Here is a 72,089-nt window from a genome sequence, read left to right as displayed (position 1 = left end):
TCCACCAGGAGGCCTGGTCACAGACCGGGCCGCGGGGGCGTTGACCCCCGGAACTCGCTCCAGGTAAACTCCAGTATTAAATTATTGTAAACAAATCTAAAATATATTTAGTTGGGTTAGGCTAAAATAAATTGTTCTTGTTATAATAAGGTTAGGTAAGTTTTCTAAGATTCTTTTGGAGCAAAATTATAAATTTTGACATTAACAATAATGAAAAAAATATATCTTTAAACGTATAAGAGAAAATTTCAGAAAGGACTTAATTTTAAATGAGTTCTTGCAAATTGACCAGTTTTACATATTCTGCACGACATATATATATATATATATATATATATATATATATATATATATATATATATATATATATATATATATATATATATATATATATATATATATATATACATGTCGTGCCGAATATGTAAATCTGGACAATTAGCAAGAACTCATTTAAAATTAAGTCCTTTCTAAAATTTTCTCTTATACGTTTAAAGATATATTTTTTTCATTAACGTTAATATAAAAATTTATAATTTTTCACTAAAAGAATTTTAGAAAACTTACCTAACCTTATTATAACAAGAACAATTTATTTTAGTCTAACCCAGCTACATATATTTTAGATTTGTTTACAATAATTTAATGCTAAACAAACACAGTGAAATATATTTTTTCGTTAGGTTCACAATGATTTTGGCGAAATTATTGCATACACAAATTTTCGCTTGTCCTATATGGCAAGATGAGTGTTGCTATTTAAGCCAAGATCGCAAGTTCTGCCTATTCGGCACGACATATATATATATATATATATATATATATATATATATATATATATATGTATATGTATATATATATATATATATATATATATATATATATATATATATATATATATATATATATATATATATATATATATATATACATATATATATATATATATATATATATATGTACATGTATATATATATATATATATATATATATATATATATATATATATATATATATATATATATATATATATATATATATATATATATATATATATATATAAAATGTCGTGCCGAATAAGTAAAACTGGTCAATTAGCAAGAACTCATTTAAAATTAAGTCCTTTCTGAAATTTTCTCTTATACGTTTAAAGATATGTTTTTTTCATTAATGTTAATGTAAAAAATTTTAATTTTGCACCAAAAGAATCTTAGAAAACTTACCTAACCTTATTTTAACAAGAACAATTTATTTTAGCCTAACCCATCTAAATATATTTTAAATACGTTTACAATAATTTAGTACTAAGCAAACACAATCAAAAGTATTTTTTTCGTTAGATTCAGAATGATTTTGGCGATATTATTGCATATACCAATTTTCACTTGTCCTATATGGCAATATGAGCGTTGCTATTTAGGCCAAGATCGCAAATTCTGCCTATTCGGCACAACATATATATATACATATATATATATATATATATATATATATATATATATATATATATATATATATATATATATATATATATTTTTTTTTATTATTATCACACCGGCCGATTCCCACCAAGGCAGGGTGGCCCGAAAAAGAAAAACTTTCACCATCATTCACTCCATCACTGTCTTGCCAGAAGGGTGCTTTACACTACAGTTTTTAAACTGCAACATTAACACCCCTCCTTCAGAGTGCAGGCACTGTACTTCCCATCTCCAGGACTCAAGTCCGGCCTGCCGGTTTCCCTGAATCCCTTCATAAATGTTACTTTGCTCACACTCCAACAGCACGTCAAGTATTAAAAACCATTTGTCTCCATTCACTCCTATCAAACACGCTCACGCATGCCTGCTGGAAGTCCAAGCCCCTCGCACACAAAACCTCCTTTACCCCCTCCCTCCAACCCTTCCTAGGCCGACCCCTACCCCGCCTTCCTTCCACTACAGACTGATACACTCTTGAAGTCATTCTGTTTCGCTCCATTCTCTCTACATGTCCGAACCACCTCAACAACCCTTCCTCAGCCCTCTGGACAACAGTTTTGGTAATCCCGCACCTCCTCCTAACTTCCAAACTACGAATTCTCTGCATTATATTCACACCACACATTGCCCTCAGACATGACATCTCCACTGCCTCCAGCCTTCTCCTCGCTGCAACATTCATCACCCACGCTTCACACCCATATAAGAGCGTTGGTAAAACTATACTCTCATACATTCCCCTCTTTGCCTCCAAGGACAAAGTTCTTTGTTTCCACAGACTCCTAAGTGCACCACTCACTCTTTTTCCCTCATCAATTCTATGATTCACCTCATCTTTCATAGACCCATCCGCTGACACGTCCACTCCCAAATATCTGAATACGTTCACCTCCTCCATACTCTCTCCCTCCAATCTGATATTCAATCTTTCATCACCTAATCTTTTTGTTATCCTCATAACCTTACTCTTTCCTGTATTCACCTTTAATTTTCTTCTTTTGCACACCCTACCAAATTCATCCACCAATCTCTGCATATATATATATATATATATATATATATATATATATATATATATATATATATATATATATATATATATATATATATATATATATATATACGTATATATATATGTATATACATTTATATATATATACATGTATATATATATATATATATATATACATATATATATATATGTATATAAATATATATATATATATATATATATATATATATATATATATATATATATATATATATATATATATATATATATATATATATATGTCGTGCCGAATATGTAAAACTGGTCAATTAGCAAGAACTCATTTAAAATTAAGTCCTTTCTGAAATTTTCTCTTATACGTTTAAAGATATATTTTTTTCATTAATGTTAGTGTAAAAATTTTTAATTTTGCACCAAAAGAATCTTAGAAAACTTACCTAACCTTATTATAACAAGAACAATTTATTTTAGCCTAACCCAACAAAATATGTTTTAAAAACGTTTACAATAATTTAGTACTAAACAAACACAATCAAATATATTTTTTTCGTTAGGTTCAGAATGATTTTGGCGAAATTATTGCATACACAAATTTTCACTTGTCCTATATGGCAAGATGAGCGTTGCTATTTAAGCCAAGATCGCAAGTTCTGCCTATTCGGCACGACATATATATATATATATATATATATATATATATATATATATATATATATATATATATATATATATATATATATATATATATATATATATATATATATATATATATATATATATATATATATATATATATATATATATATATATATATATATATATATATATATATATATATATATATATGTATATATATATATATATATATATATATATATATATATATATATATATATATATATATATATATATGTGTGTGTGTGTGTGTGATTGTGTGTGTGTGTGTGTGTGTGTGTGTGTGTGTGTGTGTGTGTGTGTGTAAAATATTGGGAGGTACCACCTAGAACTGTTCTAGGGACCCTCATCCTCAGAGAAAAGAATAAACTTGCTTCAGGGAAAACTCAAGGTTCTTCCTGAAGCTGTTTGAGAATTTTCTCCTACCACCCCCTATATTTAATATATATTTTATTTAAAGACAAAATACATGTACATGTTATGAAGGTATTTTTAAAAATTTTATTCTTTAATTTGACTATCACTCTCTGATATTCAATTTTTACGTTAAACTTTTGTACTGTTACATTTCTCGCTGACCAGAGCTCGAAAATACTCAACAACGTTCGTGTTTAATCGCTTACAGTGTTTTATGGAGCTTTCTGTAACCCTAAATGTGTTTATCAAACTACAACAAAATTATTCTTTCGATTTTCCAAATAAAAACAAATGTATTACTCTCAATAAATTTTGATATATTTTCTACCCTTATTGCGTTGACTGCTAGCTTCTGTACACTGTTCGTAGCTTTGTTCACTGCTGATAGCTTTAGTGCACTTCTCATAACTTTTGTATACTGCTCATAGCTTTTGTATACTCTAATAGCTTCTGATCACTGCTCATAGCTTTTGTAGACTGCCCAATGCTTTTGAGCACTTCACATAGCTTTGCACACTGCTCATAGCTTTTGTACACTGCTGATAGCTTTTGTACACTTCACATAGCTTCGCACACTGCTCATAGCTTTTGTACACTGCTTTATTGAGAGTCAATGGTTCACGTATAAGAAAATGTTTATTTAGCATTTACATCGGTAATGAGTTTATTATGTTGATATGTCGCCTGATACAACTATGATCTCCTACGACACTTCCTCCCAACGTTGTTTCTTGAGTATTATATACAGCATATTCTCTGCATCTTGTACCATGGGTCATTATGTTATTCTTAATTGTTAAAAATGTTATTTAATATAATGATTATCATCATAATAACTTTGTCATCATAATACTTTTAATAATAATTTCTTTTAACTGTAATTTTTGTTTTAATCCTAAAGTTTAACGTTAATTTTCGAATTTTATTTTGGTTTCTCAATATATGAACAACGAAAATCTTTGTGTTTTTCTTAATTAAACTATAATTCAGCTGCTTTAATTTCATTTAAAGCATTGTAGAGTATTGATACGATGTTAATTAGAAACAGAATCAGTTCCTCTTCTAGTTATTCGTGTTTTCAAAGAACTTCTAGCAGGTATACGGGACAAAATATCAGAGGAACAAAACATTTGTCCAAGTCAAACTAGGTCTAGACAGCTTTCCAGTATGGAAGAAAATGAAGTGTTCTAACTGTAGGAGCTATTCTCTCTCTTGGTCGTCACACATAACTCACATGTTATCCAAGTTGAAAGTTATTACATAGCCCGAATTAAATAAACAAAATATTAGTCAATCTTGAATAGAATACGGCATATGAGCGGAGAAGCAGCTTATAAACCGTTTGGCAGTCAGTCAACAAGTGATAAATGCAGTGAAATCAAAACTACCAGGAGCATCAGTCATTGCCCCCACAAATAGTGTCTTGTTAGGAGCACCTCTGGGAAGCAATGCCATTGACACAATTCTCTGGAAGAAATTGGAAGAGTTAAGGAGAATGGAACAACGAATAGGCAATCTGGACACCCACGATGCCTTGTACCTTCTCACAAAGTGCTTGAGTCTGCCCAGGTTGACATATTTCCTAAGATGTGCACCTTCATATGATAACCCTATACTGCACGAATATGACAGTATCCTGAGGCAGATTTTTACGAAAGTACTTAACCTTACTCTAGAAGACAGGCAGTGGAACCAAGCTACAATTCCAGTCAGAATAGGAGGCATTGGTGTCCGCAAGTCATCACATGGGGGGAAATCCGAATGGGGGCATGTCACAGGCGGTGTTCCACAGGGGTCAGTGTTGGGCCCCTTGTTCATAATCTACATTAACGACATAGATGAGGGAATAAATAGCGACATAAGCAAATTTGCTGATGATACAAAAATAGGCCGTCCAATTCATTCTGAAGAGGACATTAGGGCACTCCAGGATGATTTGAATAAACTCATGCAGTGGTCGGAGAAGTGGCAGATGCAGTTTAATATAGACACTTGCAAAGTTCTAAATGTTGGACAGGAAAATAACCATGCCAAATATATACTAAAAAATGTAGATCTTAATATTACGGATTGCAAAAAGGATTTAGGAGTTCTGGTTAGCAGTAATCTAAAACCAAGACAACAGTGCATAAGTGTTTGCAATAAAGTGAACAGAATCCTTGTCTTCATGTCAAGAAGCATAAATAATAGGAGTCCTCAGGTTGCTCTTCAACTTTATGTAGCCTTGGTTAAGCCTCATTTAGATTATGATGCACAGTTTTGGTGCATCAGGGGTTTAATATGTTGCGTGAGACGAGGTAGGAATAGATCTGTCTATGAATTAATTTTGCAAAGATTTTAGAGAGCAGAGGTAGGTTAGATATTGGTCTATGGTTATTCTAGTTGGTTTGATCACCTCCTTTGTGGATCGGGGTGACCCTCGCTATTTTGAGAATTGCTGGGAAGATGGAGGATTCGATGGATTTTGTTAAAGAATGTTGCAATAATTGGTGACAGTAATTGTGATGCCTTTTTATACATGAAAGGTGGTAAGTTATTTATGTCTCCTGCCTTGTTTTTAAGGGTGTTGATGATGAGCGAGACTTCTGTTGGGTTGGTAGGGGCTAGGAATAGTGTATTCGGGTAGGTGCCCGTGAGGTAGTCTGATGGACGAGTGTTTGAGCTTGGGATTTTGCTCGCTAGGTTCTTTCCTATGGTGGAGAAGAAAACATTGAGTCTGTTTGTTGTTTCAGTTGGTGGGAGTTGGGGTTCGTCGGATTTTGTTAATTTGATCATTTTATTTTTAACTGTCTTTTTTTGTTCCTAGAATTTTGGATGAAGTTTTCCAGGTCGTTTTCATATCACCTTTTATGTTAAGTAATCTGTTTTCATAATACAATTTTTTTGACCTTCTTATCAGGCTGGCAAGGATTGACGAGTAACGTTTAGACTGGCCTCTAGTTATCTGACACATTCTCTACTATTTTTTCATAAAGGTGCTTTGTGTTAATGGATTTGAGGATGCTGGGTGTTAGCCAGGGACTGTTCAGTCTCTTAGCTGTGATCTGTTTAGTTTTTAGGGCAATGCTTGTTATAGAGGTTTTTTTTTTTTTTAAGAAAATTATTAATACATTTATTCGTATCTGTATATGTTTCAAGCTCATTATGCCAGTCAACGTTATGCATAGCTGTTATAAAGTTTTTAATAGGAGTCTCGTTATGTAGTCTAAAGGTAACTTTAGTAGTGTCTTGGGACAATTTACCTAGGATGGTTATGAGAAAGGTAGGGTAGTGATCTGTGGTGTTGTCTGTGATTATACCTGATTATAAAGGGTATATGGTGTTAGTCCATATGTGGTTTAATAAGGAGATACTAGTCTCGGAGATTCTTGTAGGTTTGGTTATTGTTGGTAGCAACAAGGAATTAATCATATTGTTTGTGAGTTTGGTTACTTGTGGGTCCTGGTCATGTAGCAGAATTATGTTGAAATCTCTTGAGTGCAGCAGGTGGTCTTTGTTCATATGTGCATCAGTTATCATGTGTGTGATGAATGGTTTGAAAAACCGACAAGTTGAAGATTAAGACACTTATGCAGCATATGGGAATCTTTATTCAGGAAACGTCTACGGCCCTATGCTGTACATTCTACAAGATTGATGGACTGAACACATCGACTCCAGGCTGAGGGACTGATTACCTCACATTCCTCCTCTCCTTACGCCTTCCTCTTTGTATTGGACTGATGAAGCCACTGTGTGGCGAAACGTTTCCTGAATAAAGATTCCCATATGCTGCATAAGTGTCTTAATCTTCATCAGTTATCATGTTTCCTAACTTTTCATTAAAATGGTAAATGTTCGACTGTGGTGATCTGTAGATGTTTATCACTGAGTGGTTTTTGCAGGACTTTTGATTTAAATTTAGCTATAATATATCCTTCATATTCATCCCTTGTGCAAGAATTATTGATGCATTCAAGTTGATCTGAGTAGTATATAGCTGTGCCACCCCCTTGCTGTTCTGGCCTACAGTTGTGCATGGCTGTGTAGCCAGGAATGGCATAGGCATCTGTAGTACCAGGCTTTTGCCAGGTTTCTATTAAACTTAATAATTATGATACTAAACTAATTTATCTTACTAGCTAATGGATTGTTACAAGTAGTGTTTAAAAATACAGAGATACAGTTTACTCTTAATATGGTACAGATTTGACGATTTAATATTGAATTGAACGGTTACAATTTTAGAGTTTGACAAAAGTTGTAGATTTAGGATAGAAGTTTCCTGAACACACTAAAATTGCTTACTACTGGAAGTGATAATTAAATTAAAAGTCTGCAGGTAATAGCAGTTATAAAGAAATAGGAGAAAACAAAAATAATAGTTTATAATAGTTTATGCTAACTGTTATTATGGCACAAGATTGACAATATAATATTGCACTGGTTATCAGTTCCATAATAAAAGTTTACAATAGTAAGCAAGTAATGGTAAACTAAAAATTGAACTAAATAAAATAGACTGATAGTAAATATGGTGGTGAACAAAATTTAAGTAAGTAATGTTAATTAAAAAATATAAAAAAAAACTTCTGTTACAAGTATTATATTTTTATTAACAACTATTAGGACTCAGTATTGCACTGGTAGCAATATTAGAGCTTATAAAGGCAATACAAAGTATTTAAAGGTAAAGAACTACACTTAGAGAATAAAATGATTAATTGTCTGAAAGTTATTTTCGTGTCCGTGTTGTCAGCTCGCTTACCTCACACTTTGTTCAGACTGAGGAAGTCCCACAAGGTTGTGTCTTTGTACTACCTCTTTCCTCTTGTCTATAAATGACCTACCTTCCGTTCTTCCATCTCATATTTCGTCGTCACTTTATGTGGATGACCACGCTATAGCTTATTGTAACCACGAATGAGTGGCATTGATAAATATAACACTGTGACTAGCCAAGGACTCGAAGCCATGATGTATTGGCCTGCCTCATGGTGGGGTGAAACCCATGACGCCTTAATCCACTGGACCATACAATCCAGTTGGGTTCAGTGGATTAAGGTGTCATGGGTTTTCGCCCGCCATGAGGCAGGCCAAAGAAATATGGGTTCGAGTCCCTGGCTAGTCGCAGTGTTGTTACTGATCAGTACCATTGATCAATGGGGGCACGTCACAAGCGGTGTTCCGCAGGGGTCAGTGTTAGGTCCGTTGTTGTTCACAATTTACATAAACGACATAGATGAGGGAATAAATAGCGACATAAGCAAATTTGCTGATGACACCAAAATAGGCCGTCCAATTCATTCTAATGAGGACACTAGAGCACTCCAGGATGATTTGAATAGACTGACGCAATGGTCGGAGAAGTGGCAGATGCAGTTTAATATTGAATAATGCAAAGTTCTAAATGTTGGACAGTTAAATAACCATGCCACATATAAACTAAATAATGTAGATCTTAATACTACTGATTGCAAAAAAGGATTTAGGAGTTCTGGTTAGCAGTAACCTAAAACCAAGACAACAGTGCATTAGTGTTCGCAATAAAGCTATCAGAATTCTTGTGGTATGAGCTGGACCTGACTAACTTGTGCTACTAGGTCTGATGCCGTGCTCCTTCCTTAAGTGGAAGTGACCTGACTATGTGAGTCATTGGGCTAATTCAGGGGGGACATGGACCTGCTTCGCATGGGTCAGTAGGCCTGCTGCAGTGTTCCTTGTTTCTTATGTTCTTATATACATACATATATATATATATATATATATATATATATATATATATATATATATATATATATATATATATATATATATATATATATATATATATATATATATATATATATATATATATAGGACTGAGGACCTGATCAGCAGGTATAGGTCAGCAATAGAGATAATTAGGAGGAAGGGTGGGAAACCTCTCAAATGTGGGGATTTTGCCAAGGAGAGGAAATGGAAATGAATGGTTGTCCAGGGCAATTGGTGTCAATTGTTGGCTGGACAAATACTGTACGGTAACATTCATTGACAACTGGGACCTCTTCTATGGCAGAAATAACATGTATGCCAGGGATGGGGTTCGCTTATCTAGGTTTGGGGTGGGAGCACTGGCCAACGCAGTTGAGAAAGCAGTTAGGTCTTTAAACTAGAAATAGATAGTGGTATGGGTTTTCGTGGAAAATCAATGAATTCTGTAGCGATAGTGTGAGTTTTAAGGAAACCAGTTATAGGCAGAATGAGGAACAGTTATTGATGAACATATGAAAGCATTAGGTGATAAGGAGAGTAACAGGCATAGTGGAGGAACAGAAATCAGCAGGAAGAAAAAAGAGAAGGGAGGGTCCTTAAATATATATTACACAAATAGTCGTACTGCTAGGAATACGATGGATGAGTTCAGACTAGTTGCTAGTGCAGGTAACATTGATGTATTTGCCTTAACTGAGACGTGGTTCAATACGAAAAATCGGGATATGCCTGCTGAATGCCACATACAGGGATTTAAATTGTTCCAAGTAAACAGAAGTATCGGGAAGGGGAGTGGGGTGGAACTTATGTCCGAGATCGCTTGAACTGTTGCATAAAAACAGGTATAAAGTCTGAAACCCATACTGAGTCTGTTTGGATAGAATTCTCAGAGGGACATGAAAATTTGATTTTAGGTGTAATATACCGTCCCCCAAACTTAGATAGGGACCAAGGGAGACTACTATGGAAGGAAATTGTTAAGCCCACAAGGCACGATAATGTACTAATTCTAGGAGACTTTAACTTCAGTCATATTGATTGGAAGTTCTTGACTGGGAATTTAGGATCAAACGACTTCTTAGAAGTAGTTCAGGATTGTTTTTTGAAGCAGTTTGTGACAGAGCCTACAAGGGAAAATAACCTGCTTGACTTAGTTCTGGCAAACAATGAATCCCTTGTTATTAATTTAGAAATTTCAGACGAACTTGGTGCTAGCGACCACAAATCAATTACATTTAGCATTGAATGGAAGTATGATAGTAGGGATAACTCAGTAACAGTTCCAGATTTTCGCTTAGCAGATTACGATGGGCTTAGAGAACACTTATCATCAGTTGACTGGGGTAACGAAGAGAGCTATCAATATGACAGTTTTCTGAACACTATATATGCTTGTAGATGAATGGTTCAGAGAACTGACATGTTGATAAATTAGACACATGTGCAACTCTTGGGTATCTTCATTGAGGAAACGTTTCGCCACACAGTGGCTTCATCAGTCCATACGTAGGAGAAACTTGAAGAACAGGAGGAGAATGAGGCAATCAGTCCCTCAACCTTGAGTCGATGTGTTCAGTCCATCAGTCTTGAAGAGAATCTATTCAAGACTGATGGACTGAACACATCGACTCAAGGTTGAGGGACTGATTACCTCATTTTCCTCCTGTTCTTCAAGTTTCTCCTACGTATGGACTGATGAAGCCACTGTGTGGCGAAACGTTTCCTCAATAAAGATACCCAAGAGTTGCACATGTGTCTAATTTATCAACTATACATGCTGCCCAAAGAACATTTATCCCGTATAAAGAAATTAGATCAAGCAGAAATGATCCAAAATGGATGAATAATAGGCTCAAATATCTTTTAGGGCATAAGAAAGGAATTTATAGGCGTATCAAAGAGGTGAGAGTCATCTTATGAATCAGTATATTGACATTAAGAGGGACGTTAAAAAGGGGATAAGAAAAGCTAAAAGGGACTATGAAATTAAAGTTGCCAGGGATTCGAAAACTAACCCAAAAAGTTTTTTCCAGGTGTATAGAACAAAAGTTAGAGATAAGATAGGTCCACTTAAAAATAACTATGGGCATCTTACTGACAAAGAGAATGAAATGGGCTCAATTTTAAATAATTTTCTCTCGGTTTTTACACAGGAAGACACTAACAATATCCCAGTAATTAATTTTTATAGTGGGCTTGAATGGTTGTCCAGAGCAATTGGTGTCAATTGCTGGCTGGACAAATACTGTAAGGAAAATGCGGTAACATTCATTGACAACTGGGACCTCTTCTATGGCAGAAATGACATGTATGCCAGGGATGGGGTTCACTTATCTAGGTGTGGGGTGGGAGCACTGGCCAACGCAGTAGAGGGAACTGTTAGGTCTTTAAACAAGGAATAGTTAGTGGTATGGGTTTTGGCGGGAAAACAGTGAAGTCGCAGTGTAGTAATATGAGTACTAGGAGAACTAGTAATAGGCAAAACGAGGTGGATATTGGAAAGCCAGTGGCACTAATTGACAAGGACAGTAATAGGTTTAGTGGAATAACAGAAAGGAGCAGAAAGGGTAAAGAGAGAGGAGGATCTTTAAATATATATTACACAAATAGTCGCAGTGCCAGGAATAAGATGGACGAGTTGAGACTAGTTGCTAATGCAGGTAACATTGATGTATTTGCCATTACTGAGACGTGGTTTAATTCAAAAAGTCGGGACATGCCTGCGGAATGTCGCATTCAGGGTTTTAAATTGTTCCAAATGGACAGAAGTGTCGGGAAGGGGGGTGGGGTGGCATTGTATGTCCGAGATCGCTTGAACTGTTGCATAAAAGCGGGTATTAAGTCTGAAGTAACACATACAGAGTCTGTTTGGATAGAATTTTCAGAGGGGCATGAAAAACTAATTTTTGGTGTGATATACCGTCCCCCAAACTTAGGTAGGGACCAGGGGAGACTACTATAGGAGGAAATTGTTAGGGCCACAACGCACGATAATGTAGTAATTTTAGGAGACTTTAACTTTAGTCATATTGATTGGAATTTCTAGACTGGGAATTTAGAATCATACGACTTCTTAGAAGTAGTTCAGGATTGTTTTTTGAAGCAGTTTGTGACAGAACCTACAAGAGGTAATAACCTGCTTGACTTAGTTCTGGCAAAAAATGAATCCCTTGTTAATAATTTAGAAGTTTCAGATGAACTGGGTGCTAGAGACCACAAATCAATTACGTTTAGCATTGAATGGAAGTATGAAAGTAGGGATAACTCAGTAACAGTCCCAGATTTTCGCTTAGCAGATTACGATGGGCTTAGAGAACGCTTATCATCTGTTGACTGGGGTAACGAAGAGAGCTATCAATATGACAGTTTTCTGAACACTGTACATGAGGCTCAAAGAACGTTTATCCCGTATAAAGAAATTAGATCAAATAGAAATGACCCAAAATGGATGAATAATAGGCTGAAATATCTACTAGGGCAAAAGAAAGGAATTTATAGGCGTATCAAAAGAGGTGAGGGTCATCTTATGAATCAGTATATTGACATTAAGAGGGACATTAAAAAGGGGATAAGAAAAGCTAAAAGGGACTATGAAATTAAAGTTGCTAGGGATTCTAAAACTAACCCAAAAAGTTTTTTCCAGGTATATAGAACAAAAGTCAGAGATAAGACAGGTCCCCTTAAAAATAACTATGAGCATCTTACTGACAAAGGGAATGAAATGTGCTCGATTTTAAATAATTATTTTCTCTCGGTTTTTACACAGGAAGACACTAATAATATTCCAGTAATTAATCTTTATAGTGGGCCAGAAGATAAATTATGTAACATCACAGTCACTAGTGAAAATGGTTGTGAAGCAGATAGACAGACTGAAGCAAAATAAGTCACCGGGTCCTGATGAGGTTTTTTCAAGGGTTCTTAAGGAATGCAAAATGGAACTCTGTGAACCATTAACTAACATTTTTAATTTATCTCTTCAAACAGGTGTAGTGTCTGATATGTGGAAGATGGCTAATGTAATTACTATTTTTAAAACAGGGGACAAGTCGATACCGTCAAATTACCGCCCAATAAGCCTGACCTCAATTGTAGGCAAATTACTAGTCAATTATAGCTCAGATTATAAGAAGCCATCTCGATAAGCATAGCTTGATTAATGATACTCAGCATGGATTCACAAGAGGCCAGTCTTGTCTAACTAATTTATTAACTTTCTTCAGTAAAGCTTTTGAGGCTATTGACCACGATAAAGAATTTGATATTATTTGCTTAGATTTTAGTAAGGATTTTGATAGAGTTCCACAACAAAGACTGTTAAAGAAAGTGGCAGCTAATGGCATTGGGGGAAAAGTGCTCTCGTGGATCGAATCATGGCTCACAGACAGGAAGCAGAGAGTGTCCATAAATGGGGTTAAATCCGAGTGGGGATCAGTAACAAGCGGCGTTTCACAGGGATCAGTCTTGGGCCCGTTGTTGTTTATAATATATATCAATGATCTTGATGAAGGAATTACTAGTGATATGAGCAAATTCGCCGATGACACAAATATAGGTGGGATAATTGATTCAAACGTAGATGTTAGGGAACTTCAGGAGGATTTAGACAAACTCTACTCTTGGTCAGAAAAGTGGCAGATGCAGTTCAATGTAGATAAATGCAAGGTTCTGAAGCTCGGGAGTGTCCATAACCCAAGCATTTATAAGTTAAATAATGTAGAACTTAGCCATACAGATTGCGGAAAGGACTTGGGGGTTAAGGTAAGCAGCAACCTTAACCCAAGACAGCAATGCCTAAGCGTACGTAATAAGGCAAATAGATTACTGGGATTTATATCAAGAAGTGTAAACAACAGAAGTCCAGAGGTCATACTGCAGCTTTATACATCATTAGTCAGGCCTCACCTAGATTATGCAGCTCAATTCTGGTCTCCATATTACAGAATGGACATAAATTCGTTAGAAAACATTCAGCGTAGGATGACTAAATTAATACATAGCATTGTTAGGTAAGACACATATGCAACAGTTAGGAATCTTTATTTCGAAACGTTTCGCCTACACAGTAGGCTTCTTCAGTCGAGTACAAAAAAGTTGATAGAAGCAGAAGATACTTGAAGACGATGTAATCAGTCCATCACCCTTAAAGTTTTGAGGTGGTCAGTTCCTCAGTCTGGAGAAGAGCATTGTTCCATAGTATGAAACAATACGGAGATGAAGTGACAGGATGGAGCCTTATATAGCGCCAACAGGTGAGACGTAGGTCACTAGAAGAGGTAAGAACTCAGATGTTGGGAGGTCAGGTCCCTCTCAAATCCAGCCGTTCTCACTAGTGGAGGTTGTCGAAGTTGATTTCAGGTCTGTACCAAGATACCCTTGTGTTGCAGTGTCTGACAGATTGAACATTAAAATGGTATAAAATACCGACAGGTTGTTAGGTAAGACACATATGCAACAGTTAGGAATCTTTATTTCGAAACGTTTCGCCAACACAGTAGGCTTCTTCAGTCGAGTACAGAAAAGTTGATAGAAGCACAAGATACTTGAAGACGATGTAATCAGTCCATCACCCTTAAAGTTTTGAGGTGGTCAGTCCCTCAGTGTGGAGAAGAGCATTGTTCCATAGTATGAAACAATATGGAGATGAAGTGACAGGATGGAGCCTTATATAGCGCCAGGAGGTGAGACGTAGGTCACTGGAAGAGGTAAGAACGCAGATGTTGGGAGGTCAGGTCCCTCTCAAATCCAGCCGTTCTCTATGTAGAGATTGTCGAAGTTGATTGCAGGTCTGTACCAAGATACCCTTGTGTTGCAGTGTCTGACAGATTGAACATTAAAATGGTATAAAATACCGACAGGTTGTTAGGTAAGACACATATGCAACAGTTAGGTATCTTTATTTCGAAACGTTTCGACTACATAGTAGGCTTCTTCAGTCGAGTACAGAAAAGTTGATAGAAGCAGAAGATGCTTGAAGATGATGTAATCAGTCCATCACCCTTAAAGTTTTGAGGTTGTCAGTCCCTTAGTCTGGAGAAGAGCATTGTTCCATAGTATGAAACAATTTGGAGATGAAGTGACAGGATGGAGCCTTATATAGCGCCAGGAGGTGAGACGTAGGTCACTGGAAGAGGTAAGAACGTAGATGTTGGGAGGTCAGGTCCCTCTCAAATCCAGCCGTTCTCACTAGTAGAGGTTGTCGAAGTTGATTGCAGGTCTGTACCAAGATACCCTTGTGTTGCAGTGTCTGACAGATTGAACTGACTGAAGAAGCCTACTGTGTAGGCGAAACGTTTCGAAATAAAGGTACCTAACTGTTGCATATGTGTCTTACCTAAAAACCTGTCGGTATTTTATACCATTTCAGTGGTGTTCAGAGTTGGTTCAAAGTTAGTCAGTGTGTTAGATATGGTAATGTCTCATGTCATAAGTGTATGAGTTAGTTTTTTTTGTGCTAATGTTGTAAAGTCTGGAGAATGAGGGAGGAGTTTGGGGGGGATGAGTTGTAATTTAATGAAATGTGTAAGTGTGAATGAGAATGTTAATTGGTGGGTGAGTTAGAGAAGACAAAATGTTATGTGATCTTAGTAAAAGTATAGATAGTTTTAGTGATCTACGTTATGATGATGTTTTAAGAGTATGTGTACAAAAAAAATGTGTGGTCTTAGTGGTGGGGTTATAGAAATTGGCAAACGTCTTGATTGTGGTGATCTTAGATATTGGAGATATAACAGATATGTGTTTGTGTTAGTTTTGGTAAAATGTCTCATGTCATAAGTGTCTGAGTTAGTTTTTGTGATAATGTTGTAAAGCCTGGAGAGTGAGGTGGTGGATGTGTTGTAATTTCAGTTAATGAAATGTGTAAGTGTAGATAAATTAGAGATGATAAATCTTATTTGGGAGTAATCAAAATGATATTTTGGAAGTGCTTCAGTGATGTTTGGAAATTTTCAAAGGTGTTTATGTGAGTATTCAAATGATTTATGAGAGTGTTCGAAGTAATCTTGGGGTTGTTCTGTAGTGAGATGATAAAGGTTGTGGATGAGAGATATTGAGAAAAGGTGGTCTCAAATGATGTATGAGAGTGTTTTGAAGGTGTTCAAAGTAAAGTGAGGTGTGTGTACTCACCTAGTTGTACTCACCTAGTTGAGGTTGCGGGGGTCGAGTCCGAGCTCCTGGCCCCGCCTCTTCACTGATCGCTACTAGGTCACTCTCCCTGAGCCGTGAGCTTTATCATACCTCTGCTTAAAGCTATGTATGGATCCTGCCTCCACTACATCGCTTCCCAAACTATTCCACTTACTGACTACTCTGTGGCTGAAGAAATACTTCCTAACATCCCTGTGATTCATCTGTGTCTTCAGCTTCCAACTGTGTTCCCTTGTTACTGTGTCCAATCTCTGGAACATCCTGTCTTTGTCCACCTTGTCAATTCCTCTCAGTATTTTGTATGTCGTTATCATGTCCCCCCTATCTCTTCTGTCCTCCAGTGTGTGTATGTGTGTGTGTGTGTGTGTGTGTGTGTGTGTGTGTGTGTGTTAGGTGGACATAGAGTTTTGTGAATATCTTGGTTACAGTGATTTTAGTGGATTTGAGTAGGATAAGTTAGGTTAGGTTAGGTTAGGTTGGGTTAGGTAAGGTTAGGATAAGTTAGGTTAGGTTATTTTAGGTTAGGTTAGGTTAGGTTAGGTTAGGATAAGTTAGGTTAGGTTAGGTTAGGTTAGGTTAGGTTAGGTTAGGATAGATTAGGATAAGTTAGGTTAGGTTAGGTTAGGTTAGGTTAGGTTAGGTTAGGTTAGGTTAAGTTAGGTTAGGTTAGGATAGGTTAGGATAAGTTAGGTTAGGTTAGGTTAGGTTAGGTTAGGTTAGGTTAGGTTAGGTTAGGTTAGGTTAGGTTAGGATAAGTTAGGTTAGGTTAGGTTAGGTTAGGTTATGATAAGTTAGGTTAGGTTAGGTTAGGTTAGGATAAGTTAGGTTAGGTTAGGTTAGGTTAGGTTAGGATAGGTTAGGATAGGTTAGGTTAGGTTAGGATAGGTTAGGATAGGTTAGGTTAGGTTAGGTTCGGTTAGGTTAGGTTAGGTTAGGTTCGGTTAGGTTAGGTTAGGTTAGGTTAGGATAAGTTAGGTTAGGTTAGGTTAGGATAAGTTAGGTTAGGATAGGTTAGGTTAGGTTAGGTTAGGTTAGGTTAGGTTAGGTTCGGTTCGGTTCGGTTAGGTTAGGTTAGGTTAGGTTAGGATAAGTTAGGTTAGGTTAGGTTAGGATAAGTTAGGTTAGGTTAGGTTAGGTTAGGTTAGGATAAGTTAGGTTAGGATAGGTTAGGTTTGGTTAGGATAGGTTAGGATAGGATAGGTTAGGTTAGGTTAGGTTAGGTTAGGTTAGGTTAGGTTAGGTTGGGTTAGGTTAGGATAGGTTAGGTTCGGTTAGGTTAGGTTAGGTTAGGTTAGGTGTGTGTGTGTGCGTGTGTGTGTGTGTGTGTGTGTGTGTGTGTGTGTGTGTGTGTGTGTGTGTGTGTGTGTGTCCGTGTGTGTTAGGTGGTCATAGAGTTTTGTGAATATCTTGGATACAGTGATTTTAGTGGATTTGAGATGGGTGATGAGATGCATTTGTGGATGTGAAATGTGATTTTTGTGTGTGTTCAGAAGAGGTGTGTTGGGAGATGGGTGAGTGGATGTGAAGAAATGCGGGTGAGATGGAGAGGGGTATGGGGAGGGTTGTATTAGAAATTTAATGAAATATGGGGAGATTTTACTGAAAATAAAGGTAATGTGTGAATATTTTAAAAAGAAATTATAGAATTGAAAAGTTATGATATATTGGAAAAGAATGGAGGGTGTTGAAACATGTCGCAATAGTTGGGTAGTGAGATTAGTTGTTGTGAGTATAATATCAATTTATGTGGATACAAGGACATGGGTATGGAGAGGATTTTATTAGAATTTTAGTAATGTAAAGAGGAATGTGTATTACATTTAAGATTCAGTAAAAAGAAGGGGAAAAAAAATTGTGAATAAATTGGTAATTGATGAGGGTTGTGGGTAATGTAGTCGAACTAGAGATACCAAAAAAAGATGATATAAGTGGGTTGTTTTTGTGACTTTTTCTGATGAATAACAAAAAGGCACAATACCGTGACTGGAACAATACACAAATAACCCGCACATAAAAGAGAGAAGCTTACGACGACGTTTCGGTCCGACTTGAACCATTGACAAAGTCATACTTTGTGTGACTTTGTCAATGGTCCAAGTCGGACCGAAACGTCGTCGTAAGCTTCTCTCTTTTATGTGCGGGTTATTTGTGTATTTTTCTGATGAAATTAGTTAAACGAGAAAAAATTGTGGGATGTTGGTGATGTGGGTTGTGGGTGATGTGGGATGTGAGTGTTGTGGGTTGTGGGTGTTGTGGGATGTGGGTGTTGATCTTAGTTTATGGTGATTTTGGTGGTGTTTTGAGTGTATTCAGTGGTGTTTTAGTAGTATTCAGTGGTGTATTTGGGAGTACTCAAATGGTGTTTTGAGGTTATTCAAAGGTGTGATTATAAGTTGAGGGTTGTTGTTGTTGTTGTGACTTTCTGATGAAATTAGTTAAAACGAGAAAAAAATTGTGGGGTGTGGGTGATGTGGGTTGTGTGTGTTGTGGGGTGTGGGTGATGTGGGTTGTGTGTTGTGGGGTGTGGGTGATGTGGGATGTGTGTGTTGTGGGGTGTGGGTGATGTGGGATGTGTGTGTTGTGGGGTGTGGGTGATGTGGGATGTGTGTGTTGTGGGGTGTGGGTGATGTGGGTTGTGTGTTGTGGGGTGTGGGTGATGTGGGATGTGTGTGTTGTGGGATGTGGGTGATGTGGGTTGTGGGTGTTGTGGGATGTGGGTGTTGTGGGTGTTGTTGTCGAACTAGAGATACCGAAAAAGATGTTATAAGTGGGTTGTTGTTGTGCCTTTTTCTGGTGAAATTAGTTAAAACGAGAAAAAATTGTGGGGTGTTGGTGTTGTGGGTTGTGGGTGTTGTGGGTGTTGTGGGTTGTGGGTGTTGTTGTAGAACTAGAGATACCGAAAAAGTGGTTATAAGTTGTGGGTTGTTGTTGTGACTTTCTGATGAAATTAGTTAAAACGAGAAAAAAATTGTGGGGTGTGGGTGATGTGGGTTGTGTGTGTTGTGGGGTGTGGGTGATGTGGGTGATGTGGGTTGTGGGTGATGTGGGAAGTGGGTGTTGTGGGTTGTGGGTGTTGTGGGATGTGGGTGTTGATCTTAGTTTATGGTGATTTTGGTGGTGTTTTGAGTGTATTCAGTGGTGTTTTAGTAGTATTCAGTGGTGTATTTGGGAGTACTCAAATGGTGTTTTGGAAGTATTTAAGTGTTGTTTGGAAATGTTCAAAGGTGTTTTTGAAGGTGTTCAAATGATGTGCAAGAGTACTTATGAAGGTGTTCTGAGAGTATTCAGAGGTGATTTTGGGGTGTTCGAATGATGTTTTTGGAGTATTTAAAGGTAATTGATGGTGTTTTTTGGTGATGTTCAAAGTAAAGTGTTTGAGTTAGTTTTTGTGATAATGTTGCAAAGTCTGGAGACTGAGGGAGGAGTTTGGGGGATGAGTTGTAATTTAATGAAATGTGTAAGTGCAGATAAATTAGAGCTGTCAAATCTTATTTGGGAGTATTCAAAATGATATTTTGGAAGTGTTTCAGTGATGTTTGGAAATGTTCAAAGGTATTTTTGAGAGTGTTTTGAAGGTGTTCAAAGTAAAGTGAGGTGTGTGTGCGTATTAACTTCGTAATATGTAAAATTGTGACTAGTGAATTTATCGAAAAGTGGTTATAAGTGTTGTGGTGAGTTTCTGATGAAATAGTTAAAACGAGAAAAATTGGGGGTTATGAGTGAAAATTGTGAGGTGTTTTTTGGAGTGTGAGGGTTCGGGAGGGTGGGGAGGAGGAGAGAGAGAAGGTTGGAAATAAATGGTATAAAATACCGACACAATGGCAATATAAACACAAATGCAGTATAATGTGATCCTTTATTGACTACGTTTCGCCCACACAGTGGGCTTTTTCAAGTCACAAACAGAACTACCTGGGGTGGAAGGAACGCGAGTATTTATAGTCCGGCTGAGGTCAGGTGAAGAATGCTGCATCTGATGATGTACCGAGTGGGGTTATAGAGTCTAAAAACTTGGGTAGCGTAGAAAGGAGATTGGATAAGTTTGTGAGCAGACCTTCTACAGTGTTCTTATGTGGGATAGCGATGAAGAAGTTTCTTGGCAAGTGGTTCAGCTATGTTATAGAAGCCACTATTCTGGTTGAAGTTGTCGGATATAGAAATAAGTGATGATTCCAGGATTCTTCGGTTTTGAGTGTTGTCTTCTGTGGCGATAAGTCTTGAGTTTCTGTAGTTTATCAGGTGGTTGTGTGAATTACGGTGTTGTGGCTTCTATAACATAGCTGAACCACTTGCCAAGAAACTTCTTCATCGCGGGCGGGGGGGGCGGGGGGGGGGGCGCGGGGGGTCGTGGGCGGGGGTCGTGGGCGGGGGTCGTAGGCGGTTGGCGTGGGCGGGGGTCGTGGGCGGGGTTAAGGTCATTAGCACATAGGTGTGAAAAGGCGGCATCCTTTGATGAGCCATACAGCAGGTTTTCGCAAGTGAGGAATTGTCCTCTGCCTGTGGAGGCTGTGGGCTGCTGTCTGCTGGGGGCCTATCTGATCCTGCACACCCAATGTGTGCACGAATAAGGCCATCCCTGTTGCGTGCACGAAACTCTCCACACACCTGACATGTGCCTCTTCTTTCAGTGTTTGGTGCACTGTTTCCCTGGCTTTTTGGCTTGCTGGCTGCATCATCTGCCATACCCCAGGGAAAATGGCACATGGCACATACCACATGTGGTTCATGGTGGTGGTGGGAGGTGGTGTGGGGTCTCCCATCTTTATTGTGGGCGGTGGAGGAGAGGGAGGTGTGGAAGATGTGTGATGATGGGGATTAGGGCACTCACTCCCTCCCACGACACGTCGCTATACACCACTAGGCTCTGTGCACAGCCCTCCAATATAAGCGACATACAGCTATACACTACTCATGCTATGCGCATAACATGCGCATGCTAAGCATATACTATCTACTATTCACTATATACACTATACACACAGTGAACAAACAATCCATTGTCGAAACTCGAGCACACGGTGTATGCGTGTCTGTGTGGGGAAGGGGGAAGGGGAGGAATACAGTTTTACCCCTCAACCTCAGCCTACTCCTCCTCCTCCTCCATGAGGCTTCCCATCACCGACCTCTTCTACCCATAGGTATAAAGCTTAATGCTTTAGACTACTAGACTAGTGGTCTAAAGCGTCATGCATTTTCTCTTACCATGAGGGAGGCCAAAACAGCATGGGTTCAACTCCTTGGCTAGTGCAGTGTTGTTATTGATCAATACCACTTGTTCCGTGCGTACAATAATATATATATATATATATATATATATATATATATATATATATATATATATATATATATATATATTTATATATATATATATATATATATATATATATATATATATATATATATATATATATATATATATATATATATATATATATATATATATATATATATATATATATAAATAAGGAATTCGCAAGAGCAGGAGAAATATACACAAACACTGATCTCTAGCTGAAGGAGATTCGAATACGAACCTTGGAACAAGGTACGCAGTGCTGTACCATTGTTAAAATCTCTAGCAAGGCTGATGCATGCAGGGGATGAGATGAAAAGCCGTAAGCCTACTCCCTGAAAGCTTGGATCAACGTGCAGAGCATGCTACACGCCAAAGTATTGTCCAGTGTGGGTAGATTGGTATAGCACTGCGTACCTTGTTCCAAGGTTCGTAGGTTCGAGTCACCTTCAGCCAGAGATCAGTGTTTGTGTATATTTCGCCTGCTCTTGCGAATTCCTTGCATTGTTAAAATCTCTAGTAAGGCTGATGCATGCAGGGGATGAGATGAAAAGCTGTAAGCCTACTCCCTGAAAGCTTGGATCAATGTGTAGCGCAAGTTGCACGCCAAGGAATTGTCCAGTGTGGGTAGATTGGTATAGCACTGCGTACCTTGTTCCAAGGTTTGTAGGTTCGAGTCTCCTTCAGCCAGAGATCATTGTTTATATATATATATATATATATATAAATATATATATATATATATATATATATATATATATATATATATATATATATATATATATATATATATATAAAGTGTGAGGAGCCAGTAAATACATGGTAGAAGACCACTGCGTGGGCTGAACGTTGTCAATAAAGGAAGACACAATGCTGCACTTCAGTCTTTATCGATCGTTCGTATTATGGACCATTTATCTCATATTTATAAAACAGACACGACCGCTCCAGCGCTATCTAGCCCAGCAGTAGCAAGTTCCTGTACAATATCTCACAAGCAGAACCAGCTAGCAATTAGAACGAAGAAAATAGCAAGAGCTCGCACAACATGAGGGATATTGATGGTCAGTGCGTGTAGGCAGTAAAGACTTGCCAGCAGGCGCATCTCTACTGTCACACACAAAACATTTCTCTCAATTTTAAACGTTTCTTCTCTCACCGAATATTTCTATCGTCAGCTTCCCATTCTATCACTAATGATCTAAAACACCCAAAAAACTTAATGGTAAATCCTTTAAAATTGACAGAAATATTTTTCAATTCAAAAAAGGACAACCAATCTTATTCAACTAAAAATATGTTGGTTCTCCCTTACAAAGAAAACTTGGTTGATATGACTTTTCTACTTAAGACTTGTTGTATTTAAAAATCTTGATTCAGTTTAAAAACTTTTGATAAAACAAAAATCCTACGAAAATGCTGACGGATGTGTCTATAAGATTCCTTGTCAAATATGTGATAAAGTTTATTACGGTCAAACTGGTAAACGTCTTGAACTAAGATTAAAACAACATAAATATAGCATTAGAACTGGACAAGTTTCTAATGCTTTGTTAATTCATGTGAGGAATTTTAACTATCCATTTTAACCATCCATCGTATTATCAACTTCATTGATAATACGAGAAAGCACGAAACTGCTTGGAATTCCGCTATTTTTACACAGTGGTTGTTTTGCATATTGTTATATCACCTGTTTACTGTGATCTTATATATATATATATATATATATATATATATATATATATATATATATATAATATATATATATAAATATATATATATATATATATATATAAATATATATATAAATGTATATATATATGTATATATATATATATATATATATATATATAATATAAACGTGTATATATACATATATATATATATATATATATATATATATATATATATATATATATATATATATATATATATATATATATATATATATATATATATATACAAAACAACCACTCTGAAAGAACAGAGAAATTCCAAGCGCTTTCATGACTACTCACATTATCAAGGAACTATGAAAGTAAAGCATCCAAAGAAGCTATATAAGGGGTCTGGCCAGCACCTCACTATCAGATCCCACAACGGTTAAACACCTGACGCGCGCCGACCCAACTTGGATAGGTCCTTTGCACAACTCACCCACAAACTATTCTACCCAAGAAAATTTAAAAATTATTATTTGTCCAGTGTATTATTAAATTCTTCCCAAATTCTATTAATTATAAATGGATCTAATTTATATAAACCAAAGGAAATATTCATATTATTGTCAAAACTGCTTTTTATGAAACAAGATTCAATTATATTCCTGTCGACCATATGTATACATACATACATACATATATATATATATATATATATATATATATATATATATATATATATATATATATATATATATATATATATATATATCCTATGTAGTAGGTTGGTAGACAGCAACTGCCCAGGGAGGTCCTACCGTCCTGCCAAGTGAGTGTAAAACGAAAGCCTGTAATTGTTTTACATGATGGTAGGATTGCTGGTGTCCATTTTTCTGTCTCATCAACATACAAGGTTTCAGGTACGTCTTGCTACTTCTACTTACACTGAGGTCACACTACACATTCATGTACAAGCATATATGTACACACCCCTCTGGGTTTTCTTCTAATTTCTTATAAGTTCTTGTTCTTTTTTATTTCCTCTTATCTCCATAGGGAAGTGGAACAGAACTCTTCCTCCGTAAGCTAAGCGTGTTGTTAGAGGCGACTAGAATACCAGGAGCAAGGGGCTAGTAACCCATTCTCTTGTATAAATTACTAAATTTAAAAAGATAAACTTTCGTTTTTCTTTTTCGGTCACCCTGCCTTGGTGGGATACGGCCGGTTTGTTGTAAAAAAACAATATATATATATATATATATATATATATATATATATATATATATATATATATATATATATATATATATATATATATATATATGCAATAAGATCACAGTAAACAGGTGATTTCAGAATATGCAAAACAACCACTGTGAAAGAATAGGGAAGTTCCAAGCGCTTTCCTGACTACTCACATTATCAAGGAACAATGAAAGTAAAGCATCAAAGGAAGGTATATAAAGGGGTAGCCCACACCTCACTATCAGATCCCACAACAAAGAAACACCTGACGCGAGACAGCAGGCCCGCCGGCCGAACTAGACAGATCCTTCGCATAACCCACCAACAAACTATTCTACCCAGGAAATAAGAAATTTAAAAAATTATTATTTGTCCAATGTATTATTAAATTCTTCCCAAATTCTATTAATTATAAATGGATCTAATTTATATAAACCAAAGGAAATATTCATATTATTGTCAAAACTGCTTTTTATGAAACAAGATTCAATTATATTCCTGTCGACCATGGACTTGCTTGATACTACTTTCTGAACTTTTTGAAAATCAATTGGATAGTTAAAATCTCTTACATGAATAAATAGAGCATTGGAATCTTGTCCAGTTCTAATGCTATATTTATGTTGTTTTAATCTTAGTTCGAGATTTTTACCAGTTTGACCGTAATAATCTTTATCGCAAATTTTACAAGGAATCTTATAGACACATCCATCAGCATTTTGAGGGGAATTCTTTTTCAAAAGTTTTTTTTACTGTATCAAGATTTTTGAATACAACTTTAATATTAAAAGTCTTATGAAGAGAAGGCATATCAACCAAGTTTTCATGGTAAGGGAGAACCAACATATTTTTAGTTGAATAAGGCTGGTTGTCCCTTTTTGGATTGTAAAAAGTATTTCTAGCAACTTTAAAAGATTTATCAATTACATTTCTTGGGTATTTCAAATCATTACCTATTTCATAAATTTTGGATATTTCCTCATCTATGAACTCTGGACTACAAATTCGTAAAGCTCTCAAAAACATTGATGAGAAAGCAGACAGTTTAACTCTATCATGATGGGAAGAATAGTAGTGGACATAGGAACAGTTATTTGCAGGTTTTCTGTAAATTTTAAAATTGAATTAATTTTTACCCTTAATAATTAAAATATCTAGAAAAGGCAATGAGTTATTTTCTTCAAATTCAACAGTAAAATTTATAGAATGGGCTAAGCTATTTAATTTGCCAAGGAAATGGTGTATATCTACATTTTTGAGCATAAGACACAAAATATCATCAACATATCTGAACCATTTAGCTCTATTAGGGAGGATTGTGTTAAGCAACCTTGTTTCAAAAAAATTCCATGTATAGGTTACTAAAAACAGGTGAAAGAGGATTTCCCATTGCCATACCAAACTTCTGAGTGTAAAACTTATCATTAAATACAAATTTTTTCATCAACAATGAAAAGCTTAATAAGTTTAATGATAGAAGGAACTGGCAATGTTAAATCATAATTAACGAGTTCTTCAGATAAGAAACTTAATAAATCATCAACAGGAACTTTCGTAAACAAGGAAGCAACATCAACATCCTTGACTGACTTAAATGATTTTAACATTGTTAGTTTTGATGTTACTTCCTTGTTTACGAAAGTTCCTGTTGATGATTTATTAAGTTTCTTATCTGAAGAACTCGTTAATTATGATTTATCATTGTTAATTATGATTTACCATTGATAAAGAATTCCTTCCAAAATGCTGATGGATGTGTCTACAAGATTCCTTGTAAAATTTGCGATAAAGTTATTACGGTCAATCTGGTAAAAATCTCGAACTAAGAATAAAACAACGTAAATATAGCATTAGAACTGGACAAGATTCCAATGCTCTATTTATTCATGTAAGAGATTTTAACCACCCAATTGATTTTCAAAAAGTTGAGAAAGTAGTATCAAGCAAGTCCATGGTCGACAGGAATATAATTGAATCTTGTTTCATAAAAAACAGTTTTGACAATAATATGAATATTTCCTTTGGTTTATATAAATTAGATCCATTTATAATTAATAGAATTTTTGAAGAGTTTAATAATACATTGGACAAATAATAATTTTTCAAATTTCTTATTTCTTGGGTAGAATAGTTTGTTGGTGGGTTGTGTGAAGGACCTGTCTAGTTCGGCCGGCGGGCCTGCTGTCTCGCGTCAGGTGTTTCTTTGTTGTGGGATTTGATAGTGAGGTGTGGGCTACCCCTTTATATACTCTCCTTTGATGCTTTACTTTCATTGTTCATTGATAATGTGAGTAGTCACGAAAGCGCTTGGAATTTCTCTATTGTTTCACAGTAGTTGTTTTGCATATATATATATATATATATATATATATATATATATATATATATATATATATATATATAAATATATATATATATATATATATATATATATATATATATATATATATATATATATATATATATATATATATATATATATATATATATATATATATATATATATATATATATATATATATATATATATATATATATATATATATATATATATATATATATATATATATATATATATATGTATATATATATACATTATATATATATATATATATATATATATATATATATATATATATATATAAATTTGTATATATATATATATATATATATATATATATATATATATATATATATATAAATGTATATATATTATATATATATATATATATATATATATATATATATATATATATATATATATATATATATAAATATATTTATATATATATATATATATATATATATATATATATATATATATATATATATATATATATATATATAAATATATATACATATATATATATATAAATATATATATATATATATACATATAAATAAATATATATATACCTACATATACATAAATATATATATATATATATATATATATATATATATATATATATATATATATATATATATATATATATATATATATATATATATAGTTATATATATTTATATATATATATATATATATATATATATATATATTATATATATATATATATATATATATATATATATATATATATATATATATATATATATATATATATATATATATATATATATATATATATATATATATATATATATGTATGTATATTATAATTTTTTTTTTCAACAAGTCGGCCGTCTCCCACCGAGGCAGGGTGACCGAAAAAGAAAGAAAATCCCCAAAAAGAAAATGCTTTCTTCATCGTTCAACACTTTCACCTCACTCACACATAATCACTGTTTTTGCAGAGGTGCTCAGAACACAACAGTTTAGAAGCATATACGTATAAAGATACACAACATATCCCTCAAAACTGCCAATATCCCGAACCCTCCTTTAAAGTGCAGACATTGTACTTCCCATTTCCAGGACTCAAGTCCGGTTAAATAAAAATAACCGGTTTCCCTGAATCCCTTCACTAAATATTACCCTGCTCACACTCCAACAAATCGTCAGGTCCCAAATACCATTCGTCTCCATTCACTCCTATTGAACACGCTCATGCACGCCTGCTGGAAGTCCAAGCCCACAAAACCTCCCTTACCCCTTCCTTCCAACCTTTTCGAGGACGACCCCTCCCCCATCTTTCTTCTCCTACAGATTTAAATGCTGTCCATGTCATTTTACTTTATCCATTCTCTCTAAATGACCAAACCACCTCAACAACCTCTCTTCAGCCCTCTGACTAATACTTTTATTAACTCCACACCTTCTCCTAATTTCCACACTCCTAATTTTCTGCATAATATTCACACCACACATTGCCCTTAGACAGGACATCTCCACTGCCTCCAACCGCCTCCTCGCTGCTGCATTCACAACCCAAGCTTCACACCCATATAAGAGTGTTGGTACTATTATACTTTCATAAATTCCCTTCTTTGCCTTCATAGATAACGTTTTTTGACTCCATATATACCTCAATGCACCACTCACCTTTTTTCCCTCATCAATTCTATGATTAACCTCATCCTTCATAAATCCATCCGCCGACACATCAACTCCTAAGTATCTGAAAACATTCACTTCTTCCATACTCCTCCTCCCCAATTTGATATCCAATTTTTCTTTATCTAAATCATTTTATACCCTCATCACCTTACTCTTTTCTATGTTCACTTTCAACTTTCTACCTTTACACACACTCCCAAACTCATCCACTAACCTTTGCATTTTTTCTTTAGAATCTCCCATAAGTACAGTATCATCAACAAAAAGTAACTGTGTCAATTCCCATTTTGTATTTGATTCCCCATAATTTAATCCCACCCCTCTCCCGAACACCCTAGCATTTACTTCTTTTACAACCCCATCTATAAATATATTAAACAACCATGGTGACATTACACATCCCTGTCTAAGACCTACTTTTACCGGGAAGTAGTCGCCCTCTCTTCTACACACCCTAACCTGAGCCTCACTATCCTCATAAAAACTCTTTACAGCATTTAATAACTTACCACCTATTCCATATACTTGCAACATCTGCCACATTGCTCCTCTATCCACTCTATCATATGCCTTTTCTAAATCCATAAATGCAATAAAAACTTCCCTCCCTTTATCTAAATACTGTTCACATATATGCTTCAATGTAAACACTTGATCTACACATCCCCTACCCACTCTGAAACCTCCTTGCTCATGTGCAATCCTACATTCTGTCTTTCCTCTAATGCTTTCAATTCTAACCCTACCGAACACTTTTCCTGGTATACTCAGCAAACTTATTCCTCAATATTTTTTACAATCTCTTTTGTCCCCTTTCCCTTTACATAAAGGGACTATACATGCTCTCCGCGAATCCCTAGGTACCTTCCCCTCTTTCATACATTTATTGAACAAAAGTACCAACCACTCCAACACTATATCTCCCCCTGCTTTTAACATTTCTGTCATGATCCCATCAGTTCCAGCTGTTTTACCCCCTTTCATTCTACGTAATGCCTCACGTACCCGCCCCCCACTTGCATTCTGCTCTTCTTCACTCCTAAATGATGGTATACCTCCCTGGCCAGTGCATGAAATTACCGCCTTCCTTTCTTCCTCAACTATCTACTAACTCCCCTACTCTGTTTTTAACTGACAAATTCATACGTTCCCAAGACTTTCTTAACTTGTTTAACTCACTCCAAAATTATTTCTTATTTTCATTAAAATTTCTTGACAGTGCCTCTCCCATTCCATCATCTGCTCTCCTTTTGCACTCTCTCACCACTCACTTCACCTTTCTTTTACTCTCCATATACTCTGCTCTTCATATAACACTTCTGCTTTGTAAAAACCTCTCATAAGCTAACTTTTTCTCTTTTATCACACCCTTTACTTCATCATTCCACCAATCACTCCTCTTTCCTCCTGCCCCCACCCTCCAATAACCAAAACTTCTGCCCCACATTCTAATACTACATTTTTAAAACTCATTCAACCCTCTTCAACCCCCCCACTACTAATCTTCGCACTAGCCGACCTTTCTGCCAATAGTCGCTTATATCTCACCCGAACTTCCTCCTCCCTTAGTTTATACACTTTCACTTCCCTCCTACTTGTTGTTGCCACCTTCCACTTGTCCCATCTACCTCCTACTCTAACTGTAGCTACAACTAAATAATGATCCGATATATCAGTTGCCCCACTATAAACATGTACATCCTGGAGCCTACCCATCAACCATTTATCCACCAATACATAATCTAACAAACTACTTTCATTACGTGCTACATCATACCTTGTATATTTATTTATAATCTTCTTCATAAAATATGTTACTTATTACCAAATCTCTTTCTACACATAGATCAGTTCAAGGCTCCCAATTTACATTTACCCCTGGCGCCCCAAATTTACCTACTACTCCCTCCACAACATTATTACCCACTTTAGCATTGAAATCCCCAACCACAAGTACTCTCACACTTGGTTGAAAACTCCCCTTGCATTCACTCAACATTTCCCAAAATCTCTCTCTGTCCTCTACACTTATCTCTTCTCCAGGTGCATATATATATATATATATATATATATATATATATATATATATATATATATATATATATATATATATATATATATATATATATATATATATATATATATATATTATATTATCACACTGGCCGATTCCCACCAAGGCAGGGTGGCCCGAAAAAGAAAAACTTTCACCATCATTCACTCCATCACTGTCTTACCAGAAGGGTGCTTTACACTACAGTTTTTAAACTGCAACATTAACACCCCTCCTTCAGAGTGCAGGTACTGTACTTCCCATCTCCAGGACTCAAGTTCGGCCTGGCGGTTTCCCTGAACCCCTTCATAAATGTTACTTTGCTCACACTCCAACAGCACGTCAAGTATTAAAAACCATTTGTCTCCATTCACTCCTATCAAACACACTCACGTATACCTGCTGGAAGTCCAAGCCCCTCGCACACAAAACCTCCTTTACCCCCTCCCTCCAACCTTTCCTAGGCCGACCCCTACCCCGCCTTCCTTCCACTACAGACTGATACACTCTTGAAGTCATTCTGTTTCGCTCCATTCTCTCTACATGTCCGAACCACCTCAACAACCCTTCCTCAGCCCTCTGGACAACAGTTTTGGTAATCCCGCACCTCCTCCTAACTTCCGAACTACGAATTCTCTGCATTATATTCACACCACACATTGCCCTCAGACATGACATCTCCACTGCCTCCAGCCTTCACCTCGCTGCAACATTCATCACCCATGCTTCACACCCATATAAGAGAGTTGGTAAAACTATACTCTCATACATTTCCCTCTTTGCCTCCAAGGACAAAGTTCTTTGTCTCCACAGACTCCTAAGTGCACCACTCACCCTTTTCCAATCATCAATTCTATGATTCACCTCATCTTTCATAGACTCATCCGCTGACACGTCCACTCCCAAATATCTGAATACATTCACCTCCTCCATACTCTCTCCCTCCAATCTGATATCCAATCTTTCATCACCTAATCTTTTTGTTATCCTCATACCTTACTCTTTCCTGTATTCACTTTCAATTTTCTTTTTTTTGCACACCCTACCAAATTCATCCACCAATCTCTGCAACTTCTCTTCAGAATCTCCCAAGAACACAGTGTCATCAGCAAAGAGCAACTGTGACAACTCCCTCTTTATGTGTGATTCTTTATCTTTTAACTCCACGCCTCTTGCCAAGACCCTCGCATTTACTTCTCTTACAGTCCCATCTATAAATATATTAAACAACCACGGTGACATCACACATCCTTGTCTAAGGCCTACTTTTACTGGGAGATAATTTCCCTCTTTCCTACATACTCTAACTTGAGCCTCACTATCCTCGTAAAAACTCTTCACTGCTTTCAGTAACCTACCTCCTACACCATACACTTGCAACATCTGCCACATTGCCCCCCTATCCACCCTGTCATACGCCTTTTCCAAATACATAAATGCCACAAAGACCTCTTTAGCCTTATCTAAATACTGTTCACTTATATGATTCACTGTAAACACCTGGTCCACACACCCCCTACCTTTCCTAAAGCCTCCTTGTTCATCTGCTATCCTATTCTCCGTCTTACTCTTAATTCTTTCAATAATAACTCTACCATACACTTTTGTATATATATATACATATATATATATATATATATATATATATATATATATATATATATATATATATATATATATATATATATATATATATATATATATATATATATATGTTTATATATATGTCGTGCTGAATATGTAAAACTGGTCAGTTAGCAAGAACTCATTTAAAATTAAGTCCTTTCTATATATATTTTTTTCATTAATGATGATGCAAAAATTTTTAATTTTGCACCAAAAGGAACTTAGAAAACTTACCTAACCTTATTATAACAAGCGCAATTTATTGCAGCCTAACCCAACTAAATATATTTTAGATTTGTTTACAATAATTTAATACTAAACAAACACAGTGAAATATTGTTTTTTTTCGTTAGGTTCAGAATGATTTTGGCGAAATTATTGCATACACAAATTTTCACTTGTCCTATATGGCAAGATGAACGTTGCTATTTAAGCCAAGATCGCAAGTTCTGCCTATTCGGCACGACATATATATATATATATATATATATATATATATATATATATATATATATATATATATATATATATATATATATATATATATATATATATATATATATATATATGTCGTGCCGAATGTGTAAAACTGGTCAATTAGCAAGAACTCATTTAAAATTAAGTCCTTTCTGAAATTTTCTCTTATGCGTTTAAAGATATATTTTTTTCATTAATGTTAATGTAAAAATTTTTAATTTTGCACCAAAAGAATCTTAGAAAACTTACCTAACCTTATTGTAACAAGAGCAATTTATTTTAGCCTAATCCAATTAAATATATTTTAAATACGTTTGCAATAATTTAATACTAAACAAACACAATCAAATATTTTTTTTTCGTTAGGTTGAAAATGATTTTGGCGAAATTATTGCATACACAAATTTTCACTTGTCCTATATGGCAAGATGAGCTTTGCTATTTAAGCCAAGATCGCAAGTTCTGCCTATTCGGCACGACATATATATATATATATATATATATATATATATATATATATATATATATATATATATATATATATATATATATATATAGTTTGTGCTCTTTGGGAGGAGCTGGTCTACTGGAGGAGTCTGCGCGGGTGTCCCACTGCATCGCTGCTTCAGTAAACCTGGGTCTTGAGCTCCTACCACGTCTCTCAATCGTTCGGGGACAATCTTCTTGACTAATGCACTGAAAACCAAACACGAAGACAGAAAAGCAGGTAAAGTTACATGCGTTGCTTTGTGCACTCCTATACAATCGCCTATATCCTTCATCCGTTGTCCTTCATCAATTTTATAGTTAACCTTATCCTTCATAAACCCATCCGCTGACAAGTCAACTTCCATATACCTGAAAACATTCATTTCTTCCGTATTCCCTTTCTCCAATGTGATATCCAATTTTTCGTAATCTAAATCGATTGATGCCCTCATCTCCTTACTATTATCTATGTTCACCTTCAGCCCTCTACCTTCATACACCCTCACAAATTCGTCCACTAACCTTTGCAACTTTTCTTTAGTATTTCCCAAAAACACAGAATCATCAGCAAAACGTAACTGTGTTAACTCCCATTTTGTAATTGATTCCCATAATTTAATCCCACCCCTCACCACAAGACCCTAGCATTTACTTCTTTTACAACACCATCTATAAATATGTTAAATAGCTATGGTGTTATTATACATCCCTGTCTAAGATCTACTTTACTGGTGAGTAATCTTCCTCTCTCCTACACACCTTAACCTGACCCTCACTATCCTCATAAAAGCTCTTTACAGCATTTAGTAACTTACTACCTCTTCTATACACTTACAACATCTGCTACATTGCTCCCCTAGCTACTCTATCATAAGCCTTTTCTAAATCTATAAATACATACAAAGAAAACTTCCCTCCCTTTATTCAAATACTATTCACATATATGCTTCAATGTAAACATCTGATCTACACATTCCCTACCCATTCTAAAGCCTCCTTGTTTATCTGCAATCCTACTCTCTGTCTTACCATTAATTCTTTCAATAATAACCCTGCCATTCACTTTACCTGGTATACTCAGAAACTTATTCCCCTATAATTTTTGCACTCTCTTTTGTCTCCCTTCACTTTACATAAAGAAACAATACATGCTCTGTTCCAATTCCTAGTCATCTTCCCCTCTTTCATATATTTATTATACAAAAATGCCAACCACTCCAAAACTACATCCCCCCTTCCCCAGCTTTTAACATTTCTGGCATGATCCCGTCAGTTCCAGCTGCTTTACCCCCTTTCTTTCTACGTAATGCCTCACGCACCTCCCCCACACTCACATCCTGCTCTTCTTCACTCCAAAAAGATTTTATTCCTCTCTGGCCAGTGAATGAAATTACTGCCTCCCTTTTTTAATCAATATTTAAAAGTTCCTCAAAATGTTTTCCCCATCTACCCAATACCTTCAGCTCCCCACCTACTAACTCCTTTACTTACCAACTCCTTTCATTCCCATGGCTTTCTTAAATTTTTTATTTCACTTCAATTTTTTTTCTTATTCTCAGCAAAATTTGTTAACAGTGCCACTCCCACTCTATCATTTGCTCTCCTTTTGCACTCTCTCACCACTCTCTTCACCTCTCCATATACTCTACTCTTCTTATAACACTTCTGCTTTGTACATCTCTCATACGCTAACTTTTTCTCTTTTATGACGCCCTTTACTTCATCATTCCACCAATCATTCCTCTTTCCTCCTGCACCCACCCATACTATAACCACAAATTTCTGCCCCATATTCTAATACTGCATTTTTAAAAATATCCCATCTCTCTTCACCCCCCCCCCCCTCACTACCCATACTACTACTATATATATGTGTCGTGCCGCATAGGTAAAACCTGCGATTTTTGCTAAAATAACAATGCTCTTTTTGCCAAATAAGACAAGCGAAAATTTGTGTATGCAGTAATTTCACCAAAAATTATTCTGAACATAACGAAAAAAAAATATATTTCATTGTGTTTATTCATTTTTAAATTATTGTAAATTTATTTCAAATATATTTAGTTGGAGTAGGCTGAATTAAATTGCGTTTGTTATAATAAGGTTAGGTAAGTTTTCTATGGATCTTTTGGAACAAAATTATTACTTTTACCTTAACATAAAGGAAAAAAATATCTTTAAACGTACAAGAGAAAATTTTAGAATTCTTGCTAATTGACTAGTTGTGCTTATTCGGCACGACATACTAGCCTCTTGCTTCCGGTATGTTAGTCGCCTCATACGACACGCATAGAGATAAGAGATAAGAGAATATAAAATAGAACAAGAACTAGTAAGATAATAGAAGAAAACCCAGAGCAGTGTATATATTTATGCTTGTACGTGCATGTGTAGTGTGACCTAAGTGTAAGTAACAGTAGCAAGACGTACCTGAAATCTTGCATGTATATGAGAGAAAAGAGACAGCAGCAATCCTACCATCGTGTAAAACAAATACACTTACCTTCACTTAGCAGGAAGGTAGTACCTCCCTGAGCGGTTGCTGTCTACCAACCTACTACCCAATATATATATATATATATATATATATATATATATATATATATATATATATATATATATATATATATATATATATATATATATATATATATATGTCGTGCCGAATATGTAAAACTGGTCAATTAGCAAGAACTCATTTAAAATTAAGTCCTTTCTAAAATTTCCTCTTATACGTTTAAAGATATATTTTTTTCATTAATGATAATGTAAAAAAATTTAATTTTGCACCAAAAGAATCTTAGAAACTTACCTAACCTTATTATAACAAGAATAATTTATTTTAGCCTAACCCAACTAAATATGTTTTAGATTTGTTTACAATAATTTAATACTAAACAAACACAGTGAAATATATTTTTTTCGTTAGGTTCTGAATGATTTTGGCGAAATTATTCCATACACAAATTTTCACTTATCCTATATGGCAAGATGAGCGTTGCTATTTAAACCAAGATCGCAAGTTCTGCCTATTCGGCACGACATATATATATATATATATATATATATATATATATATATATATATATATATATATATATATATATATTCTTTTTCTGTCTCATAAACACGCTAAGATAACAGGGATATCTTGCTACTCCTACTTACACTTTGGTCACACTTCACAGACACGCACATGCATATATATATATACATACATCTAGGTTTTTCTCCTTTTTCTAAATAGCTCTTGTTCTTTTTTATTTCTTCTATTGTCCATGGGGAAGTGGAAAAGAATCTTTCCTCCGTAAGCCATGCGTGTCGTATGAGGCGACTAAAATGCCGGGAGCAATGGGCTAGTAACCCCTTCTCCTGTATACAATTACTAAAAAAGAGAAGAAGAAAAACTTTATAAAACTGGGTTGCTTAAATGTGCGTGGATGTAGTGCGGATGACAAGAAACAGATGATTGCTGATGTTATGAATGAAAAGAAGTTGGATGTCCTGGCCCTAAGCGAAACAAAGCTGAAGGGGGTAGGAGAGTTTCAGTGGGGGGAAATAAATGGGATTAAATCTGGAGTATCTGAGAGAGTTAGAGCAAAGGAAGGGGTAGCAGTAATGTTAAATGATCAGTTATGGAAGGAGAAAAGAGAATATGAATGTGTAAATTCAAGAATTATGTGGATTAAAGTAAAGGTTGGATGCGAGAAGTGGGTCATAATAAGCGTGTATGCACCTGGAGAAGAGAGGAATGCAGAGGAGAGAGAGAGATTTTGGGAGATGTTAAGTGAATGTATAGGAGCCTTTGAACCAAGTGAGAGAGTAATTGTGGTAGGGGACTTGAATGCTAAAGTAGGAGAAACTTTTAGAGAGGGTGTGGTAGGTAAGTTTGGGGTGCCAGGTGTAAATGATAATGGGAGCCCTTTGATTGAACTTTGTATAGAAAGGGGTTTAGTTATAGGTAATACATATTTTAAGAAAAAGAGGATAAATAAGTATACACGATATGATGTAGGGCGAAATGACAGTAGTTTGTTGGATTATGTATTGGTAGATAAAAGACTGTTGAGTAGACTTCAGGATGTACATGTTTATAGAGGGGCCACAGATATATCAGATCACTTTCTAGTTGTAGCTACACTGAGAGTAAAAGGTAGATGGGATACAAGGAGAATAGAAGCATCAGGGAAGAGAGAGGTGAAGGTTTATAAACTAAAAGAGGAGGCAGTTAGGGTAAGATATAAACAGCTATTGGAGGATAGATGGGCTAATGAGAGCATAGGCAATGGGGTCGAAGAGGTATGGGGTAGGTTTAAAAATGTAGTGTTAGAGTGTTCAGCAGAAGTTTGTGGTTACAGGAAAGTGGGTGCAGGAGGGAAGAGGAGCGATTGGTGGAATGATGATGTAAAGAGAGTAGTAAGGGAGAAAAAGTTAGCATATGAGAAGTTTTTACAAAGTAGAAGTGATGCAAGGAGGGAAGAGTATATGGAGAAAAAGAGAGAAGTTAAGAGAGTGGTGAAGCAATGTAAAAAGAGAGCAAATGAGAGAGTGGGTGAGATGTTATCAACAAATTTTGTTGAAAATAAGAAAAAGTTTTGGAGTGAGATTAACAAGTTAAGAAAGCCTAGAGAACAAATGGATTTGTCAGTTAAAAATAGGAGAGGAGAGTTATTAAATGGAGAGGTAGAGGTATTGGGAAGATGGAAGGAATATTTTGAGGAATTGTTAAATGTTGATGAAGATAGGGAAGCTGTGATTTCGTGTATAGGGCAAGGAGGAATAACATCTTGTAGGAGTGAGGAAGAGCCAGTTGTGAGTGTGGGGGAAGTTCGTGAGGCAGTAGGTAAAATGAAAGGGGGTAAGGCAGCCGGGATTGATGGGATAAAGATAGAAATGTTAAAAGCAGGTGGGGATATAGTTTTGGAGTGGTTGGTGCAATTATTTAATAAATGTATGGAAGAGGGTAAGGTACCTAGGGATTGGCAGAGAGCATGCATAGTTCCTTTGTATAAAGGCAAAGGGGATAAAAGAGAGTGCAAAAATTATAGGGGGATAAGTCTGTTGAGTGTACCTGGTAAAGTGTATGGTAGAGTTATAATTGAAAGAATTAAGAGTAAGACGGAGAATAGGATAGCAGATGAACAAGGAGGCTTTAGGAAAGGTAGGGGGTGTGTGGACCAGGTGTTTACAGTGAAACATATAAGTGAACAGTATTTAGATAAGGCTAAAGAGGTCTTTGTGGCATTTATGGATTTGGAAAAGGCGTATGACAGGGTGGATAGGGGGGCAATGTGGCAGATGTTGCAAGTGTATGGTGTAGGAGGTAGGTTACTGAAAGCAGTGAAGAGTTTTTACGAGGATAGTGAGGCTCAAGTTAGAGTATGTAGGAAAGAGGGAAATTTTTTCCCAGTAAAAGTAGGCCTTAGACAAGGATGTGTGATGTCACCGTGGTTGTTTAATATATTTATAGATGGGGTTGTAAGAGAAGTAAATGCGAGGGTCTTGGCAAGAGGCGTGGAGTTAAAAGATAAAGAATCACACACAAAGTGGGAGTTGTCACAGCTGCTCTTTGCCGATGACACTGTGCTCTTGGGAGATTCTGAAGAGAAGTTGCAGAGATTGGTGGATGAATTTGGTAGGGTGTGCAAAAGAAGAAAATTAAAGGTGAATACAGGAAAGAGTAAGGTTATGAGGATAACAAAAAGATTAGGTGATGAAAGATTGAATATCAGATTGGAGGGAGAGAGTATGGAGGAGGTGAACGTATTCAGATATTTGGGAGTGGACGTGTCAGCGGATGGGTCTATGAAAGATGAGGTGAATCATAGAATTGATGAGGGAAAAAGAGTGAGTGGTGCACTTAGGAGTCTGTGGAGACAAAGAACTTTGTCCTTGGAGGCAAAGAGGGGAATGTATGAGAGTATAGTTTTACCAACGCTCTTATATGGGTGTGAAGCGTGGGTGATGAATGTTGCAGCGAGGAGAAGGCTGGAGGCAGTGGAGATGTCATGTCTGAGGGCAATGTGTGGTGTGAATATAATGCAGAGAATTCGTAGTTTGGAAGTTAGGAGGAGGTGCGGGATTACCAAAACTGTTGTCCAGAGGGCTGAGGAAGGGTTGTTGAGGTGGTTCGGACATGTAGAGAGAATGGAGCGAAACAGAATGACTTCAAGAGTGTATCAGTCTGTAGTGGAAGGAAGGCGGGGTAGGGGTCGGCCTAGGAAGGGTTGGAGGGAGGGGGTAAAGGAGGTTTTGTGTGCGAGGGGCTTGGACTTCCAGCAGGCATGCGTGAGCGTGTTTGATAGGAGTGAATGGAGACAAATGGTTTTTAATACTTGACGTGCTGTTGGAGTGTGAGCAAAGTAACATTTATGAAGGGATTCAGGGAAACCGGCAGGCCGGACTTGAGTCCTGGAGATGGGAAGTACAGTGCCTGCACTCTGAAGGAGGGGTGTTAATGTTGCAGTTTAAAAACTGTAGTGTAAAGCACCCTTCTGGCAAGACAGTGATGGAGTGAATGATGGTGAAAGTTTTTCTTTTTCGGGCCACCCTGCCTTGGTGGGAATCGGCCGGTGTGATAATAAAATAAAATATATATATATATATATATATATATATATATATATATATATATATATATATATATATATATATATATACACAAACACTGATCTCTGGCTGAAGGAGACTCGAACCTACGAACCTTGGAACAAGGTACGCAATCCTATACCATTCTCACCACACTGGACCAATATCTTGGCGCCTAGCACAATGCTAAACGTTGATCCAAGGCAGCCAGCTTTCAGGGAGAAGGCTTACAGCCCATTCTATCATCTGCTCTCCTTTTGTACTCTCTCACCACTTTCTTTTACTCTCCATATACTCTACCCATCCTGTGGGCGGTAGTCACCCCATATCCATCCTGTGGGTGGTAGTCACCCCATACCCATCCTGTGGGTGGTAGTCACCCCATACCCATCCTGTGGGTGGTAGTCACCCCATACCCATCCTGTGGGTGGTAGTCACCCCATACCCATCCTGTGGGTGGTAGTCACCCCATACCCATCCTGTGGGCGATAGTCACCCTATACCTGTCTAAGCTCTTGGACTTGTTGTAGTGTTTTAGAATCTCAGGTTCAAGTGTTGAAGAAGGAGATTCTACTTCTTCAGGAGGAAAATAGGAAGCTGAAGCTTCGCATAGATGAGTTTGGGAGCGAGTGTGAGAAGGATTTAGCTGGTAAGGTAGGAATAGTCACCAGCAGTAATAGTGACAGCCGCTTTAAGTGGCAAGTGGTTCACAGTTCAGGAAGAAGGAAGATGAGGAGAGTTAATAGAGAAGATGTGAAGGTAGGAAATCGATTCTCTGTTCTCCAAGACGAGTGTACTTCAGTGGTTAGTGAGGTTGAAGGTACCACTGATTCCCCTGCTAATCAAGGTAAGAATATTTTAATAGGCGATTCTCAGGTAAGATATATGGACTGTGCATTTTGTAACAGAGACAGAAAGGTCAGACAAAGAGTGTGCTTTCGTGGAGCTGGTGTTGGTGACATAGTCAGCAGGTTGGATAATATTATGGCAGGTAATGGGAGCAAGCCCATAATCTGTCTTAGTGCTGGGGGTAATGACATTGGGAAGGGCAGGAGAGAGGAGCTGCTGAATAAGTACAGGTTAGCCATAGAAGTAGTTAGGTCTAAGGGAGTGATCCCAGTCATATGTAGCATCTTGCCTAGAAAAGGAGTGGGTAATGAACAGATGTCTAGGGCAATTGGTATAAATTGCTGGCTAGACAGGTACTGCAAGGAACTTGCAATCCCATTCATTGATAACTGGGACCTATTCTTTGGCAAACGTGATATGTATGCAAGGGATGGGGTTCATCTCTCTGGGGATGGAGTGGTTGCATTAGCAAATTCAATTGAGAGGGTAACTGATGACTTGTCTAGGAATTTAAACTGATAGATTATAGAGGTATGGGTGTTTATGGGAAACAATCAGGCTGCAGCATTAGGTTAAAAACAGCAGTTATTACCGGGATACCTCAGGGATATGTTTAAAAGACAATATTCAAAATAAAGTTGCTAGTAATGGCAAATCAATTGATCAACAAACAAAGAGAGATAGTAGAGGTCAACGAGTGACTAGCTCCCTTAAGGTTTACTATACAAACAGTAGGAGTCTAAGAAATAAGTTAGATGAGCTAAGATTACTTGCAAGTGTAGGTACTATAGATATTATTCGTATAACAGAGGCCTGGTTCTACTTGAAAGATAGAGAAATGCCTTCTGAATGCGACATACAGGGTTATAAACTATTCGACACTGATAGGGTCAACAGGAAGGGTGGTGGTGTGACGATTTATGTCAGAGAAAATTTAAATTGTTTTCCATTTATACGCTTCGATCATATCCCCCCTAATTCTACGCCTTTCGAGAAAGTGCAGATTCAGGGCCCCTCAGTCTATCCTCATAGGGAAGATTTCTGATACTTGGGATCATCTTTGTCATCCGCCTCTGTACGTTTTCCAGAGCATTTATATCCATTCTGTAATACGGTGACCAGAACTGAGCAGCATAGTCTAAATGAGGCCTAACCAAGGATATATAGAGTTGAAGAACAACCTGAGGACTTCTATTATTTATACTTCTAGATATGAAGCCAAGAATTCTGTTAGCTTTATTGCGAACACTAATGCACTGTTGTCTTGGTTTTAGATTACTGCTAACCAGAACTCCTAAATCCTTTTCGCAATCAGTAACATTAAGATCTACATTATTTAGTTTTTATGTCGCATGGTTATTTTCCTGTCCAACATTTACAACTTTGCATTTTATGTGATTGTGTTTGTATACATACATATATGTTCATAATTCACAGAACATTAATCACAAACAATAATCTCAGGTCGAAGGAGATTAGAACCTACGAACCTTGGAACAAGGTAGGCAGTGCTCTAGTCACCGTACCTCACTGGTGCAATACCTTGGCGCCCAAGGTATTCCAGCTTTCAGGCAGGTGTTTTTTTAAGCTTTTCATCTCATCCCCTGCATGCATCGACCGACGAGAGATTTTACAATATTTAAAATTCAGTCGATGCATACAGAGAATGAGATAGAAGCTTGTACCACCTGCATGAAGGCTGGCTGCCATAGACTAGTGTGGTACGGTGACTAGAGCTCTGCGTACCTTGTTCCAAGGTTTGTAGGTTTGAGTCTCCTTCGACCTGAGATTAGTGTTTGTAAATATTTTGCCTGTTCTGCGAATTCTAAACATTGTAAAATCTCTCGTCGGTCGGTGATTGCAGCGCCATTTGTGATCCAACTGTATACCTCCCTCCCCTCAGTATCTGTTAGATGGTATATTATCTGTAATCTCAAGATCAGTCGTAATGAACAACCGTTAATTAATTAATAGAAGAATGCTAAGACCACTGTCTGAGTCCCTATTCTCTCTTATATGTACTTACTGGCAGTCGTTTTTTTTTCCACTTACCCAGCGTTTACGAATGTAAGCGTCGATATAGTAGTATAGTTTCTAGGGTTGTGGAATGAGACAGTAAGGTCATATACGTTGGTGTTATTGATACAATCATGTCAGTCGTTATGCATGAATCACAGACTGAATCCCTTTCCTTCTTCCATCTGTTCATTGATAGTCGTTCATTACGACTTATTTTGATAAATTAGACAAATGTGCAACTCTTGGATATCTTTTTTGAGATACCCAAGAGTTGCACATGTGTCTAATTTATCAACGTGTAGGTTCTCTGAACCATTCATCTACACGACTTATTTTGAGTTTGTAGATCATATTGCTTTGTTAGGTAAGAGAACAGAAGTACCAAGACAGCTTCTGTTGCTGTGGGACAAAACATTAGAGTCAAAGTTGTCCCGCTGAAACAGCCAAATTAGAGTTGTGCTAGTTTAAAAATCATCCTATTGTAGACTCCGTGGTTGACAAGTTACAGAAGTTTGGACTTGTCTTATACACGTTCCGTGGTTCAAATACTGATCCATTCCTCAATTTATACACACATAGCCAGGTGAACAATTAGGAAATATAATTCGTGGAGCAGCGAGGCGTTGTACGTATATTTTACTTTCCTGTTCCTTTTTTGTAATTATAACTCCCAAAACTTTTCATAGAAATGTTCGGCAATAAATATTTTCTATAAAACCTGATAAACCTTCAAAGATTTACTAATCCTCAGGATTTACCAGCTTTCTGCTAGAAACAATTTTAATTTTTATTAACTCAGGAATTTTGCTACAAAACTTGTTAACTTCAGTTCCGACTTTCACTATTAGCGTAGAGTGAAGAACCTGGCAGCTGTTAGTACCTGTCTACTGTGTTTGTTGGTTCTACGAAAATATTCGGATACTGGTAACACCAGTATCCGTATATTTTGTATTCCCGCTCGAGTGAATGCGCTCTTGAAAGTAGTTCTTCAGTATATTAAGAATGAGACTTTATCTTGTGACTCTTTCACTCAGTGAAAGTGTCGCATACTTTCACTCAGTGAAAGTGTCGCATACTTTCACTCAGTGAAAGTGTCGCATACTTTCACTCAGTGAAAGTGTCGCATACTTTCACTCAGTGAAAGTGTCGCATACTTTCACTCAGAGAAAGTGTCGCATACTTTCACTCAGTGAAAGTGTCGCATACTTTCACTCAGTGAAAGTGTCGCATACTTTCACTCAGTGAAAGTGTCGCATACTTTCACTCAGTGAAAGTGTCGCATACTTTCACTCAGTGAAAGTGTCGCATACTTTCACTCAGTGAAAGTGTCGCATACTTTCACTCAGTGAAAGTGTCGCATACTTTCACTCAGTGAAAGTGTCGCATACTTTCACTCAGTGAAAGTGTCGCATACTTTCACTCAGTGAAAGTGTCGCATACTTTCACTCAGTGAAAGTGTCGCATACTTTCACTCAGTGAAAGTGTCGCATACTTTCACTCAGTGAAAGTGTCGCATACTTTCACTCAGTGAAAGTGTCGCATACTTTCACTCAGTGAAAGTGTCGCATACTTTCACTCAGTGAAAGTGTCGCATACTTTCACTCAGTGAAAGTGTCGCATACTTTCACTGACTGAAAACGGCGAATTTACAGAATTTTCCTTCTTCAAAATAGTTAATCATAAAAAATAAAAAGGCACTGGAACAATATACATATAATCCGCAACAAGAAGACAGAAACTTCTGACGATGTTTCAGTCCGACTTGAATCATTAAGGACTGGCTAGTTAATCACGTCGTTACGGCCATTGTTATAATCTTCTCTCAGCCACAGGATGAGGTCAGAGGATCTTTTTTTCAATATAAACAAGTTAAAATTAAATATTGAGCATCCGTTTTCACAAACCATTTATTAGTCTATGTAAAGTTATTTCAGTTATTATGAAATAAAATGGAAGATTGAGCTTAATATTAGGGAGTCTTGTCTCACAGGGATTGATCACAGTTTCTCATGTCTTGTCTCACAGGGAGTGATCATAGCTTTCCTCGCCTTGTCTCACAGGATATGATTAGAGTTTCCCTCGCCTAGTCTCAGAGGATGTGATCACAGCTTCCCGCACCTTGTCTCATAGGGAGTGATCACAGACTTCTTCGCCTTGTCTCACAGGATGTGATCACAGCTTTCTTCCCCTGGTCTCACAGGATGCGATCACAGTTTCTCTCGCCTTGACTTACAGGATATGATCACAGCTTACCTTGCCTTGTCTCACAGGATGTGATAACATCTTCCCTCGCCTTGTCTCACAGAATATGATCACAGATTTCTTCTCGTCTCACAGGATGTGATAACAGCTTCCCTCTCCTTGTCTAACAGGATGTGATCACAGCTTCCCTCGGCTTGTCTCAGAGGGAGTGATCACAGTTTTCCTCGCATTGTCACAGAGGCTGTGATCACAGCTTCCTTCGCCTTGTCTCACAGGGAATGATCACAGCTTTCTTTGCCTGGTCTCACAGGAATTGATCACAGTTTCCCTTGCCTTGTCTCACAGGATGTGATCACAGCTTTCTTTTCCTCGTCTCACAGGATGTGATCATAGCTTCCTTCTCCTTGTCTCACAGGATGTGATCGCGGTTTCCCCCGCCTTGTCTCACAGGGAGTGATCACAGCTTCCCTTGCCTTGTCTCACAGGGTGTGATCACAATTTCCCTTGCCTTGTCTCACAGGGAGTGATCACAGCTTCCCTTGCCTTGTCTCACAAGGAGTGATCACAGCTTACCTTGCCTTGTCTCACAGGGAGTGATCACAGCTTCCCTCATCTTGTCTCACAGAGAGTGATCACAGCTTCCCTTGTCTTGTCTCACTGGGAGTGATCACAGCTTCCCTTGCCTTGTCTCAAAGGGAGTGATCACAGCTTCCCTCCTATTACAACCCAGGAGTCCAAATGGCCTGTTATGCTGGATGTAAAGGGAGCAAAACAAACACAGCTGAAAACTTTTGACTTATATTATCCTTCACCAGTTTTGAACAGAAGTATGTACACTATATACACTATGTACAGTGATAGGTATTAGTGCACTCCACGGTAAGCAAGGCTGAATAGAAGCCACTAGAGAGCAGACCGTGCTTCAACCAGCTCTAGAATGGGAATGACAAGGACAGACAGGAGAGTGGTACCCCCATAACCTCTGCGATTGCCAAAACCATCTTCTCATTGGCTGGAACCTGGTTACTAGCTGAACGACGGGGCCCCATCGTCAACCCTCAGTCACCTGGTTCGCTGGTTTGGGGAGATAGCCTGTAAATGAGGGTGTGTACATGCGCCGAATAAAGGTTACATACTCTCTGCATGCCACACCCCCACCCCGAGAAGGCTCAGGATTAGGCTTCCACCATCCAACTCTTAGATAGAGCTCAGCTTTTCTCGTGACAAAAAACCAAACCCTAAACTCAGAGCGAGACAGCAGACAGTCGGACTAGCTTAGGTCCTAGACACGGGCGGATGGTAGCCTGCATCCCCTCACTAAAAAAAAAACCCACACCAGGGGATAAAAAAAAAGAGCTTGGAAGGGGTTACCACAAGTAACCTAACACATCCTAATCTAATATATAATTATTATAAATAATATTGTTAGACTCTTGATAAAGAGTCTGCCAACATATTTTCTTTGCCGGCAATATGTACAATTCTCAGAAAATATGGTTGCAGTCTTAGCGTCCATCGCACGAGCCTTGCGTTGTGGTTCTCCATGGTTTGGAGATATACTAGAGGATTGTGATCACTGTAGACAGTGACCACCTGCGAAGTTTGTCCCACGTATACATCAAAGTGCTCCAAAGCCAGTACCAGCGTGAGGGCTTCTTTTTCAATGGTAGAGTAAGCCCTCTGATGCGGCTGGAACTTGGCCGAAAAAAAGGCTACAGGCTGCAACTCCTTGTCCCCGTTTTGCAACAATACTGCCCCAACCCCAGACTCACAAGCATCAACCTGTAATGAAAAAGGTTTGGAGAAGTCTGGAGACAATAGAATGGGTGCAGTACACAATAATCTTTTTGCTTTGTCAAAAGCATCTTGAGAAACTGAAGTCCAAATAAAGGGAACTTTATGACTGGTAAGAGAGGTAAGAGGGGCTACAATATCTGAGAAATTCTTACAGAATCTTCTGTAAAACCCTATCATTCCTAGGAAACGAAGAGATTTCCTATCATGTGGAACTGGATAATCTTTAATGGCAAGAACTTTAGCAAGTTTAGGAGCAACTTTACCACTACCTACTTCATGGCCTAGAAAAATAACAGTGGCCTGGCCAAAGGAAGACTTAGACAAATTAACAGTTAAATGGGAACTCTGAAAGGTCTCAAAAAGAGCCTTAAGCCTAAATAGGTGTTGATCCCAAGCATCAGACACCAGAACAATATCATCCAGGTATGCTGCCGTGCCTTCAAGTTCTTTAATAGCTTGATGGATAAGTTTCTGGAATGAAGAGGGGGAGTTTTTCATTCCGAAGGGGGTAACTGTATATTGATAATGACCTCCTGGAATTACAAAGGCAGAGATTTCCTTCGCCTTATCCGTCTAAGGTATCTGACAGTAACATTTAAGGAGATCTAACTTGGATACAAAAGTAGTCTTACCCACAAAGTCGATTACGTCATCCAGACGAGGAAGAGGGTAAGCATCTGTGATTGTGACCTCATTCACCTTACGGTAGTCTGTACACATACGAAACCCTCCATCAGCTTTTTTAACAAGGATGCACGGTGAAGCCCATGGACTAGACTCCTCCTCCATTAAACCATGCTCTAACAGAAATTCTACTTCCTGCTGAAGTAGTCTCTGCCTTTCCGGATTAGCTCTGTAGGGGGAGAGTTTAATAGGTTTAGAGTTTCCCCCATCTACATCATGATAACCTAACGTACATTTTTTCGGCACACCCGAAAAAAATATCAGGGTATGACTGTAGAAGCGCAGTTAAACTTGTTGCTTGAGTTTCAGACAGCCCCACCATTAAAGGGCTAGGGTCCTTGAGGAGGACAGAGTTTGGAAGTTCAACACTAATTTCAGAAATAGAGTGCAAAGAGTCAGAGTCGTCCTCAGAGGAAGAGGACAGAGTCATTACTGGGACTTTATCTTGTGTATGAAAAGATTTTAATTGATTAATGTGGTAAGTTTTAATTTTTGAGGTCTTATCAATTATCAATGGGAGCTAACACATAATTTACATCAGATAATTTACTTACAATTTGCATGGGTCCCGTAAATCTAGCTTTCAAGGTGTGGCCAGGTATAGGTTCCTGCACCAACACCTTGTCTCCTGGATGGAAGGAGCGGGATTGTGCATTTCTTTCATACCTCTGTTTCATCTTATTTTGAGCTGCCTTTAGGTTAGCCTTGGCTAACTGACGTGCCACCTGCAACCTTGAAGACGGGTTGTAGAGTGTTGAGCTAACGTCTTCTCCCATCCATCCTTCTTTGAGCACCCGACGAGGACCTCGTACATTGTGCCCAAAGATCAGCTCAAACGGACTAAACCCGGCAGACTCTTGCACTGTTTCTCGTACTGAGAACAGCATCAAAGGTAATGATTCATCCCAGTCTGTAGGAAAATGCATGCAAAAAGTTCTCATCATGGTTTTTAACGTCTGATGGAATCTTTCCAAGGCGCCTTGGGACTGAGGATGATAGGCAGTGGATAAGTTGTGCATTATCCCTAACCTAGTTAATGCTTCCCTAAATGCTTTGGCAGTGAAGTTAGTGCCTTGATCACTTTGAATAGTTTTAGGAATGCCAAAACAAGAAATAAATCTTGTTAAAGCTTTGAGAATAGCTTTTGTATTAATACTGCGCATGGGAATTGCTTCAGGATATCTAGTTACTCTATCCATAATGGTAAATAAATACTGATTTCCCGACTTTGACCTAGGTAGTGGACCTACACAATCTATAATTAAATCTGCAAAAGGTTCTCTATCAGCAGGTATAGGCTGAAGAGGTGCAGGTTTAATGGAATGTCCAGGCTTCCCTACTTGCTGACATTCTCGGCAACACCGGATATGATTCTTCACATCCTGCTTTAATTTTGGCCAATAAAATTCTTTTGTGATTCTATATAAGGTTTTAGTAATTCCTAAGTGACCCCCTAATGAAGTATTATGAGCTATATTCAATATTTGAGGTTTACTTGGAGTTTACCTGGAGAGAGTTCCGGGGGTCAGCGCCCCCGCGGCCCGGTCTGTGACCAGGCCTCATGGTAGATCAGAGCCTGATCAACCAGGCTGTTACTGCTGGCTGCACGGAAATCAACGTACGAGCCACAGCCCGGCTGTCAGGAACCGACTTTAGGTACTTGTCCAGTGCCAGCTTGAAGACTGCCAGGGGTCTGTTGGTAATCCCCCTTATGTATGCTGGGAGGCAGTTGAACAGTCTTGGGCCCCTGACACTTACTGTATGGTCTCTTAACGTGCTAGTGACACCCCTGCTTTTCATTGGGGGGATGTTGCATCGTCTGCCAAATCTTTTGCTTTCGTAGTGAGTGATTTTCGTGTGCAAGTTCGGTACTAGTCCCTCTAGGATTTTCCAGGTGTATATAATCATGTATCTCTCTCGCCTGCGTTCCAGGGAATACAGGTTCAGGAACCTCAAGCGCTCCCAGTAATTTAGGTGTTTTACCTCCGTTATGCGTGCCGTGAAGGTTCTCTGCACATTTTCTAGGTCAGCAATTACACCTTCCTTGAAAGGTGCTGTTAGTGTGCAGCAATATTCCAGCCTAGATAAAACAAGTGACCTGAAGAGTGTCATCATGGGCTTGTCATCCCTAGTTTTGAAGGTTCTCATTATCCGTCCTGTAATTTTTCTAGCAGATGTGATTGATACTTTGTTGGAACTACTAACTTGTCAGACAATTGTCGGCCCTCTATCTCCTTACCAGTCTCAGTGCAGATCAAATAGTCATTTTTAAGTTCATACTTGACCGGATGATCCAAAGAGGATTTACCCATGGCTGCCTGAAAAGTGAAATTTAAAGAATGGTCCTTTTGTTGTTCCTCCCGGAAGGACAGTCCCTCGGGCATGGAAGCAGAGATATCTGGCAATCCTGCAACCTTGGAATAGGAAGGCTTGATCTGGGTCTGTTCACTTGATCTACGAGGCTCTGGCCAGTTTTCCTCGTAAAACAACGTGGCTATTCCGAGATCGGAGTCGTCCAAGGGTAGGTCAACATTCTCCCCAGACAACCCTTGGGATGTTGCCCGAGTTATGGCCACCACCGGAGAAGAATTAATCATTATGGGTTCAGGACATACACTAGCAGTGGTAATGTTATTACCCAGTAATAACATGGCATCTTTCATGGGGAATCCTTCGGATACACCCACAGTCAAGTACCCAGTGTAATATTTGCACTGTACATAAATTTTATGCAGTGGTTAAGTCACGATCCTGCAGAAAGACTCGAACCTCTGGTCCCACAGACTCCAGCAGGTTGTGAATCAGAATACGCTGCACAAGATCATCGAAGGTAGCAACACCACTTGCTTTATACCAGCTGGTAAAAGCTTTGGTCTGCTGTGGCACAAAATCAACCAGGGATTGACCAAGCTGTCGTCTGCCTAACTTAAAAAACTTCCGATACTTAGCTGGGATACAAGAATATGCTCCCAACACTGTGGTCTTCACTACTTTATAGTCGGAAAAATCAGTGTCATTTAACACTGACGTAAATTCCTGTGCCTTACCAAACAATGCAGTGTGAACCAACGATGCCCAGTGCTGTTCCGGCCACCTCAAGGCTCGAGTCTGATTTTCGAAAGCTTCGAAAAATTGTTCAGGTTCGGCCTCATTGAAGGGGGAAACAAGCTGTACTGCTTTCTGTAAACTAAAGTCATTTACAGAATGCGAAAACTGCCTCCTTTCTTTTTCCCTATCAAATTCTTCTTTTGCAAATGCTCTCTGTTCCCTAGTCTGCTCAAGATTGATTTTTGCCAGCTCAAGTGCCAACGCCGCTGATTCACCTTGAGACATCCCTGCTGCACTAGACTGACGATTTTGCTCCTTTGATATATCATCTTCCTCCTGCGAGAACATAGGAGCTTTTTCCCTAGCTCCCGTAGAGGGAGGAGTCAGATGTGCCATCTCTTCTTCTCGAAGTTTGTCAGTGATCAGTGAACGCAGTTGCGCAGCTGTGAGAGTGCGTTCGTAATCAATGCCAATGGAACGAGCAATTTGCCAACAACGCTGTAGGGACAATTTAGGTAGGTTAAACAAAGTATATGCCGACACCAGACGTCTGACTAGCCTAGGTGGCACACCTCAATGTATAAGTTATTTGCTATGCACAGTACGATTGCAGAATACCCCAACGTAACACGTTATTTGCAGAACACGCTTAGCTATGCACAGTACGATTGCAGAATACGCATACAAGGTGGATACGCAGTAGCAAAGCTGACTGTAAAATCTTCACACCGAACAGGCTAGTAGCGAGCTGTTGAACGATCACACAATAGCAAGGCAACTGACACGCAAAATTTGTAAAGCGTTGGCAAAGCTTAATGCAATGCCAGACAGCAAGCTACACTCTGTCCCACAAGATTGACCGTAGCGAAGCGAGCACACCGAACAAGCTAGTAACGAGCTGTTGACCGATCACAATAGCAAGGCTGACCATAGCAAAGTTTGCAAAGCGTTGGCAAAGCTAATGCATTGCCAGACAGCAAGCTACACAATGTTCCTGCTTCCAACTTCACCCTAGGCTCAACCCTTTCTCTAAGTCCAGCTCCAGCTCTCGGACAGGCTACCCATATTACAACCCAGGGGTCCAAATGGTCTGTTATGCTGGGTGTAAAGAGAGCAAAATAAACACAGCAGAAAACTTTTGACTAATATTATCCTTCACCAATTTAGAACAGAAGTATGTACACTATATACACTATGTACAGTGATAGGTATTAATGCACTCCACATTAAGCAAGGCAGAATAGAAGCCACTAGAGAGCAGACCGTGCTTCAACCAGCTCTAGAATGGGAATGACAAGGGCAGATAGGAGAGTGGTACCCACATAACCACTGCGATTGCCAAAGCCATCTTCTCATTGGCTGGAACCTGCGTACTGGTTGAACGACGGGGCTCCATCGTCAACCCTCAGTCACCTGGTTCGCTGGTTGGGGGAGATAGCCTGTAAATGAGGGTGTGTACATGCGCCGAATGAAGGTTATGTACTCTTTGCATGCCACACCTCGCCTTGTCTCACAGGGAGTGATCACAGCTTCCTTTGCTTTGTCTTTCAGGGAGTGATCACAGCTTCCCTCGCCTTGTCTCACAGGGAGTGATCACAGCTTCCCTCGCCTTGTCTCACACGGAGTGATCACAGCTTACATCGCCTTGTCTCACAGGGAGTGATCACAGCTTCCCTCGCCTTGTCTCACAGGGAGTGATCACAGATTCCCTCGCCTTGTCTCACACGGAGTGATCACGGCTTCCCTCGCCTTGTCTCACACGGAGTGATCACAGCTTCTCTCGCCTTGTCTCACAGGGAGTGATCACAGCTTCCCTCACCTTGCCTCAAAGGACGTGATCACAGCTTCCTCGCCTTGTCTCAGACGGAGTGATCACAGCTTCCCTCGCCTTGTCTCACAGGGAGTGATCACAGCTTCCCTCGCCTTGTCTCACACGGAGTGATCACAGCTTACATCGCCTTGTCTCACAGGGAGTGATCACAGCTTCCCTCGCCTTGTCTCACATTGAGTGATCACAGATTCCCTCGCCTTGTCTCACACGGAGTGATCACGGCTTCCCTCGCCTTGTCTCACACGGAGTGATCACAGCTTCTCTCGCCTTGTCTCACAGGGAGTGATCACAGCTTCCCTCACCTTGCCTCAAAGGACGTGATCACAGCTTCCTCGCCTTGTCTCAGACGGAGTGATCACAGCTTCCCTCGCCTTGTCTCACAGGAAGTGATCACAGCTTCCTCGCCTTGTCTCACAAGGAGTGATGACAGCTTCCCTCTCCTTGTCTCACAAGGAGTGATCACAGCTTCCCTCGCCTTGTCTCACTTGGAGTGATCACAGCTTCCCTCGCCTTTTCTCACAAGAAGATATCACAGCTTCCCTCGCCTTGTCTCAGAGGGAGTGATCACAGCTTCCCTTGTCTCACAGGGAGAGATGACAGCTTCGCTAATCTTGTCTCACAAGGAGTGATCACAGCTTCCCTCACCTTGTCTCACAGGAAGTGATCACAGCTTCCCTCGCCTTGTCTCAGAGGGAGTGATCACAGCTTCCCTTGTCTCACAGGGAGAGATGACAGCTTCGCTAATCTTGTCTCACAAGGAGTGATCACAGCTTCCCTCGCCTTGTCTCACAAGTAGAGATCACAGCTTCCCTCGCCTTGTCTCACACGGAGTGATCACAGCTTCTCTCGCCTTGTCTCACGTGGAGTGATCACAGCTTCCCTCGCCTTGTCTCATACGGAGTGATCACAGCTTCCCTCGCCTTGTCTCATACGGAGTGATCACAGCTTCCCTCGCCTTGTCTCACTGGAAATGATCACAGCTTCCCTCGCCTTGTCTCACACGGAGTGATCACAGCTTCTCTCGCCTTGTCTCACGTGGAGTGATCACAGCTTCCCTCGTCTTGTCTCATACGGAGTGATCACAGCTTCCCTCGCCTTGTCTCACAGGGAGTGATCACAGCTTCCCTTGTCTCACAGGGAGAGATGACAGCTTCCCTAATCTCGTCTCACAAGGAGTGATCACAGCTTCCCTCACCTTGTCTCACAGGAAGTGATCACAGCTTCCCTCGCTTTGTCTCACACGGAGTGATCACAGCTTCCCTCGCCTTGTCTCACAGGGAGTGATCACAGCTTCCCTCACCTTGTCTCACAGGAAGTGATCACAGCTTCCTCTCCTTGTCTCAAAGGGAGTGATCACAGCTTCCCTCGCCTTGCCTCATAAGGAGTGATCACAGCTTCCCTCACCTTGTCTCACAGCAAGTTATCTCAGCTTCCCTCGCCTTGTCTCACAGGGAGTGATCACAGCTTCGCTCGCCTTGTCTCACAGGAAATGAGCACAGCTTCCCTCACCTTGTCTCACACGGAGTGATCACAGCTTCTCTCGCCTTGTCTCACGTGGAGTGATCACAGCTTCCCTCGCCTTGTCTCATACGGAATGATCACAGCTTCCCTCGCCTTGTCTTACAGGAAATGATCACAGCTTCCCTCGCCTTGTCTCACACGGAGTGATCACAGCTTCTCTCGCCTTGTCTCACGTAGAGTGATCACAGCTTCCCTCGTCTTGTCTCTTACGGAGTGATCACAGCTTCCCTCGCCTTGTCTCACTAGAAGTGATCACAGCTTCCCTCGCCTTTTCTCACAAGAAGATATCACAGCTTCCCTCGCCTTGTCTCACAGGGAGTGATCACAGCTTCCCTCACCTTGTCTCACAGGAAGTGATCACAGCTTCCTCTCCTTGTCTCACAGGGAGTGATCACAGCTTCCCTCGCCTTGTCTCACAGGAAATGATCACAGCTTCCTCGCCTTGTCTCACAAGGAGTGATCACAGCTTCCCTCGTTTTGTCTCACACGGAGTGATCACAGCTTCCCTCTTCTTGTCTCACAGGGAGTGATCACAGCTTCCCTCGCCTTGTCTCACAGGGCGTGATCACAGCTTCCATCGCCTTGTCTCACAGGGAGTGATTACAGCTTCCCTCGCCTTGCCTCATAAGGAGTGATCACAGCTTCCCTCACCTTGTCTCACAGCAAGTTATCTCAGCTTCCCTCTCCTTGTCTCACAGGGAGTGATCACAGCTTCGCTCGCCTTGTCTCACATTGCGTGATCACAGCTTCGCTCGCCTTGTCTCACATTGCGTGATCACAGCTTCCCTCGCCTTGTCTCACAGGGCGTGATCACAGCTTCCCTCGCCTTGTCTCACAGGGAGTGATCACAGCTTCGCTCGCCTTGTCTCACATACTCTTTCTGACTGGTTTATATTTGAATTATTATTGGTAAATGATTTTGTCAAAGTGGTTTAATTAGACAGGATCTAAAAGCTCTACAATAAATATGTCCTTGTATCTGCCCACATGTTTTATTAAACCACTGGTTTAGTTATCTTTCAACATGTCGCACGTGCAACATCTGGGTGTAAATGGTCTAAAATACCGAGACAATAGAAATATAAACGCATAAACAGTATAATATGATCCTTTATTGTCTACGTTTCGCCCACACAGTGTGTTTTATCAAGTCACAAAGAGATCTACCTGGGTAGAATGTACGTGAGTTTTTACAGGGCGAAGTCAGGTTGAGAATGCTGCACGTGCATGTGTTCACCTAGATAGATCTGTTTGTGACTTGATAAAACCCGCTGTGTAGGCGAAACGTAGTTAATAAAGCATCATGTTATACTGCCTATGTGTTTATATTTCCATCGTGTCGGTATTTTATACCATTTACACCCAGATGTTTCACATGTGTTTAATTCTTCGACAATGTTACTCTGGTTACAGCATTATCAAGGGTGTCACTTCGTTAACATTTCCTTCTAGACTGTAGTTCGCAGAAGTCATGAACATTATTCTGAATGTAATCAACATTTTGACTAACATTAAACAAACTAAAAATTTATTAATCTTTATTAGAGTACATGTAATCCTAGGGGCTGGATTTGGAAAGAGTTGAGATAGTATAAATATTATTCTTGATAAGTACGAAGTTACATTAATTAAAACATGGCACAAAGTGACTAAAGGAGGAAATAAACATGGTAACATTACAACATTAAAAGTAAACCAACAAAATGTTTAGGCAGGTCGATGGAGTTTCCCACAGAGTGGAACCAACTGTATAACCGACGTCATCAATTTCCCACAGAGTGGAACCAACTGTATAACCGACGTCATCAATTTGGGGGAGGCAAGTAGAACTGCATGTTTGGGGTGAATGTTTAATTTTCAACTAGATAAATATGGGTTTCCTATAATTAAACAAGAAAACAAATAACACCACTTGTAGGAATAAACAGGAAAGTGATACATAAGTATTAATTGAGACAGAGAGTCGGGAAACCTGAAATATAAAATACTGTGTAAGTGCGTGCAATTGTGTGAGAGAGAGAGAGAGAGAGTATGAGACACAAGTGCGCTCACACCTTGAGTATGCTCCACTTTCTTGGTTTACGTGCCTCTCCTTTCCCCCTCTCATCTGCGACTGCTTGACAGAGTGGAGAACAGAGCAAGACGTCTCATCTCTCGCCTGGACCAATCCTAGATAGATCTGACATTTCAGCAGAGCCTTCCACACAGGGAGGATGTGGGTGGCCTTACTGTTATGTACATGGCCAAAATTGTCGAAGTACCACACTTGGATCCACTTCGAGGACAGCGTGAAGCCAGCTTCCATACCACAAGACGGGCAGAAAGCAGCAACTTCACTCTGGCTGTACCCTTCTCCAGAACATCACTTCATCTGAGATCATTTATATCCAGGATGACTCGAGTCTGGAACACATTCGTACAGCATTATGATATCAACGAGAAAAAATCAGTTGATCAAATGAAGATGCTGGCCCACAGATGGCTCCAACTTTATCCTGTTACCTACTTGTATGTTCCATAACAAAAAATTGCTTTCAAGTGAGCTGATGTAGGTAACAGCTCTTAGCTTGTCAATAAAGTTAGGAATCCTTAACCTGTAAATAGTTTGTCAAAAAAGTAAGGGACCGTTAACCTAACCTTGTTAATTAAACCCTGTGTAAAAATAATGTGCACGCACATACACACATGCATATATATATATATTTATATATATATATATATATATATATATATATATATATATATATATATATATATATATATATATATATATATATATATATATATATATATATATATATATATATATTCATGCAAAACAACCACTCTGAAAGAATAGAGAAATTCCAAGCGTTTTCGTGACTACTCACGAAAGCGCTTGGAATTTCTCTATTCTTTCAGAGTGGTTGTTTTGCATATTCTGAAATCACCTGTTTACTGTGATCTTATTGCATATATATGTATATATATATATATATATATTTATATATATACATAGAGAGAGAGAGAGAGAGAGAGAGAGAGAGAGAGAGAGGATAGTACAGGATGGTGCTGACAAAATCAATGTTGTATAGAGTGTCATAAGGTTTCAGAGTCACGCCAGTCATCTTGCCAAGATGCTGCTGGGTTGGTCAGAAGCTCCGTAATCGAATTTTACGACGTGTTGTGTGGCTCGTCCCCTGTCGCCATCACTTCTCGTTGGTTAAAGACAACTGACAGCGGTTTCTGGGTGATGGGTCGTGGGTTGTGTTGGTGTGTCATCTGTGGTCGCCCACATATACAAGCTTCACCACCGGTTCTTAATTTGAAGAGACAAAAACTTCACACCGTTGCAGCGGTATGGGTCAACAGTAGCCTCTGAGAGAATATGTTGCAGGTCTTGCAATACTCCGTAGCTCCTGACGAAGTGTCAAAGTTCGAAGAACCTTGAGCTAAAGATTTTCATCCTTCTTGGCTTGTTTTGCATATATATATATATATATATATATATATATATATATATATATATATATATATATATATATATATATATTATTGTGACCACGAACGAGTGGTATTGATCAATAACAACACTGCACTAGCCAAGGACTCGAACCCATGCTGCTTTGGCCTCCTCATGATGGGAGAAAACACATGACGCCCTTATCCACTGAACCATACGGTCCATACAAGTAGGGCATCCAGCAGAACTGGATGTGGTACTCCTTATCCAAGGACACACGATGGTGTGGATGACTCTAGGGAGTCTAGGCTAATTTCATTCTAGTCCCTGTTTGGTGTACTAGTTCAACGAGAAGTATTTTATATTATTGTGACCACGAACGAGTGGTATTGATCAATAACAACACTGCACTAGCCAAGGACTCGAACCCATGCTGCTTTGGCCTGCCCCATGCTGGGCGAAAACACATGACGCATGTATGTCGTGTCGAATAGTTCAGACTGGTCACTTAGCAAATACTGATCAAACTACATATATTTTATAAAAGTTTACAATAATTTAATAACAAACAAATACAATGAAATATATTTTTTTCGTTAGGTTCAGAATGAGATTTACATACACACACACACACACACACACACACACACACACACACACACACACATATATATATATATATATATATATATATATATATATATATATATATATATATATATATATATATATATATATATATTTATATACATTATATATATATATATATATATATATATATATATATATATATATATATATATATATATATATATATATATATATATATATATATATATATATATATATATATATATGTCTTGCCATATAGGACAAGCGAAAATTTGTGTATGCAATAATTTCGCAAAAGTCATTCTGAACCTAACGAAAAAAATACTTTTCAATGTGTTTGTTTAGTATTAAATTATTGTAAACGTATCTAAAATATATTTAGTTGGGTTAGGCTAAAATAAATTTTTCTTGTTATAATAAGGTTAGGTAAATTTTCTAAGATTCTTTCAGTGCAAAATTATAAATTTTTACATTATCATTAATGAAAAAAATATATCTTTTTAAATGTATAAGAGAAAATTTTAGAAAGGACTTAATTTTAAATGAGTTCTTGCTAATTGACCAGTTTTACATATTCGGCACGACATATATATATATATATATATATATATATATATATATATATATATATATATATATATATATATATATATATATATATATATATATATATATATATATATATATATATTTTATTATCACACTGGCCGATTTCCACCAAGGCAGGGTGGCCCGAAAAAGAAAAACTTTCACCATCATTCACTCCATCACTGTCTTGCCAGAAGGGTGCTTTACACTACAGTTTTTAAACTGCAACATTAACACCCCTCCTTCAGAGTGCAGGCACTGTACTTACCATCTCCAGGACTCAAGTCCGGCCTGCCGGTTTCCCTGAACCCCTTCATAAATGTTACTTTGCTCACACTCCAACAGCACGTCAAGTATTAAAAACCATTCGTCTCCATTCACTCCTATCAAACACGCTCACGCACGCCTGCTGGAAGTCCAAGCCCCTCGCACACAAAACCTCCTTTACCCCCTCCCTCCAACCTTTCCTAGGCCGACCCCTACCCCGCCTTCCTTCCACTACAGACTGATACACTTTTGAAGTCATTCTGTTTCGCTCCATTCTCTCTACATGTCCGAACCACCTCAACAACCCTTCCTCAGCCCTCTGGACAACAGTTTTGGTAATCCCGCACCTCCTCCTAACTTCCAAACTACGAATTCTCTGCATTATATTCACACCACACATTGCCCTCAGACATGACATCTCCACTGCCTCCAGCCTTCTCCTCGCTGCAACATTCATCACCCATGCTTCACACCCTTATAAGAGTGTTGGTAAAACTATACTCTCATACATTCCCCTCTTTGCCTCCAAGGACAAAGTTCTTTGTCTCCACAGACTCCTAAGTGCACCACTCACCCTTTTCCCCTCATCAATTCTATGATCCACCTCATCCTTCACAGACCCATCCGCTGACACTTCCACTCCAAATATCTGAATACATTCACCTACTCCACAATCTCTCCCTCCAATCTGATATCCAATCTTTCATCACCTAATATTTTTGTTATCCTCATAACCTTACTCTTTCCTGTATTCACTTTTAATTTTCTTCTTTTGCACACCCTACCAAATTCATCCACCAATCTCTGCAACTTCTCTTCAGAATCTCCCAAGAGCACAGTGTCATCAGCAAAGAGCAACTGTGACAACTCCCACTTTAAGTGTGATTCTTTATCTTTTAACTCCACGCCTCTTGTCAAGACCCTCGCATTTACTTCTCTTACAACCCCATCTATAAATATATTAAACAATCACGGTGACATCACACATCCCTGTCTAAGGCCTACTTTTACTGTGAAATAATTTCCCTCTTTCCTATGTACTCTAACTTGAGCCTCACTATCCTCGTAAAAACTCTTCACTGCTTTCAGTAACCTACCTCCTACACCATACACCTGCAACATCTGCCACATTGCCCCCCTATCCACCCTGTCGTACGCCTTTTCCAAGTCCATAAATGCCACAAGGACCTCTTTAGCCTTATCTAAATACTGTTCACTTATATGTTTCACTGTAAACACCTGGTCCACACACCCCCTACCTTTCCTAAAGCCTCCTCGTTCATCTGCTATCCTATTCTCAGTCTTACTTTTAATTCTTTCAATAATAACTCTACCATACACTTTACCAGGTATACTCAACAGACTTATCCCCCTATAATTTTGTCCCCTTTGCCTTTATACAAAGGAACTATGCATGCTCTCTGCCAATCCCTAGGTACCTTACCCTCTTCCATACATTTATTAAATAATTGCACCAACCACTCCAAAACTATATCCCTACCTGCTTTTAACATTTCTATCTTTATCCCATCAATCCCCTCTGCCTTACCCCCTGTCATTTTACCTACTGCCTCACGAACTTCCCCCACACTCACAACTGGCTCTTCCTCACTCCTACAAGATGTTATTCCTCCTTGCCCTATACACGAAATCACAGCTTCCCTATCTTCATCAACATTTAACAATTCCTCAAAATATTCCCTCCATCTTCCCAATACCTCTAACTCTCCATTTAATAACTCTCCTCTCCTATTTTTAACTGACAAATCCATTTGTTCTCTAGGCTTCCTTAACTTGTTAATCACACTCCAAAACTTTTTCTTATTTTCAACAAAATTTGTTGATAACATCTCACCCACTCTCTCATTTGCTCTCTGTTTACATTGCTTCACCACTCTCTTAAACTCTCTCTTTTTCTCCACTTACCCTTCCCTCCTTGCATCACTTCAACTTTGTAAAAATTTCTCATATGCTAACTTTTTCTCCCTTACTACTCTCTTTACATCATCATTCCACCAATCGCTCTTCTTCCCTCCCGCACCCACTTTCCTGTAACCACAAACTTCTGCTGAACACTCTAACACTACATTTTTAAACCTACCCCATACCTCTTCGACCCCATTGCCTATGCTCTCATTAGCCCATCTATCCTCCAGTAGCTGTTTATATCTTACCCTAACTGCCTCCTCTTTTAGTTTATAAACCTTCACCTCTCTCTCTCTCTCTCTCTCTCTCTATATATATATATATATATATATATATATATATATATATATATATATATATATATATATATATATATATATATATATATATATATATATATATATATATCCATATATATATATATATATATATATATATATATATATATATATATATATATATATATATATATATATATATATATATATATATATATATATATATATATATATATATATATATATATATATATATATATATATATATATATATATATATATATATATATATATATATATATATATATATATATATATATATATATATATATATATATATATATATATATATATATATATATATATATATATATATATATATATATGTATATATATACATATATATATATATATATATATATATATATATATATATATATATATATATATATATATATATATATATATATATATATATATATATATATATATATATATATATATTTATATGTATGCCAACCCTATCTTACATGTATTCTAAAACCAACTTTAATCATGATAATTTATTATCTTAAATATAATTACGATGCATATGTCTCCCAAACTCAATTATAATGCAATTCTTCAAAAAATGCAGGTTAATTAAAAATATCATCCATTTCTTCCCCTCCATCTCAAACACCGATCACTTTTACCTTACCTTCAGTTTCTACTCAAAAAATTCTTTTCGATATTCTTTACTCAAAAATTTCCATATCAATAAATCCTCTCGACAAGACTGTATACCTCAGTGAATCTTGTAAAACTGAGCTTCAAGATTTACAGTAAATCTTTGTGGCTCCTCTGACTCGTAAGAGTTCATTGTACACATGTCGTTCATCCCAATCTAAATAAGTCACTCTGACTTTTTTGGGTTATCTAAGGTTCTCTACACATATCCTGCTATGTATGATAATCTATGTAACTGCATTTGTGTATACCTGAAGAAACTTACACACTATGAGAGAGGGTAATGTCTCTTTAGCAGAGGATGATATTAATTCTAATTTTAACTACAGTAATTTTTGGGTTGATCTAACTTTAGGGTCAATTTTGTAATGCACTCCGTGCTGCTCTCACATTCACTCAGATGCTCCTCTAATTGTCTCAGAGCACTAGTAAATTTCCCACTGCGACTCTCATTTTAATGTTAATTCTATTCCTCCAATCTTTTTGCCACTCTCAAGTAACCCAATAAATTGGTAGAAGTGCATATTTGCAGTTAACTAGTCACAGAGCAAACATGTAGAAGCTAAAGGATACAAAGACCAGTGCCTGGGCACGTTAGAGGACACATTGACCAGTGCCTGGGCACGTTAGAAGGCACTAGGATCAGTGCGTGGGCACGTTAGAAGACACATGGACCAGTCACTGGGCATGTAAGAGGATACAAAAACCAATGCCTGGGCACAATTAAGCGACACAAGAACCAGTGCCTGTGCACGTTAGAGGACACAAGGACCAGTGCCTGGGCATTTTAGAGGATACAAGAATCAGTGTCTGGGCACGTTAGAGGAGACAAGAACCAGTGCCTGGGCACATTAGAAAAGACAAGAACCAGTGTCTGGGCACGTTAGAGGACACAAGAACCAGTGCCTGGGCACATTAGAGAACACAAGAACCAGTGCCTGAGCACGTTAGAGGACACAAGAACCAGTGCTTGGGCACGTTAGAGGACACAAGGACCAGTGCCTGGGCACGTTAGAGGACACAAGGACCAGTGCTTGGGCACGTTAGAGGACACAAGGACCAGTGCCTGGGCACGTTAGAGGACACAAGGACCAGTGCCTGGGCACGTTAGAGGACACAAGGACCAGTGCCTGGGCACGTTAGAGGACACAAGAACCAGTGCCTGGACACGTTAGAGGACACAAGGACCAGTGCCTGGGCACGTTAGAGGACACAAGAACCAGTGCCTGGACACGTTAGAGGACACAAGGACCAGTGCCTGGGCACGTTAGAGGACACAAGAACCAGTGCCTGGGCACGTTAGAGGACACAAGGACCAGTGCCTGGGCACGTTAGAGGACACAAGAACCAGTGCCTGGACACGTTAGAGGACACAAGGACCAGTGCCTGGGCACGTTAGAGGACACAAGAACCAGTGCTTGGGCACGTTAGAGGACACAAGGACCAGTGCCTGGGCACGTTAGAGGACACAAGGACCAGTGCTTGGGCACGTTAGAGGACACAAGGACCAGTGCCTGGGCACGTTAGAGGATACAAGGACCAGTGCCTGGGCACGTTAGAGGACACAAGAACCAGTGCCTGGGCACGTTAGAGGACACAAGGACCAGTGCCTGGGCACGTTAGAGGACACAAGAACCAGTGCTTGGGCACGTTAGAGGACACAAGGACCAGTGCCTGGGCACGTTAGAGGACACAAGGACCAGTGCTTGGGCACGTTAGAGGACACAAGGACCAGTGCCTGGGCACGTTAAAGGACACAAGGACCAGTGCCTGGGCACGTTAGAGAACACAAGAACCAGTGCCTAGGCACGTTAGAGGACACAAGAACCAGTGCATGGGCACGTTAGAGAACACAAGAACCAGTGCCTGGGCACGTTAGAGGACACAAGGACCAGTGCCTGGGCACGTTAGAGGACACAAGGACCAGTGCTTGGGCACGTTAGAGGACACAAGAACCAGTGCATGGGCACGTTAGAGGACACAAGGACCAGTGCCAGGGCACGTTAGAGGACACAAGGACCAGTGCCTGGGCACGTTAGAGGACACAAGGACCAGTGCCTGGGCACGTTAGAGGACACAAGGACCAGTGCTTGGGCACGTTAGAGGACACAAGGACCAGTGCCTGGGCACGTTAGAGGACACAAGGACCATTGCCTGGGCACGTTAGAGAACACAAGAACCAGTGCCTGGGCACGTTAGAGGACACAAGAACCAGTGCCTGGGCACGTTAGAGAACACAAGAACCAGTGCCTGGGCACGTTACAGGACACAAGGACCAGTGCCTGGGCACGTTACAGGACACAAGGACCAGTGCCTGGGCACGTTAGAGGACACAAGGACCAGTGCCAGGGGACGTTAGAGGACACAAGGACCAGTGCCTGGGCACGTTAGAGGACACAAGGACCAGTGCCTGGGCACGTTAGAGGACACAAGGACCAGTGCCTGGGCACGTTAGAGGACACAAGAACCAGTGCCTGGGCACGTTAGAGGACACAAGGACCAGTGCCTGGGCACGTTAGAGGACACAAGGACCAGTGCCTGGGCACGTTAGAGGACACAAGGACCAGTGCCTGGGCACGTTAGAGGACACAAGGACCAGTGCCTGGGCACGTTAGAGGACACAAGAACCAGTGCCTGGGCACGTTAGAGGACACAAGAACCAGTGCCTGGGCACGTTAGAGAACACAAGGACCAGTGCCTGGGCACGTTAGAGGACACAAGGACCAGTGCCTGGGCACGTTAGAGGACACAAAAACCAGTGCCTGGGCACGTTAGAGGACACAAGAACCAGTGCCTGGGCACGTTAGAGTACACAAGGACCAGTGCCTGGGCACGTTAGAGGACACAAGGACCAGTGCCTGGGCACGTTAGAGGACACAAGAACCAGTGCCTGGGCACGTTAGAGGACACAAGGACCAGTGCCTGGGCACGTTAGAGGACACAAGGACCAGTGGCTGGGCACGTTAGAGGACACAAGAACCAGTGCCTGGGCACGTTAGAGGACACAAGGACCAGTGCCTGGGCACGTTAGAGGACACAAGGACCAGTGCCTGGGCACGTTAGAGGACACAAGGACCAGTGCCTGGGCACGTTAGAGGACACAAGGACCAGTGCCTGGGCACGTTAGAGGACACAAGAACCAGTGCCTGGACACGTTAGAGGACACAAGGACCAGTGCCTGGGCACGTTAGAGGACACAAGAACCAGTGCTTGGGCACGTTAGAGGACACAAGGACCAGTGCCTGGGCACGTTAGAGGACACAAGGACCAGTGCTTGGGCACGTTAGAGGACACAAGAACCAGTGCATGGGCACGTTAGAGGACACAAGGACCAGTGCCAGGGCACGTTAGAGGACACAAGGACCAGTGCCTGGGCACGTTAGAGGACACAAGGACCAGTGCCTGGGCACGTTAGAGGACACAAGGACCAGTGCTTGGGCACGTTAGAGGACACAAGGACCAGTGCCTGGGCACGTTAGAGGACACAAGGACCATTGCCTGGGCACGTTAGAGAACACAAGAACCAGTGCCTGGGCACGTTAGAGGACACAAGAACCAGTGCCTGGGCACGTTAGAGAACACAAGAACCAGTGCCTGGGCACGTTACAGGACACAAGGACCAGTGCCTGGGCACGTTAGAGGACACAAGAACCAGTGCCTGGGCACGTTAGAGGACACAAGGACCAGTGCCTGGGCACGTTAGAGGACACAAGGACCAGTGCCTGGGCACGTTAGAGGACACAAGGACCAGTGCCTGGGCACGTTAGAGGACACAAGGACCAGTGCCTGGGCACGTTAGAGGACACAAGAACCAGTGCCTGGGCACGTTAGAGGACACAAGGACCAGTGCCTGGGCACGTTAGAGGACACAAGGACCAGTGCCTGGGCACGTTAGAGGACACAAGGACCAGTGCCTGGGCACGTTAGAGGACACAAGGACCAGTGCCTGGGCACGTTAGAGGACACAAGAACCAGTGCCTGGGCACGTTAGAGGACACAAGAACCAGTGCCTGGGCACGTTAGAGAACACAAGGACCAGTGCCTGGGCACGTTAGAGGACACAAGGACCAGTGCCTGGGCACGTTAGAGGACACAAGAACCAGTGCCTGGGCACGTTAGAGGACACAAGAACCAGTGCCTGGGCACGTTAGAGTACACAAGGACCAGTGCCTGGGCACGTTAGAGGACACAAGGACCAGTGCCTGGGCACGTTAGAGGACACAAGAACCAGTGCCTGGGCACGTTAGAGGACACAAGGACCAGTGCCTGGGCACGTTAGAGGACACAAGGACCAGTGGCTGGGCACGTTAGAGGACACAAGAACCAGTGCCTGGGCACGTTAGAGGACACAAGGACCAGTGCCTGGGCACGTTAGAGGACACAAGGACCAGTGCCTGGGCACGTTAGAGGACACAAGGACCAGTGCCTGGGCACGTTAGAGGACACAAGGACCAGTGCCTGGGCACGTTAGAGGACACAAGAACCAGTGCCTGGACACGTTAGAGGACACAAGGACCAGTGCCTGGGCACGTTAGAGGACACAAGAACCAGTGCTTGGGCACGTTAGAGGACACAAGGACCAGTGCCTGGGCACGTTAGAGGACACAAGGACCAGTGCTTGGGCACGTTAGAGGACACAAGGACCAGTGCCTGGGCACGTTAGAGGATACAAGGACCAGTGCCTGGGCACGTTAGAGGACACAAGAACCAGTGCCTGGGCACGTTAGAGGACACAAGGACCAGTGCCTGGGCACGTTAGAGGACACAAGAACCAGTGCTTGGGCACGTTAGAGGACACAAGGACCAGTGCCTGGGCACGTTAGAGGACACAAGGACCAGTGCTTGGGCACGTTAGAGGACACAAGGACCAGTGCCTGGGCACGTTACAGGACACAAGGACCAGTGCCTGGGCACGTTAGAGAACACAAGAACCAGTGCCTAGGCACGTTAGAGGACACAAGAACCAGTGCATGGGCACGTTAGAGAACACAAGAACCAGTGCCTGGGCACGTTAGAGGACACAAGGACCAGTGCCTGGGCACGTTAGAGGACACAAGGACCAGTGCTTGGGCACGTTAGAGGACACAAGAACCAGTGCCTGGGCACGTTAGAGGACACAAGGACCATTGCCTGGGCACGTTAGAGAACACAAGAACCAGTGCCTGGGCACGTTAGAGGACACAAGAACCAGTGCCTGGGCACGTTAGAGAACACAAGAACCAGTGCCTGGGCACGTTAGAGGACACAAGGACCAGGACACAAGAGACCAGTGCCTGGGCACGTTAGAGGACACAAGGACCAGTGCCTGGGCACGTTAGAGGACACAAGGACCAGTGCCTGGGCACGTTAGAGGACACAAGGACCAGTGCCTGGGCACGTTAGAGGACACAAGGACCAGTGCCTGGGCACGTTAGAGGACACAAGAACCAGTGCCTGGGCACGTTAGAGGACACAAGGACCAGTGCCTGGGCACGTTAGAGGACACAAGGACCAGTGCCAGGGCACGTTAGAGGACACAAGGACCAGTGCCTGGGCACGTTAGAGGACACAAGGACCAGTGCCTGGGCACGTTAGAGGACACAAGGACCAGTGCCTGGGCACGTTAGAGGACACAAGGACCAGTGCCTGGGCACGTTAGAGGACACAAGAACCAGTGCCTGGGCGCGTTAGAGGACACACAAGGACCAGTGCCTGGGCACGTTAGAGGACACAAGAACCAGTGCCTGGGCACGTTAGAGGACACAAGGACCAGTGCCTGGGCACGTTAGAGGACACAAGGACCAGTGCCTGGGCACGTTAGAGGACACAAGGACCAGTGCCTGGGCACGTTAGAGGACACAAGGACCAGTGCCTGGGCACGTTAGAGGACACAAGAACCAGTGCCTGGGCACGTTAGAGGACACAAGGACCAGTGCCTGGGCACGTTAGAGGACACAAGTGCCTACGTTAGAGACACAAGGACCAGTGCCTGGGCACGTTAGATGACACAAGATCCAGTGCCTGGGCACGTTAGAGGACACAAGGACCAGTGCCTGGGCACGTTAGAGGACACAAGGACCAGTGCCTGGGCACGTTAGAGGACACAAGAACCAGTGCCTGGGCACGTTAGAGGACACAAGGACCAGTGCCTGGGCACGTTAGAGGACACAAGGACCAGTGCCTGGGCACGTTAGAGGACACAACGTTAGAGGACACAGTGCCTGGGCACGTTAGAGGACACAAGAACCAGTGCCTGGGCACGTTAGAGGACACAAGAACCAGTGCCTGGGCACGTTAGAGGACACAAGGACCAGTGCCTGGGCACGTTAGAGGACACAAGGACCAGTGCACGTTAGAGGACACAAGGACCAGTGCCTGGGCACGTTAGAGGACACAAGAACCAGTGCCTGGGCACGTTAGAGGACACAAGGACCAGTGCCTGGGCACGTTAGAGAACACAAGAACCAGTGCCTGGGCACGTTAGAGGACACAAGGACCAGTGCCTGGGCACGTTAGAGGACACAAGAACCAGTGCCTGGGCACGTTAGAGGACACAAGGACCAGTGCCTGGGCACGTTAGAGGACACAAGAACCAGTGCCTGGGCACGTTAGAGGACACAAGGACCAGTGCCTGGGCACGTTAGAGGACACAAGAACCAGTGCCTGGGCACCAGTTAGCCACAAGGACCAGTGCCTGGGCACGTTAGAGGACACAAGAACCAGTGCCTGGGCACGTTAGAGGACACAAGGACCAGTGCCTGGGCACGTTAGAGGACACAAGGACCAGTGCTTGGGCACGTTAGAGGACACAAGGACCAGTGCCTGGGCACGTTAGAGGACACAAGGACCAGTGCCTGGGCACGTTAGAGGACACAAGGACCAGTGCCTGGGCACGTTAGAGGACACAAGGACCAGTGCCTGGGCACGTTAGAGGACACAAGGACCAGTGCCTGGGCACGTTAGAGGACACAAGAACCAGTGCCTGGGCACGTTAGAGGACACAAGGACCAGTGCCTGGGCACGTTAGAGGACACAAGGACCAGTGCTTGGGCACGTTAGAGGACACAAGGACCAGTGCCTGGGCACGTTAGAGGACACAAGGACCAGTGCCTGGGCACGTTAGAGGACACAAGGACCAGTGCCTGGGCACGTTAGAGGACACAAGAACCAGTGCCTGGGCACGTTAGAGGACACAAGAACCAGTGCCTGGGCACGTTAGAGAACACAAGAACCAGTGCCTGGGCACGTTAGAGGACACAAGGACCAGTGCCTGGGCACGTTAGAGGACACAAGGACCAGTGCTTGGGCACGTTATAGGACACAAGAACCAGTGCCTGGGCACGTTAGAGGACACAAGGACCAGTGCCTGGGCACGTTAGAGGACACAAGGACCAGTGCTTGGGCACGTTAGAGGACACAAGGACCAGTGCCTGGGCACGTTAGAGGACACAAGGACCAGTGCCTGGGCACGTTAGAGGGCACAAAGACCAGTGCCTGGGCACGTTAGAGAACACAAGAACCAGTGCCTGGGCACGTTAGAGGACACAAGAACCAGTGCCTGGGCACGTTAGAGAACACAAGAACCAGTGCCTGGGCACGTTACAGGACACAAGGACCAGTGCCTGGGCACGTTAGAGGACACAAGGACCAGTGCCTGGGCACGTTAGAGAACACAAGAACCAGTGCCTGGGCACGTTAGCGTACACAAGAACCAGTGCCTGGGCACGTTAGAGGGCACAAGGACCAGTGCCTGGGCACGTTAGAGGACACAAGCGTACCAGTGCCTGGGCACGTTAGAGGACACAAGGACACAGTGCCTGGGCACGTTAGAGGACACAAGGACCAGTGCCTGGGCACGTTAGAGGACACAAGGACCAGTGCCTGCCTGGCACGTTAGAGAACACAAGACACAAGCGTACACAAGTGCCTGGGCACGTTAGAGGAACACAAGAACCAGTGCACAAGGACCAGTGGGCACGTTAGAGGACACAAGGAACCAGTGCCTGGGCACGTTAGAGGACACAAGAACCAGTGCCTGGGCACGTTAGAGGACACAAGGACCAGTGCCTGGGCACGTTAGAGGACACAAGGACCAGTGCCTGGGCACGTTAGAGGACACAAGAACCAGTGCCTGGGCACGTTAGAGGACACAAGGACCAGTGCCTGGGCACGTTAGAGGACACAAGGACCAGTGCCTGGGCACGTTAGAGGACACAAGAACCAGTGCCTGGGCACGTTAGAGGACACAAGGACCAGTGCCTGGGCACGTTAGAGGACACAAGGACCAGTGCCTGGGCACGTTAGAGGACACAAGGACCAGTGCCTGGGCACGTTAGAGGACACAAGGACCAGTGCCTGGGCACGTTAGAGGACACAAGGACCAGTGCCTGGGCACGTTAGAGGACACAAGGACCAGTGCCTGGGCACGTTAGAGGACACAAGAGGACCAGTGCCTGGGCACGTTAGAGGACACAAGGACCAGTGCCTGGGCACGTTAGAGGACACAAGGACCAGTGCCTGGGCACGTTAGAGAGGACACAAGAACCAGTGCCTGGGCACGTTAGAGGACACAAGGTGCCTAGGCACCAGTGCCTGGGCACGTTAGAGGACACAAGGACCAGTGCCTGGGCACGTTAGAGGACACAAGGACCAGTGCCTGGGCACGTTAGAGGACACAAGGACCAGTGCCTGGGCACGTTAGAGGACACAAGGACCAGTGCCTGGGCACGTTAGAGGACACAAGGACCAGTGCCTGGGCACGTTAGAGAACACAAGAACCAGTGCCTGGGCACGTTAGAGGACACAAGTACCAGTGCCTGGGCACCAGTGCCTGGGCACGTTAGAGGACACAAGAACCAGTGCCTGGGCACGTTAGAGGACACAAGGACCAGTGCCTGGGCCCGTTAGAGGACACAAGTTAGAGGACACAAGGACCAGTGCCTGGGCACGTTAGAGGACACAAGGACCAGTGCCTGGGCACGTTAGAGGACACAAGGACCAGTGCCTGGGCACGTTAGAGGACACAAGGACCAGTGCCTGGGCACGTTAGAGGACACAAGTACCAGTGCCTGGGCACGTTAGAGGACACAAGCACCAGTGCCTGGGCACGTTAGAGGACACAAGGACCAGTGCCTGGGCACGTTAGAGGACACAAGGACCAGTGCCTGGGCACGTTAGAGGACACAAGGACCAGTGCCTGGGCACGTTAGAGGACACAAGAACCAGTGCCTGGGCACGTTAGAGGACACAAGAACCAGTGCCTGGGCACGTTAGAGGACACAAGGACCAGTGCCTGGGCACGTTAGAGGAACCAGTGCCTGGGCACGTTAGAGACACAAGTGCCTGGGCACGTTAGAGGACACAAGAAGTGCCTGGGCACGTTAGAGGACACAAGACACAAGGACCAGTGCCTGGGCACTTTAGAGGACTCAAGGACCAGTGCCTGGGCACGTTAGAGGACACAAGGACCAGTGCCTGGGCACGTTAGAGGACACAAGAACCAGTGCCTGGGCACGTTAGAGGACACAAGGACCAGTGCCTGGGCACGTTAGAGGATACACCAGTGCCTGGGCACGTTAGAGGACACAAGTGCCTGGGCACGTTAGGGACACGTTAGAGAGACACAAGGACCAGTGCCTGGGCACGTTAGAGGACACAAGGACCAGTGCCTGGGCACGTTAGAGGACACAAGAACCAGTGCCTGGGCACGTTAGAGGACACAAGGACCAGTGCCTGGGCACGTTAGAGGACACAAGGGCCTGTGCCTGGGCACACACAAAAACCAGTGCCTGGGCACGTTAGAGGACACAAGAACCAGTGCCTGGGCACGTTAGAGAACACAAGAACCAGTGCCTGGGCACGTTAGAGGACACAAGGACCAGTGCCTGGGCACGTTAGAGGACACAAGAACCAGTGCCTGGGCACGTTAGAGGACACAAGGACCAGTGCCTGGGCACGTTAGAGGACACAAGGACCAGTGCCTGGGCACGTTAGAGGACACAAGGACCAGTGCCTGGGCACGTTAGAGGACACAAGGACCAGTGCCTGGGCACGTTAGAGGACACAAGGACCAGTGCCTGGGCACGTTAGAGGACACAAGAACCAGTGCCTGGGCACGTTAGAGGACACAAGGACCAGTGCCTGGGCACGTTAGAGGACACAAGGACCAGTGCCTGGGCACGTTAGAGGACACAAGGACCAGTGCCTGGGCACGTTAGAGGACACAAGAACCAGTGCCTGGGCACGTTAGAGGACACAAGAACCAGTGCCTGGGCACGTTAGAGAACACAAGAACCAGTGCCTGGGCACGTTAGAGAACACAAGGACCAGTGCCTGGGCACGTTAGAGGACACAAGAACCAGTGCCTGGGCACGTTAGAGGACACAAGAACCAGTGCC

Source organism: Cherax quadricarinatus, chromosome 28 (assembly GCF_038502225.1).
Source record: "Cherax quadricarinatus isolate ZL_2023a chromosome 28, ASM3850222v1, whole genome shotgun sequence".
Classification (NCBI taxonomy): Eukaryota; Metazoa; Arthropoda; class Malacostraca; order Decapoda; family Parastacidae; genus Cherax; species Cherax quadricarinatus.
The sequence above is the reverse complement of the archived record's forward strand: the minus strand, read 5'-3'. Positions refer to the sequence as shown.